The 72,089-nt window shown below is 34.6% G+C and overlaps 2 protein-coding genes across 2 annotated transcripts; one reads left to right on the top strand and one right to left on the bottom strand.

Annotated features, from left to right (window-relative positions):
* Nucleotides 1-168: 168 nt before the first annotated feature.
* LOC106657915 (NADH dehydrogenase [ubiquinone] 1 beta subcomplex subunit 8, mitochondrial) lies at nt 169-6,659 on the bottom strand. Its single transcript, XM_014379622.2, has 4 exons — nt 6,419-6,659; nt 3,705-3,922; nt 626-787; nt 169-557 (listed from the first exon to the last, which is right to left on the bottom strand). Exons 1-4 carry the CDS (start codon nt 6,495-6,497, stop codon nt 498-500), a joined length of 519 nt encoding a protein of 172 aa, XP_014235108.1. The 5' UTR covers nt 6,498-6,659; the 3' UTR covers nt 169-497.
* A 4,933-nt stretch (nt 6,660-11,592) lies between these two features.
* On the top strand, nt 11,593-70,788 carry LOC106657869 (kinesin-like protein Klp10A). The gene is made up of 11 exons (XM_014379562.2): nt 11,593-11,929; nt 18,577-18,671; nt 30,654-30,761; nt 33,845-33,875; nt 37,983-38,358; nt 38,435-39,008; nt 46,756-47,005; nt 51,863-52,017; nt 56,736-56,939; nt 66,023-66,197; nt 70,495-70,788. The coding sequence occupies exons 1-11, from the start codon at nt 11,872-11,874 to the stop codon at nt 70,644-70,646; spliced, it is 2,178 nt and encodes a 725-aa protein (XP_014235048.1). The 5' UTR covers nt 11,593-11,871; the 3' UTR covers nt 70,647-70,788.
* The last annotated feature ends 1,301 nt before the right edge of the window (nt 70,789-72,089 follow it).

Below are 72,089 nucleotides of genomic sequence, written 5' to 3'. Positions count from 1 at the left end.
TTTCTGTAAAGAGCCTTCGAGACTCATGAAAAAAAGAGTCGAAGAACGTGGAAAAACCGTCGAATAAAGACTATTTTGGGCGATTTACCGCTATGTGAACATTTTTTATCATTGAGCTCTTCTTTTGCTCAATATTACAGATATATAATTTTTTAAATGTTCATGTAATTATGCGCAGGACTTTCAGATACAATTTATTTATCTTCTGTACAATACACTTTTTATTTAATTATTGAAACTTACATGTTAATCTTTTTTTCAATTATATAACTAATAGTTTTTTTATAATTTTACGAGATTATAAGCATCAATCAAAAGAATATTGATAATCTGAAGATATCTACAGAATATCTAAACGTGGATATTTAAACGACACAACGAAGGTACTCACGTTGAGTGCAAAATGTTTGAAAACATATTATAACATTATTACTCATGCCAATGTTTTAGAATTACCAGGTCTAATTATTAATAATATTAAAATAATAAGTAACGAGTTATTTTCGAGTCTCGAAAGTATAATGCGTTTTTCCATCCAATGGATATTGTTTGGCAGTCTGTAACATAAAAAAATATTATTTTATGTTTATTTAAAAAAGGTACTTATTAATCAAAATGTACATACCACTGGTTGATAACTGGGCAAATATAAGGTAGATAAATAACAGGATCCAAATAAAAACCCAAAAACAGAAACAAATGCCCAAAGCATGTAACCTTTAGAAAATCGAGAAGGCATTCCAGCATCATAACGATCTTCACCAAGCATATCTATCTCAGCGTGTAGCTAAAAATAATACAAACGCTTAATAATTTAGAAACGTAAAACATTTTTTTTTAATTCATTTGTATGTCATTGTGTTTTGTAAATTATGTAATATCTATCAATTTACTGATAATAATACTCTTGCCAAAATAGTGCTTTAAGATACAAGGGCCATAAGTAGCAATTTTTGGCATGGCGTAGTTTAGGGCCCGAGCGCAGCGAGGGTCCTAATAGCTGGGCCGAAAAGTGTCCTCGTCACACGAGTATCGTACATTATTCTATAGCACTGTGCTAAGTTCACATTTATGCCCCCTTTTTCGAGCCATGAGGCGCACTTTCTGGTAGCGCGAAGTGAGGTTAGAGCACGAGCGTATGCGAGTGTGATGCGACCGTAGCACTAAGGATGCTGATCTACTACTCAGGGGACGACAAGCTATACGTAAATCTTGGATAGCAATTAACGCAAATTACCCCTTGATATAACACAAGTTACTACGCATAAAACTAAAAAATCCCCTAAATGCCCTTCGACAAAATATATCAATGACGTTCATGATTGAATTGAAACAGCTATAACTTCAATTCTAGAGGATATTAGGAGTTTTTGAATATGCCAAATTTAAGGTAATTTTGTGTTCTTCGAGTTCATATAATTATGAATTGTGTTTAAGTTAATCTGGCATATTTAAAGTTCAAAAAACTGAAAAAGAAAACAACAAATGTAATTTGCAACGCGACACAAAAGTTTGCTCGTTTCGTATCGTAGATTGAGTAAAAATTATAAAAACCCCATACGAAGTTATATTGTTGAAAAGTTCTTCAAAAGACGAAAAATGTCATTCCTCGTGCGTCTTGATTGCTGCAAAATTACGCAACGCACAACTGTATAAATGTAAAACAAATATAAAAAAAATATAAAAAAAATTTTTTACGTCGTTTTACGCAAAAGACAAAATTGTAACATACAAAGTATACGAAAAAGGATCACGGTAGTGCTGTATCGTGATTTAAAATTATTATCTTTTCAAAGTTTCTTAAATGCAATCAGAAAATGGAAAAATCCTTCTAAAAAATTGTCAATTTAAAGGGGCGTAGGGTAAATGCGCCAGTTTTCGGACACTTAAGGAAAAATCTATCTTCGTTCATTTATAGAGCTTATGCATGATGTTTGAAAATTTTTTAAAAAATACCATTTGATAGAAAAAAATGTTACCTTTCGAATGGGTATGTTTACTTACCCCGAAAGTAATAACCATATTTATAAAAAATCATTAAATAAAAAAAACGCAAATCGCCTAGTTTTCGGCCACAAAATCCGATTTTCGACCACCTGAAGGCTAGTTTTCGACCACCCTTGTTTTGCTAATTTAATTTAACTAGCAAAAATCAGACGCGCTTCGTGCGCGTTGATTTTTCAATTTTGATTTTAAATAGTGTTATTTTCACCGTAGATGGCACTTTATTCTATTCCGACTCATGTCAAAAGTAACTCGACCAAACAGAAACCATTTATCGTGGCTCTGACATTTTAATTAGCTAAGTCTCATGATGATTCTTTTTTGATTCAAGCCATGGAATCTCTATAAGTATTCAGATCACCATGGGCTACTACTTTACTGATTGTCATTTATCATTGTTCAATAATTACCCATGCTGATCTCGTAAACATTTTTCCATTTTTTTTGACAGAATACCTTTCCCGTCTTGGAACATAGATTAAAGGAAGTTTTATCTCCGTTAAAAATCCTAGTTGGGTCGTCCAAGATGTCGGTACAATTCATTTCTTCTAAATAATAATGTAACCCATGAAACCAAGCCTTGATGGACTTCTCGGTCACTACTGTTCGTCGCTTTGAAATACTTTCAGACACTCGCAAGCTTAGTTGGGGGTGTCTTTTTAAAAATAATTTATACCATTTATCACCTGGTCGATTATTTAAAAATGGTGTTTTTATACGCGCGTCCTTGACAATTTTTTGAACGGTGCAAAAAAGCCGCGACTTTTTAACCGGAAAACCTATCGCACACGAATTGCGCACCCACTCCAAGATTCTATTCTCGCTTTCGAGCGTTAAAAATGGTTTGGGACCTGAAGCTTGCATCTTGCCTAGAGATCGACCGTTGATTACGTCGGACAGTGTTGTTCGAGGCACATTAAATTGTTTAAAAGCTAAGCGAATGGACATGCCCAGATTAATGCTAATAATTGCATTATCTAAATCCTCTTGATTATATTGCCGATAACTTTTTCTATTTGTAACAATTTCCATTGTAACTATATAAACGATACCTTCCTCTACAAGCGTTTGACTTAAACTGCTTAATTTGAATTTGCCACGCTAGTACATTAAAGTAATCGAACGTGCAGATTTTCCAACGATTTTTTAGGTGGTCGAAAACTGGCTTTCATTTGAATTTCGCGTTCGGCCAGAGTTCGGCCAACCCGGTCGAAAACTAGATTTTGATAGAATTCGTCTGCTAGTTGCCGACATATACCGTAAATTATTAATTTACAATTATACGATTAATGTAACGGCTTAAAACATTCGTATAAACCTTCATTATCGATAACAATTAGTTGCGATACCTATTGAATGCATTTTTTTCGTTATTACGAATAATTTGAATTGGTCATTTTTAGTGTTTTCCTTAAGAAAACAGAAAAATTTGCTTGATCGATCAGAGGCCCAAAATTAAAAATAATTATAAAATGTATACGAATGATTTGAGCACGGAAATATATTTTATACTATAATATAAGGTACCTAGAATATAATAAAAATATTAGGAAAAAGAATTTTTCATTATCAGCTTATTTTATTAAGCATTGCGTATATGGTGGCCGAGAACTGAAGGGTGGTCGGAAACAGGCGCATTTACCCTATAAGCCCTTAATTTAATAATTTTTGGTGAAATAAGAAGTTTGTTAACATCTTACTGTTTCATTAAAGTTTCTTCTATGTTCCGGATTGTCGTAAGGATAAAAAGGATCTCGTGTAGCAACACCTAAATATGGTAATTTAGGATAATCTCCATATCCATGATCATCTTTGTATGGTGTATATTCACTTTCGTGTAAATTATAGTTTTTCGCTGATCTTTTTCGTTCCTCTTCAGATTCCGGATATTGATTGGGCATCCAATCTTTATTCCAATCTAGGGATTTGAAAATAATGTTAAGATCTTTTTTCACAAATTAATAAGTAAGCAAATATTTGAAATTTAATTCAGTAGGACGCAATTGTTTTAGCCCAATAACGCTTAAAGAACACGATTTTGACATTTAACGTTACGCTCTTACCATGTCTTAATTGACACGAGAAAAAGTATGAAAACAACTTAACTGAATGGATTTGAGGCTGATATTTCCAATGGTGGTATTTAAAATTGCGTGAACTAACAATTTACAATAAGAAATTGAAAATTTATACAATCAACGTGTTTAAGGTCAAATTTTTTCATAATTTCAAGTTTTAACGTCTCAAAAAAATGTAATTTTTTCAGATTTTTTGAATGCATCATTCAGGGCTTTAGAAAAAAGTATTAAAAATTTCGAGCTTTGTAGACCTTTTTTTTTAACTTAAATTTAATTTAGGAGCGCGTGTCGCGCTCTACCTGGTAAGTATGACAGGAATTAAGTGACGACACGCCGCTACTCATATACAGCGCATAGCTTTCCATTAACTATTTTTTCGCTCTCATTTGAATTTGATAAGAGATATCGAAAATCTGATAAGCCCATCAGATTCCTTGGAAAAAATCTTTTCTTTACTTTAAACTTCTACAAAATTTTTTTTAGATTTTTCACGTGTATGAGTAATCTAGCACATTTTATCCTTGCATGAGGAAAAATTCAATAAAATTTTTCTGACATAATTTTTTAGGTGCCATTACTCTATTCATCTCTATATTACAAAAATATTTACAGTTACATTTTGAACAAATGCCGAAACTAATTTCTTGAATAATTTTTCAACTTTTTCATCATTCGATCAATAAATTTTTTTAATTGTTCAAGCCCAAAAAGATTATATTTTCAAACAAACTTTCTGCGACTTCTATTGAATATTTCTCTAAAAGACTCAATGGGAACCTTTTTGTTGTTTTTCAGGCTACCATAGAGTTTTTCAAAGAAATATTCATAGGAAGTTTCAGAGAACTTGTTTAGAAATTTCAATTATTGGCTAAAAAGTTTTCATTGATTTCATTTCTGAGAAAAAAGAATTATTATTTGAATCTCTAATTTTCTTAATTACCATTTATCAATATAATCAAAAATGTTATATCTATTTCATATATCAGTTTTTGTTTGTGTTTAAATTGACAGCTTTTTCTCAAGATCTTCAAATTTTTCAATATATTTTTCAATATATTTATAATTCTACTTCATAGGTATTTTTGTAAGTATGCCAAATTTTTTATAAATAATTTTTTTATTATAAAATAATTCTTTTCAATTATCTGAAAAAAATGTTGTTTTTATACTCTATTGGCTAGGTGCTACTATACTTTTTGATATTCAATTATTGTTAAATACTGGAAGTAATGCAGAAAATGTAGAAATTTAATAACAATTTATTAAGAAGTTTAATATAAAGTATAGACATAATGTTATTTGTAAGCAGGTAATTTTCTTTGCACTTAATGTAATGTTTTGAAGTGATTATGAAAAAACATTTTGTTCATGACATACACTAAACGAGTGGTGATTCTGTTCAATGGAACGCCGGATTTTCCTATGCTTATACACGTTCCACCACTTTCTTGGATCCAACAGAATTAGCGCTCACCTGGTGTACATAATTTTCCCACATTTTTTGAAAATCAATAAGAATCTTTGTTTATACTGTTTAGATACGGCATTTTATTTTATTTTTTTTCATGCAATTATTTCCAATTAAACATCTAAATTTTTATTAAATATATTTAGCTGTGTATTAAATAAGTTCATTATTTAGATAATTTTCTAACAATAATACAAGCTAAAGTATTTGGAAAAAATAAATATTCCAACTTTGAAAATATTATTTTGATTTTTTAACACTGCCAACGACATTTATGATGAAACTAATAGACCTGATTTTGACTTAATTAGTCTGCCTGATTACAAAAGTAACACAATAAGTTATTGTATTTTACACCATTTAATTGAGTTTTTATTCAAAGTTATCATACCGTTGCAATTTGGTGTGATTATAATTTTATAATTTTCTAGATTTAGTATTTTTAAAATGTAAATATTGGATTATTATGTTGCGAATCCAGTATTTGCATTAATAGACTCTGAAATTAACCATCACTGCAAGGAACCAATTAAAGTAATGGTTTATTGATGTCATACAAAGAGACAAGCTTTAAAAATGATATTGTTATAAAATCTAGAAATGATCATGAACTTAGCAATATTAATAATATACTGCAAATCTTTTCAAATATCATTAGCTGACTTAAATTTTATGAAATACTTAATTCATTGTCAAAATGTGAATTAATATTGAATGGCACCTTGGACGATATTTTAGAACTCAGAAACATTTTAACATTCAAATTTAATAGGTGTAGATTAGTACATGATTTTTATTGAGTTTGTGTAAGATCCACCAAATTCCACAAATGATGACTACATAAAATTTTTTGTAATGATGTACTCACGGCCTTTAAATGACACAGAAGAATGCAACCCTCTCCGAAGCATATGTGTATTAGAGAACAATCGCATGTAGCAAGTCATTTTAATTACAGTAATTTTCTATTTTGTATATCTTCGATAATATCTGAATGATAATGGCGATAAAAATGTTTAAATTTTATATAATTTCTTTTGAACGTAGAATGTATTAATTTCAGAATTGACTTTGCAGCTGTCTGCTTATTAAGGCTTTTACACGTGAATAGAAGAAAAAATTTCAAGAAGTTGCAATTAAGGGAAACTCTTCTGATTGTCACAAAGAAGTCACTTTACCATGAAGTAGCTGATTTGCTTGATGACTTGATAGTCGAAACGAAATTGGCACATTCGCTGTGGAAACTATGGACCGGAATTTTGATGCAGGATACTCTTTATCTAGTATTTCTATTTATAGCATTAAGCTGAAAAAGTGAAAAAAAATTTTTTTCATAAAACAGGCATAAGGCCTTTTTCCATACCCCATTTGAAAGTACTGTGTCCAGTTAGATACTTAAAAACACTTAAATTAACTGGTATAAGTCTATAAACCTAACAAATTTGCATGTGTGTAAGTAGTCGAAGTTGCGATCTTATGCTTAGCAATTGAGGTTGCGTCGATGGCCAATGATCCATCAAACAAAATGAAACCACATATACAACTGAATTGTGTCATGCAAACACTTGGAAACCTACGGCAAACAGCTTCTTACCCCTGAAGATTTATAGACTTATACCAGTTAATTTAAGTGTTTTTAAGTATTTAACTGGACAAAGTACTTTCAAACGGGGTATGGAAAAAGGCTCTTATGCCTATTTTATGAAAAAAAATTTTTTTCACTTTTTCAGCTAGATACCATAAATAGAAATATATAATTATTTAAGCCCCCTTTGAGACCTTAATAGATCGTAGAACAAAATAGGGGATCATCGTAACCGACTCTGCAATCGTCGCGGGCATCGTGCTGTGTTACGCGATGACCTTCTACCCTGAATGTATGAGCCGATTACCGTTTTAATCGTAACCCAGTTGAAAAAAATTGCGTGGATGTCCACGTGGATTATCCACTCTGATTCCCCGTTGATCATACAGGGATTCCTCGAGGATCGGACATTGATTCCACGTGGATCGAACATGGATCATAATACGGAAAAACGTCCACGTACCTACCTAAGCCTCGTGGATTTAAGCGGAAATCGGAATTTTTCGATAAACCCACTCGGTTTTCCGCAGAAATCTTCGGGGATATTTGATTATCCACGAGGTTTTTTGAAGTGAAATCCTCGTGAATTTTGAGTGAAAAAAAATTGTCAAGTATTTTTTTTTTTATTTAAAAATTGTTAGTAATTTTTGAAATTATTTACTTAATAATTTAGATTATTTTTAAGATTTATATAAGATTTATTTATTTGTATACTTTAGAGAAGTGAAAAAGTTCCTCAAGACCTGGGCTTGAACCGGTGATCTGTCGGTTACAAGTCCAGCTCCCTACCATTTGAGCTATTCATTATAATTATATACAAGGGCTCTCGAAGCAGTTATATTAATGAGAAGTGTGTATGCATTTTTTTCGTGTTCTTTTATATCTTATTATTTTATAGTACCACAATAGAAAAACTAGTTTTACAATATAATCACAATTTTAAAATCTTGCTTTCGCTCTTACTCTGGATGGGTACTAGATTAGGATCCGGACTAGGCCGATGACTTACTTCGGGTAGTCGTGATTTTTTTTTGATTGCGAGTACCCGAAGAGTCACCGCAAAGTTCAGTTCTGACCTGGAGCCAAAAATAGACTACCCGGATGATATTTCCTGAAGACAATTTGGCATGATTTTCACCTGATAATTTAACTGATTTTTCACCTGATTTTTTCCAGCAGGGTTATATTCAATTATCCTCGCGGATCAGTTAAAAATCCGTGACGATACACTGACGAGACCTTGCGGATCCTTTGAGCGTTCTCGCGAACAAGTCCGAAATCCACGAAGATTGAACAAAAATCAACGTGGATTATTCAATTATCCTCGTGGATCAGTTCAAAATCCGCGGTGATTCGCCGACGAAACCTCGCCCTGTTTAAAAAAAATCGCTGGATTTCCAATTGGAAAATCTAGCAGGATTGGACTGGAAATAGAACTCGATTCGACTAGAAATCGAGCTGTATTTGACTAGAAATCTAGCTCGATGTTTTACTGGAAATCCAGCTCGATTTTTAAACTGAAATCCAGCTTGATTTTTGACTAGAAATTTAGCTCGATTTTGGACTGAATGTCAATCGATTTCAGATCAAAAATCAAACTAGATTTAAGGCCAAAATTCGAGCTGGATTTTCAAAACATGAGCTAGATTTCAGATCGAAAATCGAGCTGGATTTCCAGTAAAAAATCGAGCTAGATTTCCAGTCAAATACAGCTCGATTTCTAGTCAAATCGAGTTCAATTTCCAGTCATATCCTGCTCGATTTTTCAACTGGAAATCCAGCGATTTTTTTAAACAGGGCGTGGATGTTTTGAAAAAATGCTTGCGAACAAGGCCAAAATCCACGAGGATTGAAGAAAAATCAATGTGGATCAGTGGAAAATCCGCAGCGATTGCATTTTTTTCAGACCATGATCGATCCACGTGGATATCCATGCAATTATTTTCAACTGAGAAATATTACAAAAAATTCGCGCAACTATGAAACAACTTAAATAGGTAAATCGGTTTCAATCAGAATTGATTAACACAATTCACGATTAAAACGGATTCTTTTTTTTAATCCAGTTTAATCGGGATTCTTTAGCAAGGGTATCACTGATAGTGGAAATGAATCTTGCCCGGTGGAAAAGTTGTCAGAACAATGGAAAATGTTGGCTTGAATCATTGTTATCTAGATAAATTGGGCCATTCGAAAGAGAAGATGTCTCTTATTAATTTTTTCTTGAATGCTCATTTTTTGTGTTATAGGCGAATCAAATTCAAAAAAACGCTAATTTTGCCGTTTGGATTTGGGAGCAATCGCCTCATCCATTCTCGAGAACGGATGAGGCGATTGCTCCCGAATCCACCGTTTTCGATGTCTAATAACATGAAAAGCAATAATTTCGATGTTGCCATTATTTTTTTATAATTTTTCAGACATGCCTTTATCAAGCCCTGTAGTTTTTGATTATTGTCGATAAAATCATACTTAAGATTTTACGTAAGATAAAATAAAAGCTCTTATGTACGTTCATATTAAGAACTGACATGAGAACTTATTTTAACTTTTCATTGGGGAATGTACTGGATTGACTCTCATTTCGTCCAATGAAGCAGGAATGGAAACACTAGATGCATTCGAAATTTAATTTTCTATACCGCTATGAATCAAATCCAACATTACAGGCAGTGTCTTATAATTCGAATCGTGGATCAGGCTCATAGTCAAAGAGAACCTTCATTAATTTTTCAGATCATGAAGTGGACACTAAGTGAGCGTTAATTCTGTCCGATTTAAACGAGTGGTGGAACAAAAGCATGCAATAAGGATTATTTTGCCGCTTGTAAATATGAACATGCAAATGTGGCATTTCCCGTCAACTCTCCCAGTGCCGCGCGGCGCGGCAGAATTAAGTCAAATCACTAAATTTGTAAATCGCTGTAAAAGTATTAAAATGCACCTACAGAAAAAAACGAACACATGATTTCGATGGAAAATTGCCTCAGCTTTCCGATGGTAAGGTCAGATTTTCCGAAATTTTATGCTTTACCCGGGAAAATCGCTGGGAAAACTTTAAAGTCGATTATCTCAAAAACTTCATTTTTAAGATTGTTTAAATAGTCTAGATCGAAAGATCAGGAAATTTCCCATCGATATGAAAATTTTCTAGAGAGGCGTTTTTTTATTTTAGCGAGATATAGCGAGAGAAAGAAGAAAAAACGTGGTTCTTTCGTGTCCGGCCGCCCGCGCGCGCCATTGATCACCCAAAAACCACGTTTTTTCTTCTTTCTCTCGCTATATCTCGCTAAAATAAAAAAACGCCTTTCTAGAAAATGTCTATATCGATGGGAAATTTCCTGATCTTTCGATCTAGACTATTTAAAAAAATCTTAAAAATGAAGTTTTTGAGATAATCGACTTTAAAGTTTTCCCAGCGATTTTCCCGGGTAAAGCATAAAATTTCGGAAAATCTGACCTCACCATCGGAAAGCTGAGGCAATTTCCCATCGAAATCATGTGTTTGTTTTTTTCTATAGGTGCATTTTAATACTTTTACAGCGATTTACAAATTTAGTGATTTGACTTAATTCTGCCGCGCCGCGCGGCACTGGGAGAGTTGACGTGAAATGCCACAAATATGAAACATGTAAATATGAAGCTCTTTCAAAATAAGTGAAGGGGGGTTATATATGATTCACGGGCTATTTCTATTTGCCCCCTTGAGCCCCGTACCACCACCAAGCGGAAGAATAACCCTCATTCCATTGGACAGAATTACCACACCTAGTGAAGAAGATATATTGTATTTGTCTCCTTTGAGGAACATGGCACACGTGTTATATTTTAATATCTTAAATTGTTCTGTATGAGATGTAATACAGATACATAATTTTTAGAAAAATATAAATTACTGAAAACTAAACAGGAAAATATAATAAATTCACGCGAAACAGAAGAACTTCTGAAATGTTTTTTATTACAAAAAATATTTTTGAATGTTGAGAAAATCGCTACCAAAAAAAAGTTTATTCTAATGTTATCATTATGTTTAGAGCAGATTTCTGAAAAAAAGCTCGTTTATATTTATTATTCATAGTAACACTATTGTACCTTAAAACCCTTATAAAAATTTCCAATAGGATCCCGCGAAATTCCTATTGGAATCCTATAGGACTCCTGTAGGAATTTCGCGAGATCCTATAGGAAATTTTTATAAGGGAATTAATAATTCAAATTGAACTCGATTTATTCGAAAATTTTTTTAATTGCGTATTAAATTGTTTAGATAAGAATTATTTTCATATCTTTTAAAATGATTTTTTGTTCTTCAAAATTGTGTTGTGAATCATCATATTTTAAAATCGATATTATCTTCCTTATTCATGTCCCGACCTTAACGGTCCAATTCGCAGTTTTTTGTTTCTGTTTTAAATAAGTTGTAAAGACATTTATCTTTTAAGACTGGCGTTTTTGATACGTTGTTGATATATTTGAGCCCACTATAATACTTGAATTTTGTAATCAAATAGAATGCAAATTTATACAAATCAAATTTTTTTTTAAAACTCATGATAATTTTCTTCTCGAGTTTTAATGTTTACTACTATTACCACATGTTTTCAAATGAAATACATTTGGTTTTCTAGTAAACTCTACTATTATTATTGAATCAAAATAATGAATGTTTGGATAAGTAAAAGTGTTGAGAAATTTATCAAATTATAAAATATTCCAAAATTGGTAATGACATAATGGATTCATTTCTGAAAATTGAAGTTGGAACGAGTGTGAATATCAAAAGAACTGATGGTAAGTTTATAGTGGAAAATTATCTATAGTTATTTCAAGTTACATATTTTGTTGTTACTGATTGTAATTAAATCCAAATGATCAATAATTAATTTGTACAGTAATTTCCAGTGGTTTCATCATTTTAAATTAAAAAACTGAAAAGTTAATATATAAATCTCAATCTTGAGAACCGTTTTATATGTATTGATTTTCAATTTCTACCTGAACAATGCTGTCACTTTAAAAGATATTGAGTTTCTTGAATTTTGAAAAATAAATTTTATTTATACTTTATTCTAAAAAGAGTGTCATTGTAGGTTATACAAAATTTCATGGTTTACTTTTATGAGCAACACTCATTGATCATATACTTAAAATTATACCTTATATTTATAAATGCATTATATCATAATTTAAGTTAATGGGCAAATTGTGAGTTCTAAATAGCTATTATTTTAACTATAATAAACAATCATGCTAATTGTAATTACATCTAAAGTGAACAACTTTTAATCAAAGTCCTATGCAGTAGTTGAAAATAATTCTATGTACATGAAATGATTCATTAAATAGTATTGAAAAAAGTTATACACATTATAATAGTTCCATATCTCAGTAAAATAAATTTAATGAAAAACTTTTAGCAAGTACAAATAAAAAAATACATCCTAATTTTTCTGTGCTAAATTTCTTTTTTTTTCTTACTAATATAATATAAACAATTAGTGTCGTTATCAATAAATAAATATTAAATAAAAATGGTTCAGGTATATGGATTACCAGCTGTTCAAGAGATATCAAATTTAATAGAATATTATATCTACAAGCTTGCTCGAACTTGTCTATCGGGTGAAATTTCTAGTGTCACTCCACCTCTAATTTATTATCAAAATGATAGCTTTCTATTGATACAAAAAAATATTTTTTAACTTAAAATAGAATTTTGTTATACAATTTTATCAAAATCGGAGTAAATCACAACAATCCTAAAATACTACAATAAATTTTACACTTAAAACTGAAGTATAAACTTTTCCTTTTTCTTAATAATAGGTCACATTTGCAATGGATACAAACATATTATATGATAGTAAAAGTATTTTATAAGTTCAATACAAGCTCCATTATGACACTTGTGCCAAAAATTTTGAATGTGATCTTGAAAACATCAATTTATTTCTGTAGAATTGAAGTTTTTCATAAGTTTTTGCAACTAGTGTGTTTACATAATGCTTTGGCTATGTATTATGTTATAATTATCATGATTTGCTAAGAAAATCATGTGAAATATTACTTATTTCTTGAAAAATTTAATGAATACATTGAACAGTTTTCTCCAATTTAATTCATTATTTGTTGTACCTTTAATTTATCAAGTGATTAATTAAAAGATATGAGCAAGTCATTTTTTAAATTTTTACTATTTTTTATCTAATTTGTACCAGAATTACAAAAAAAATAAAAGCACTTATACAAAATATCATTTATAAAAGCATATGTCAGAGCTTATGTAATGCTTATCAATAAATATCAATTTTTCAAACTCTTAAGTTAGTATCCACTCTTGGTAGTAGTATCAATTAAAAGATCATTCTGAATAGATATAACTTCTATAAGTAATGCTAATATTACAGAACAGATATAGTGATATTTTGATTATTGAAAAAAATGTAAATAATTATTAAAATTATAATTGTTATTTATATGAAAATTCAGTTCAAACATAACTATTAAAAACTTGTTTTTCACATACTTGAAATAGTAGGATTCATAATGTAACATAATTAACTGCAATTAATTTTCTTTAATCTCAGAAGCAGCAAAAATGTCTGGTCATATAAAACATTGAAAAATCATGTAACTTTTAAAAACTTATATAAAACTTTATATGCTTTTAAAACATATTTGAAAAAATTGGCTTAACTAATTTTTTTAAACTTAAAACTAGCTAAAATTTCCGATAAAAAATTGATAAAATTTTTTTAACTTTAAAAAAATTTTTTAAACCTTTAAAACATGAAACTAAAATAAAGATCGGATTATGAGCACTCAATTTTTCCTAGGAGATGATGTATGGTTTTTCTCAATAATTTTGAACCACAGAGTCAGGAAAAGTATTTGACTGCATCCAAATTAAATCATTCAAGGTGTGCGCGTGTGGCATTGTTCATTTATTGCGATTTTTCTAGCTCGCTGGAAAAAGTACTTGGACTGTTAAAAAATATTGGAACCCATGAAAATTGATAGCTTTTTGCCTTCACTTTCCAGTAGTGACTTTAGTTTTTCCGAAAAGGGAGTAGATAGGCGGAGCTTGGATCGAATTTTCGACTCACGTCGCGACAACGGACTACACACGACTAAACTTGCTCGTCGAACCGTCGACTCACCTCAACCAAGGCCGCTTACGTGACAAAACTCGTCGGGAAAACCCCCAATAGCTCGGCATATAGGCCCATCTGTTAATTTACCTCGGTCAAGCTCGACTTGCATGAGCTTGTCCACACTCGGACAGGTTCTTCGTCGGAACTCCGACTTATCGGCCAAGGAGCCTGCCGGTAGCCCAGCTGTACATACTTGTCGCTATACGAACCCTCACCATGGTACATTACGTTGTCGTCAGATTTCATTGCCGGTGGGCGGCTTGTCTGCAACCGACGCAGGGGCTGAGCTCCTCACACTACTACTAATGCTGTTGGTGCAGCCTCTGGTGTTACAATTCTGAAATGAAAAAATAAATAGATAGATAGCTTCTCTATTAGGCATTGTTTAGATATGAGTTGACCGCGAGGTGGCGCACTTGTGTTATCCGAAATATTATCATTATTATTATTTCTACAGTGTTACGTCTGTAAAGCAGACGACGAACTTTTTTTTTGAAGCAAATGAAAAACGTACCGTGCGCATGACTTCGGAAAAACACAAGTGCCCCACCTCGCGGTCCACTCATATCGGGACAATGCCTAATAGAAGTAGTGATGAGCTGCTCCAGAAAAAGTAGCAGTAGAAGAAAAAAAATGTTGATTGCACATGTGAAAATGTAATTTATAAGAAATGTCACACGTGTATCGAATATGATAGCATGGATTAGTGTTGTTTAGGTATATAGTTATTGGTGTAGTTTAGGGTACATTTTGAACCCTTTTAGAGCGTCAAAGTGTGATTGTGAACTTGCGTGCGAGCGAACCAACGCGGATCCACGTCGAGCGACGACCCTGTACGAGTGGATCCTGTAAACGACTGTGTCGTCGACGAGTAAGCGACCGAAGTCAATTGTAATTATTGCTAGCGTCCCTGCGGCCCTAGTATTAGTCAAATTATTGTTCATTTATTTTCACGCGAATAAAACACCTTATTTTATTATTTCGCGACTAATCGTTTATTTCGTGTTGCCTGCTTCGACCCTTTTTAGAAACGCGATTACTCGACGAGTATCTGTACGCGGGATCATCATCAGAGCTCGTCGAAGTAAGGCATCGACGAGTTGTGTTTTGCAACGCGGGTTTGTTAATATTTTTTTGTATGTCAACAGATGTGGAAAAATATAAACATTTATTGATATTTTCGAGCAGATATAAAATAATAAAACTGAAATAAAAATCCCAATCAAAATTCTAGAAAACTCAGCCCATAAAAAGTACCTTTCCTGAAGATTTTGGCCCGTACTAGAAATCTCTACCACAAAAACTCAGATCTGAACCCTGCGCTCAGTGCCAAAATGTTAAAATAGCAATAATAAGCTATTTTTAGATGCTGAGGCCTATTGTTCAACTTTTTTCTACATTATAAAGGGTTAAAAGATGTCAAATTTACGTTCACAATATAGATTGACATAAAACTGAAATTAATATTACAAAAATGCTTAACACGAGTGAATTGGTGGCCTCAAACTCATCTCTTTACAAAAATCACCACATTAGACGGATGCAATCTACAATTTTCAGAACCAGGTTAGATTTGGCATAGCCAGTGCAAAAAATTTGTGGAATAAAAGAGGTTTTTAACTATTAAGACCGTATTTATGAACCGCTATTGTAGGTCTTAGCTATGACTAGAAAATGATGAATACTTTTTAGTAAAAATATAACGATTTATTGTGATTAAATAATAATAAATGTATTGAAAATTCGTTTCTTACTTAGATAATCGAAATTATACACTTTAACAAATAGTAAATTTGGAATATTTTTATTGATCAGTTTTACAGAAACTAGGCTTTCTTAACACCGATGGTATTTTGCGCGTGATTTTTCAATTTTTTAGATGTAAACGTAATGGAAAACATTTTTCGAATTGTGATGGCTAGTTTGACCATCTATTTATTATTAATAAAATATGCCAGCTGACTGAAAGCTAATGACTCGACTCTATGTCTCTTGGGTGGGGCGTGGTGGAGAAATGAATAACACAGGGATTTGGATTCATACACACAAGACTGTTTATTTAACCTTACATAAATGTTGCTTACTATGTACCGGTGTTCTTATCTTCGGCGGCGACGTTCGGTGCGGCGACTGAAGGCGTCGGTGTGGTGGCTGTTGTAGGGCGGGCCCGTGACGGTCTAGCCTTGGCTGGTGCGGCGTCGGTGAGGGTGATCGGCGTCGGCGAGATCGGCGTCGAGGAGATCGGCGTCGACGAGGGTGTCCTCGGTGTCGATGAGGGTGTTCTCGGTGTCGATGAAGCCGGCACGGCGTCGGCGTGCTGGGCAGCGTCGGTGGTTGCAGCTGGGCGGGCTCGCGTACTTTTCGAATAACTAACTCGCACTGATTTTATCTGGTCGGAGCCGAGCAACAGGCTGGCTTTCAAGTAAACTGCGAACTTTGACTCGAGAAGTAAAGATGTACGTGAATACCGAACCGACGAGCGTCGATGTGTACGCCTCGAACCGAGAATGAACACTGGGCCCGAGACTCTGAGTCTCGGTTTATATACTGTTTGTTGCTGCTGTACCCTCTTTGTCTGAGCGAGGGTCGCCGTGAACTTTATGTGTCCTCTAGAGCTTGCGGGCTGCGCGTTTTTTCCCATCCGTCATTTCTGGGAATCTTAGGCGAATGCTTGAGCCGTCCCCTTAGTTTCTTCGCTCGCAAGTTGTGACCTGATTTTTGCCAACATCCGATTTTTCTGCGAATTGCCCGAGCCGGTTACCCTATCGAATTCCCGGTAACGGAGGCATCATAAATTTCGACTTGTAGCTTGCAAGCGCGAGTTATGCTTCACACAAGCGCGCGCTGCTCCATGCGTGTGCGCACTCACACCAGTGCATACCGCGGCGTACGTGAGTGGGCGCACACTAACGTTTGCTGCTCTATCCGTGTGCGCACTCACACCAGTACGCGCTGCGGCGTACGTGTATAGTCGCACACTAACGTTCACGGTTCTGTCCGTGTGCGCACTCACACCAGTACGCGCTGCGGTGTACGTGTGCAGTCGCACACTAACGTTCACGGCTCTGTCCGTGTGCGCACTCACACCAGTGCGCGCTGCGGTGTACGTGTGCGGCCGTACACTAGCATGCCCGTTCGGGACTTGGTGTTGCATCGGGCTGATTTGCCGCCCCGTGTTTCACCTGCCTACGGCCGCAAAGATGATATGACTAGGTCATTACAGAATGAATGACTTTCTCTCTAAAATTAAAATTTTGAGAAATACATTAGATGATAGATGAACATAAAAATTTGTTTGCAACCACATTTGTCCAATACAATAGAAAGACAGGATTTCCTTGATATTCGCGGGGGGTTACGTTTCTAAAAAGTGCTGTGAATATGAAAAACAGAATATAAAAACCTTTGGATTTCTCAAGATTACTCTGCCGAATAATTTAAACTGAAATTTATTAAAACTTGCAAAAAAAATTTTTTTCAAGGTTATCAATTAAAATTTAAATGTTATCAATGAATATTGTAGGGAATTAACTTGAATAAAATTTTATAAGTTCTTGGTATTCCCAATTAGGATCATCAAAGGATACTTGTATTATTAATAATTGAAAATATACCCTGCTTTTTGAATTTATCGGTTAATTATAACATTTTTTCGTAATTGTAACCAGGAAAAATCAAAAATAAACCATAAAGTTAACTTTTTCCATACTGAGTCTTGTGAAATATTTAGCTCGGCTCGTTTAATGATGATTTTCTCGGTGAAAATTGAATATTTCGAAAAATCTGATACTACCATCGGAAAGTTGAGGAAATTTATTATCGAATGTAGATTAGAAATTGAGTGAATAGTCGTATTTACGTGAAGACATGACTTTTTGGCCTCTAAAACACAAGAGTAACCAGAAAAAAATACCTATCTTCAAATTTCATGTTCACGCTTTTTTTTAAGCTTCCTAAGGCCTTCACAAACATTACTCTATGTCTATAACATGCATCCAACGAAAAAAACATGTTTCTAGTCGAAAAATTTTAAATTGAATCCTGGCATTGCTCATATGCACATATTACGCTGAAAACACGAAGCAAAAATAAGAATAATTTTATTCAATCTCCACAAAATTAGCCTTAACTTTAAGATTTTTTTTTGGCATAATCATGACCCACATGATTCCCTCCCCTAAAAGTACCATATTTATTCAACATCTGCGTATGAAAGATTATTTATAACTTTTAAGAAAAAAATAAATACAACTTTTACTGATATATTTCTTTCTTATTATACAGGCCGAGTTCACTCAGCAATTGTTTCTGGCGTCAACTGGGATCAACGCAGCGTCACAGTGGAATGGTTTGAAAGAGGCGAAACGAAGGGAAAAGAGGTATTGTTAATTTCACTTCCAGTAATTAAAGTTTTTTTCATCATGACTTACATTTAGGATAGAAAACATTTCATAAAAGTAATATCTAACTTTATTTCAATTTTCTACTAAAAAGAGCACAGTACAACCCTTTTTGTGGTAATGATTATAAGTCCAAGGCATAAACCATTGCTTGCCCTGCAGTCGATAATTTTTTAACTGAGGCACCCACTAGCCTACCGACAACCTCACCTTCGAAAGGGTTGAGACGTCACTGAGTGCACCGTGACCTTCGACAGTCTAATGCTGAATTTTTTCTTCTCATGCTAGAAGAGGAAAGAGGTGAGAAGGAGGTAGGAAGGAAGAAAATATTTGTGATGAAAAACATTTTATTTATTGCAATGGAAGATAAAAATGCAAATGAGTGGTCTAATGTTGCAGTGTAGGGCTTTTTGTAGTAGAACACTGGAGGTTGACGTTTGACTGATCTCATTTGTCTCAGCTGATAATCCAATGACTCGAAAACAGCGTCTGAGATAGCTTAACGAAGCGTCTCTGATGATGATGAGAGAGAGAGATTAGATTAGAATATGTATTAGGCCATGGATTCCCGTATGTTACACAAGCTTATACTTGAGGTTATACGCGTTACAAAAGTAATAGATATGAGTAAAAAAATGTACTAGAACATAGTTAGACAAAGAGTTTGCAAAGAGAGAGATTATTTACAGTATAAATGCACAATATTTGTAAAAATTTAGATACATAATGTGATGTATAACACAGCTTAAATTTGAAAGATTATTGATCTTCTTTCTTAATCTAAAGGCGATATAATTTGCATGGTGGTTGATACGTAACTATGATCATTGAAGGAGAATTTTGAGAGAACAGTTGAACTATTATCAGTTGCACCAAACGATGTCATTTGGAAAAACAAATTCTATTCGCAAATGCTTTTTGAGAAATGTTTTGATAGATGCAAGTCGCCTGTTACCAAAGTTAGTAATGGCTCTGTTGGTACAGTCAATTCTGACAATTTAACTTTTCTACCTAAGCAGCACATCTAGGGGCTAATTTTTTAATTTAACGCACCACAAAATTCACATCATTCATTTATTTTACCGGTAAAGACATTTTTATGGCAGCTGTAATCAATTCTTGAATCATAGAGAAACGCAGCGTGTTGGAAGGACGTTGACACTTCTCATTGAACCCGAAGGTGGTGTGGAGGTCATGAGTTTCGTTGGCACGAATTCGAACCTGATGTAGACGATCAGCCTGTAATCTCTTTGCACGGTGCTCGTTAGTTTCCAAGGAGCCGGCTCGAGCAGTTTATATTAGAGAAGCTTGCAGTCTTTCGTGATGGTCTTCAGGTGTTTCGGAAGATCGTAAGATTCTTTAATAGCTAGCTCGAGATGATAAGAGACCAATCGATGCACGCTTGGAAGGCATTTTTAGTAATCGTATAAAAAGTAACTTTGCTAGTATAATTCATAATTAGGAATAACAGAAAATTTAAAAAAAACTAACATTCATCGTACGAAAATGACAAATGTATTTACAAATGAACAGATGTAAAAGAAAATGTAAACAAAGCAAATTAAAAGTTTAAACATATTTCTTCGAAAAATTGTGGAACGTCACCAATGAGCAGGTGAACGAAGCGAAAAAAGTGGGCGAGAAAGAGAAAAATTAAAATCTTCAAAAAAAATATAGGTAAAAAGGTGCACTACACTTTACAGAAACCTTGCTTATAGAGTAAAGAGAGTATATGCAACGTTTCAGGGCGATCCATTGGATAGTTTTTGAGAACATAAAATACAAGCAGACGTCGTTTCTGCTTCATATCTATCTATCTATCCATCTTTTTAATATATTATTATTATTTCGACTTGTTTTTTCTTTTACTGGCTTTACAAGGAGAAGTCTCTATAGAGTTACTCGTAAAATATTACATTTTTACTTAAGTATAAAATATTAAAATATTAGTTCAATGCGAGTGTTGTTCTGGGGGTCCTGCTTATTTTATTTTGATGATGTGTTCAGACAGGGACGAGCAGTTGGAAACGTGTAGAAAGTATTTCATGATCCGTTTAATGTCACTTGTGGCTAGGTTGCTCATGTAGTATCTAACATCCATTTAGCCATCACGACTGCACAATTTTATGTGATGCTCTTCCCTTTCTTGACTGAATGTATTGCAGTCGTACAGCCAGTGTACTATGTTCACTTTATCAATACTGCAGTAGTGACATGTGTGACTGCTTTCGAATTTGTAGATTGTTTCTTCTACAATTATCCTCGCTGAGTATTTATTCCTCAATTTTAGTTGCGCCATGAATTTTTTCATTTTTAGAGGTCAATTTCTGAGCAGCTATGAGCAGGTATTATGCCGAATAGGGTATTTGCATAAAAAAAAGTAAGGATATTTTTGAAATCAACATATATGAATTATCAATAAAAATTTTTTTTTTTAATTTTTCATTGCGTTTTTACTTAAAAATTTATTTTTTAAAAAATACAACTTTTCAAACGGCCGAGAACGCGCCGAAAGCGCCCAAAGCTGTGCGAGTGGACCGTGACGTCATACTTATCAGTAGATGCATATGGCCGATTCTCTGTGAAATCGAATGACCAAAAAATTTTTTTTTCTGCAAATATGAAAAACTTGCTGTTCCCGATGTCAGAAATGTCCCCAAATTTTATTAGAATTTTTGGGACCATCTATCACTCTTTTTCAGGGGCCCGAAGTTGGCCATTTTAGGGTTTTTTTGAAATTCATGAAAAATCACAAATATTAAAATAATTCCTGGATTAAAGTAGAATGATTCAAAGTAAAAGTGCCCAGCAACTTTTTTGTTGGAAATTGTCCAAATTTTCAGAAAAAAAATATGCCAAAGTGATTGGAACAATCTAGGTAAGTGTAAAGCAAAAAAACTGCCAAGTGGACATAAATGATGAAATCTAATCGAGTTCGAACCGGCCTTCCATTTCCTAAACTATGTAAAAAGCTTCCCAAAGATGTCAACTACTGCCTGATAAAGTTTTGTAATGGGCCTTAAAGTTTAACGCAATGTAGACAACAACGTGTGGCGAAAAACATGCAAAAAAGGCTGAAAATGGCTGTTTTTGGTGATTTTAGGCATTTTGGGCCTATTTTTGACCTTTTTTGCATGTTTTTTCGCCACACATTGTTGTCTACATTGCGTTAAACTTTAAGACCCATTACAAAACTTTATAAGGCAGTAGTTGACATCTTTGGGAAGCTTTTTACATAGTTTAGGAAATGAAAGTCCGGTTCGAACTCGATTAGATTTCATCATTTATGTCCACTTAACAGTTTTTTTGCTTTACACTTACCTAGATTGTTCCAATCACTTTGGCATATTTTTTTTCTGAAAATTTGGACAATTTCCAACAAAAAAGTTGCTGGGCACTTTTACTTTTGAATCATTCTACTTTAATCCAGGAATTATTTTAATATTTGTGATTTTTCATGAATTTCAAAAAAACCCTAAAATGGCCAACTTCGGGCCCCTGAAAAAGAGTGATAGATGGTCCCAAAAATTCTAATAAAATTTGGGGACATTTCTGACATCGGGAACAGCAAGTTTTTCATATTTGCAGAAAAAAAAATTTTTTGGCCATTCGATTTCACAGAGAATCGGCCATATATATGGTCAAATCTCAAAATAAAATTCCGTTTCGTTAACAAAAAAAGGTGAAATTTTTTTTTGCGTGCCTAGCGGCCCTGACCCCCGCAAATTGTTCATAGGACCTCCAGAAGTGAAAAAAAAACGCGTGAACATGAAATTTGAAAATAGTTAATTTTTTTTGGGGCACTTTGTGTTTTGGACGCCGAAAAGTCATCTTTTCACGCAAATACGACTTATTACTCGATTTCCAAGTCGTTGAAAAAGTATCAAAACTCATCTAAAAATTTTAACTGACCACTGTATTCGATAGGAAATTTTCTCAGCTTTCCGATGGTACTATTCGATTTTCCGAAATATCCATTTTTCACCGCGAAAATCGCCATCAAACTTGGGGGGGTAAATATGTCGAAAAACTCGGTGCGGAAAAAGTGAAATTTTTGGATAATTGTTGATTTTTCCTTGTGAAAATGAAATTTTTCAGAAAATCTAACTGCGCCATGAGAAAGCTGAGGAAATTTCCCATCGAAAGCACATCTTCATTTATTTTTTGAGCCGAATCACAATCCTATACAAACGTATTTTGACTGCCCTGTTCTCCGTTTTCAGCTTTCAGAGCGGTCTTGAGGTTTTTAGCGTTGCACGGCTCACTACAATCGAAATTCGCTCGTAATTAGACTCAAAAAATAAATGAAGATATGCTTTCGATAGGAAATTTCCTCAGCTTTTTCATGGCGCAGTTAGATTTTCCGAAAAATTTCATTTTCACAAGGAAAAATCAACAATTATCCAAAAATTTCACTTTTTCCGCACCGAGTTTTTCGACATATTTACCCCCCCAAGTTTGATGGCGATTTTCGCGGTGAAAAATGGATATTTCGGAAAATCGAATAGTACCATCGGAAAGCTGAGAAAATTTCCTATCGAATACAGTGGTCAGTTAAAATTTTTAGATGAGTTTTGATACTTTTTCAACGACTTGGAAATCGAGTAATAAGTCGTATTTGCGTGAAAAGATGACTTTTCGGCGTCCAAAACACAAAAGTGCCCCAAAAAAAATTAACTATTTTCAAATTTTATGTTCATGCGTTTTTTTTCACTTCTGGAGGTCCTATGAACAATTTGCGGGGGTCAGGGCCACTGGGCACGCAAAAAAAAATTTCACCTTTTTTTGTTAACGAAACGGAATTTTATTTTGAGATTTGACCATATGGGTATACAAATTACGTACAGCAGCCGACTGAGGTTATAAGTATGACGTCACAGTTATGCGGACCAATCAAAATCGTTTGTGGAGTTGAAAATAATTTTCGAATTTTTTTGATTTTTATTCTCGTATTAAAAATTACCTGACTGTTCAAAATTGTTCAGTTTTTTAGTCCCACATTCCACGATACGTATATTTTACTATAACGTAATTATTTCAATGATTTTTTTTCATGCAAATACCCTATTGGGATCTAGCTGGTGATCATGAGGTATGCTGATTTTCCCATTCTCTCTAGATCTTGGTTCTTTAGGTGCTGCGCATACTTCTTAATTTGCCTTTTTCTGACTTTATTGCTCGAGAGAAGATTCAGGTTTTCTCAAATGCCCAGCTCATCTATTGGTTCATGGAAGTTTGATTTTACCTTAGCCGCCCAGTTTTCTCTATTCTTATCCTTGTTGAGATTTTCTAGGAGTTTTTTCAGGCAAATTTTTGAGTATCTACTGGGTTCCAGTTCTATTATATGGTGAACAAAATTGAGCGTATGTTTAAATATTTTTATGGCCACGTGGTCTCTCTTGGTCTTCAGTCGCACGGCATATGCAGGCGTCCATATGTGGCTTGAGTAGCAGAGGTTTGAGGCGATGAGCGAATCAAACAGGTTATTTAACTGCGTCCTTGAGCTCATTTCGGTGGGGTTTATCAGCGAGGCCACAGGGTTTGCTGCAAGCGCTGCCCTTCTTAGTATGCTTCTTGCTGCCGTGTCCGAGGTGCCGGTCTTTGCGAAGTCAATTCCTAGGTAGGTGTACTGGCTCACGATTTTTACTTCTTCCTCTTTATAATAAAAGTTACATATAACACTTTATAAATACGTTTTTTTTTACATTGACAGTGAGTTTGCTGATTGAATAGTGCAGTGTGGGTCCTTTTCAACATTGCTGGTGTGTCTAGCTTGATGGATATGTCGTCGGTGTATGCCAACAGGAGTATATCGATGTTTTGTTTGATTGTTATCTCTCTTGTGCCTTTTTCTCGCAGATATTTTTCAAGGTCTGCCCTTAAAGTAGCCCTTCAAAGATGTCCATAAGGCTCGTTTTGCTGTGCTGATTTTTGACTGCCATTTTTGCGTTCGTGTATAGTTTGTGGAGAAAGTGCCCAAATTTGTCGCTTATTCCCAGTGAGTGAAGCTTTTTGAAACAGCAGGTCATAGTTGACGGAGGGTAAAGCTCTCTTGAAGTCAACGAAGGTGTATACTTTGATTTTAGGTCTTAGTATCTGGGCTTGGATGATTGTGGAAAAGAAGAAAATGTTGTTTTGACGTCTTCTGTCTCTTCTGAAGCCTGATTGGAATTTCGGGAAGAAGTCGCTATCCTCGCACCAGTTGTATAGCCTTTCATGTATTATTTGTGTGAAGATTTTTACTATCGCGTTAACTAACGCAATAGGTCGATACTTGTTTGGATCGCTGTTGTCACCACTTTTGGGTAGCTTGGTTACCATGATGTGCGTCCAGGCTTCCGGTATATCAGCATTCCTCCAGATTTCGTTGAATAGGCTATTCTTGTAGAGTTTCCAATTTTGAGGTAGGCTCTTAAAGAATTCATAGGAAATTCCATCCTCACCTGGGGTTTTGCGCGCTTTGCATTTTTTTCAAGCTTTCCTCAATTTCACGGTAGGTTATATCATCGTCTAGTCGGGGTAAATGGTTGCCTTCCGGCTGAAATGGTGCTGAGAGGCGTTGTGGAAGAAGACTTCTGTAGTACTCCTCCCATTCGTTTACAGTTACGGCGTTATTGTCGCAAGACTTGTATTGTAATGCCTTGACGGCTTTCCAGAATTTATCAGACTTTTTTGCCTGTGAGTTATCATTAATTTTCTCACCCATGATTAGTTTTCCTTCTCTTTTTACAAGTGTTTCGATTGTTTTTTTGGCTGCCTGATAAATATGCAGGGACTCCGCAGAAAAAGATGCTTCTTTGCAGACGCGAAGATACGATTGTAGTTCACATTTGCAGTTTTGAATGTCTGGGGGGTCCCGGTTGTAGTTTGCCTGTGTCTTTCTTTCCATTTTGAAAATTCTGGCAGATTTCTTTATTGGGTTTAAAAGCTTTTCGTTTATCTCATTCACATCACTCGTGATGTTGCAAACGCTTGAGGAATATTTTAAGTTGTTAAAATATGTGTCCCAGTTGTCACGCATCCATTTGAATCTGTGCGTGCTTACGTGCGTCGGAGCACTGATTATTTCTGTAGAGTGTGAGAGAGTAAGGGCGCAGGGCAAGTGGTCGAACATCGTGTGGGTCAGGAGTACTTCAAGGTCGCTAATGAGATTGATGGAGCCAGAGCAGAACCATACTAGGTCGATTACTGAGTTTCCAAGGGTTGATATATGCGTGAACTTTCCCGTTCTGTCATTGTTCGTTTGGCCTTTGATCAGCAGGAAGCCCAGCTCTTCCATAATTTTGAAAAGCCTTCTACCTCTTGTGTCCATTTTTTTGTCGCAACTCATTCTTTTTTCATTAATAAGCGAGTCTTCGAATATGCATGGGTCCAATCCGTTGTTTCCTAGTGCCACTCTGGAGTTGAAATCCCCTCCGATGATCAATCGATCGGACGGATATCTCGCCTCAACTAGGCCAATGTGTACAAGAAGGCCCTCCAGGAGTTCATCAAAGAGTTTTATGTCGACATATATTGATGCTATTGTGGCGTTGAGGTTTTGCACTCTAAATACTATGTGTTCGTTGGTTGAATATAACTTTACCATCTTGTATTGGTCCCTGTTATAGAAGCATGCAAGTCCATCCATTGTCCTCTTGAATTCGTTCTAACAGCTGGCGAGGATATGCATTGGAAGCTTAGATTGTTGAAATTGTTTGGCAGCGTAGGTGCGTTTTTTTACCAGGACTCGCTCATGTATACTATATCATATTGTTGCACATCTGACTGCAGGTCTTGTATATTTTTAAGGCCTGCTGCATTCCAGAACAGAACACGCGCAGATTTGTGCGTATTTTTATTTAGTTGTTATTAAGCTTTGGAGGCTTTTTGTGCAGGCGCACTCTTGTTAACCTTGCTGGCCTGGAGGTAGGAACGTATGGGAGTTACTTTCGAGGTTATTCCTTTATAGATCGTTCAAGTTTACTTCGTTTTTTAGGCTGGCAATTAAGTTCAGAGACTGCGTGAGACGGTACTTTTTTTCATTCACTATCAAGTGCTCGTTTCTTAATTTTGTCGTAACATTGTAAGGTTGGAGCTCTATTTGTGCTTCAACAAGTTTCCTTCTGTACTTTTTGTTGCACCACGGTCAAAACATTCGACAGGTATATGCCACGCTTTTTGAGATTGTTAGGCTTAGCGAAGAGTTCCTTCTTGAGGTTATTTTCCAATAGCTCTATGCGCAGTGATCGTTAATTTTGATCGAAATGCTGACAATATCACTGTCTTTAATGTTTATCTCGCTAATTGTGAGAAATTCAATTTTCCTTGATTTGGTTGTTAAATTGCTTCGTGTCTTCTGCGTTAAATATGATTATATTGTTCCTTTTCTCTTTTGCTTGGATGTTATTCAATTCTTTTTTAAGAGTGTCCACTTCTTCTTGAAGCGCATTGTTCGGTTCGCGTAGTTCCCGTGTCTCCCTTTTCAGCGATTGAAATTCGCCTTTGAAGGACTTTACGTCGCTGGACAAGGCCTCGATCTTGTCGCCCAAGTTCTTATCCAGACTCAGAATTGGGCTTTTTAGTTCGTCCGTTGATGTGGTTTTGCGTAAGATAAAGTCTAGAGTTCAGTTGTGAGGCTTGAGAATTTCGATTCGTAGGCTTGTGGAAACGAGTGCTATATCTTTTTTGTTTTTGTTTTGCTAGAGTGATCTAAACACATGTCTTTCCTCTTTGAAGGTTCGTACGAGACTTTCTATCTATCTATATTATAAAATATAATCGCCGCGAGATTCGGGAAATACGACAATTGGGAAAACGAACTAGATATATAATAAGAAAAATAAACAACAATTATAAATATTTTTGACTTTATCTTTCTTATTTTATTTAATAGTTCAATTAATGACCAAAAATTCTTTCTAAAGGTGTCAGCATTTTCTTGTGGTACTCATACTAATGATTATTTCTTCTTTGACAATGTTTGCAGTTTTGAAAACACGGCTTCTAAAAATAAAATGCTGTTTCGTTAACAAAAAAAGATGAAATTGTTTTTTGCTTGCATGAGGGCCTGGATCCCTGCAAATTGTTCGTAGGGGTCTTGGGATGATAAAAAATTATGTGAACACAAAATTTGATGATAAGTATTATTTTGTCAACTTTGTGTTTTAGAGAACGAAAAATCGAGAACAGAAATTTCTTCAGCTTTCTGATGTTATTATTAAATTTTCCAAAATATGCAATTTTCACTAAGAAAATCGCTATTGAACATTGAGGGCTATATATCTCGAAAAATTCAGTACGGAAAAAGTGAACTTTGTGGTTTATTTTTGATTTTTCCTTGTGAAAATGAAATTTATCGGAAAATCGGGCGGCACCATAAGGAAGCTGATAAAATATCCTTTCGAAACCATGTCTTCATTTAGAGAGATAGATAGATAGATAGATAAATAACTTTATTCGGCCTTAGGCCCTATCTGGCACAACAGATACAATAATGATGTCAGTATAATTTCATAAATATAGCGCATTAATACTTATCAATGTAAACGATGCCAATTTTGAGCATTAATTACAATATTTCTATCACAAAACTAATAATTTGACTATAATAAAAACAACCTCTCGCTCTACAGGATGCAAACTAGCTGATGAACAATGAAGGCATGGCGGTGATGAAAAGTATAAAATTTGAATTGGAGTAATGTAGGAAAAAAAATTTAATCTTGTGTATGTGATTTAAAATAGGAAATGTAGTGAAAATTTATTGCTTGTGAAAACTAGAAAACTTGATTAATCTTTGGAGAAAGTAAAGAGTTGCCGAGTTACTCCAGTGGTTGAAGTAGGCAAGCGTTATTCCAATTTCGGTCCAAGTCTCTTTAGGCCATCCTCAAAATAAACAGGCTGTAGTTTCGACTGGTTAGTAACGTACAAATAGTACATTTGAATACTTGAAAATTTCCTCTCAATGAACTCAAGTCAAATTTTACTTTTATTTAATATATTACATAATATGTTTGAACTTTTTAACATCAAATTTGCTGTTATGCCATATCCAAGCTTTACTTAAAATACATCTCTCAATGCTTTTATATGAGACAGGTAAAGTACAGCACATAGACTCGTGTGCGAATGGACTGCCGATTTTTTTCACTGTTTTTAAATTAAAAAATCTTGCGTACACTAGACTGACAATGAAATAGAATTTTTTTTAAATCGTTTTTTTTAATTCGAGACTTACACGACGCTCCGTAGACGTTGCGTAGACATAAACGCCGAGTGCCTAGCAGTAGATGCGCGCCTAAAACTCTGCAACCGAAGAGGATAGCCAGCAGTTGCTAGCACGATAGCTGGCATTCCTACGATTATCGCGCCCGTCACCGCTCGCCTATACGTACGCTCGGTTTTCACAGTTTTATTCCTCATACCTATCGTGACTAAAGAAGTTTCACTTCAAAACTGTGAGGTCCCGGACCGTGGGTGTAGCATAGTTTAGCTCAAGTGATGTAGCGTAAGCCTTGCTAAGAATACTATGGAATCGCTTTGGCCAACACGCATGTAGCTTGAGTCGGCTGCCACCCCCAGTGCCAAAAAATGCATGACTACTATAAGCAGTAAGCTTACAGCATGCATCAGACAATCATCTCTGTCACTAGGAGACACAAACTTAACAACAAAAGCTCTTTAGTCCTTGGAATGGTTGGCATTCACTGTTTTCGGGCAACACGGTCTAGTACGTGCCACAAACCCATATAATTGTCTAGGCCCATAGCCGAGAAAACCTTGTCAGAAACCTATTCGTCCATCAGTTTAGTAATCGCGGAAACTCCAGAGATCAGCACCTCGCAAGCGTCGGTTAAGGTGGCAAGTGGATCCAGTCGCTTCACTTTTAAACCACACACAATGTTAGTTCAGACTGTAAAGCAACAATATCCTCGGAGTGCATGCAAGTATTGTTTGAAAAACAAAACGCTCGTGGGCAAGTCACAGTCTCAAGGTTGACTGGTGCGCTCAGCGGCAAACCACTGTATCGCACCTCAAAAGAGTCTATATCATCCGTGTGTCTATATCATCGGGTGTGAGAGGCCAGTACTCGCAGTATTATTTGGTGTAATGAGTTCACTGAGGCTTCGGATCTGGGACGATAGCTGAGCAATTGGCCTCTCGTGCTCAACATGCAAGGCTTGCACTGTAGCCTCTTTCTTTCTGCCTGTCGTCGATATGCCTCAAGTATGGCTCAAGCCAGTTGAATCTTTTTTCAAGTCTTTGGACGAGTAGATTAAGTAGAGGAAGCCAATCTCGTTGTTGCTGGTACATGGACTCGCATAACTTGGTGTAGTAGTTTGAGTTGAGTTTACCGTGTTGGAAGCGACAAGATTCTGAGTAGTAACTAGTGATGTTGCAAAATTGGCCGCTAAAGTAGTTGTCACTGATGTTATAGTTGAAGTTGAGTAGGTGAGCGATGTCGAGGTCACAGTAGTGACAATCCTGCTAAATTCAATGCTCCACGCTTATCACCTTGTTGATATAGATTTATATTACTAAGAGCGCGAAAATTCACACAGTAGCGTGCGTGAAAGTAAACACACACTTAGAGAAGGCGGAATAATAGCTAAGTTGATCTGAGAGGTTATCGTGTTTTATGAATTTTCGCTATGTGCAGCCTCTGAGATGATGAATGCACTTGAAACTGAGGTAGCAGTCGGCCAACAGCACACTTCACGCACACAAACAAAAACTGAATTTTCAGACCAAATTCATCGGTATTTAGCGGCAGCAACAGCGGAGCACGATCAAAACGCGTGTTTACACTTTGAGAGAGATAGAGAGAGAGAGAGAGAGAGAGAGAGAGAGAGAGAAGCCCAATTGTAAATTAAATTTACTTTATCAACATTCATCAAAACAAAACCTTCAAGAAAAAATTTTGTTTAAAACTTATTAAAACTACACAATTTTCAAAACTGATATTTTATAATATTATAGGTTGAAATTGATGCACTGTTTTCCCTCAACCCGGAACTTAATTCCAACCAACTTCCGTCATCGAATCAATCTTCTAGTCAAGTACCATCAACAAACACCAAATCAAAGGTAATGTTACTTTATTTTACTATTTAACTTTTCTGTTATGCGCATTAGTTAGTTCACCTATTCTTCAAACTTGAACATAAATTTACTTTTCTAACTACTTAGCCCATTAATACTCAGATGACACGATTTGGACTTACAACTTTCCGTTTTAACCATGCCTTAATATAACCGACAAAAAATATGGAAACTACTAAATCTTGTGTTTTTAAAGGTGCTCTTTCCAATGAGAGTGTTCAAAATAATGTCTGCACTTTACAAAACTCTGTTTCATCTAGTCAACGTTTTTTTTTTCCAACAAAATTGCTACTCTGGTGAAAAAAGTTACTTTTACGTTTCACTTTTTATCATTTAAACTATTAAGTTTAGAAAAAACGTTTATACAACACAAGGACTGCTGAACGGCAGAACCTTTAAGGATACTGTAGCTGGCAAAGCTAGCAGATATGTTGATGATCTAGTTTCACGACACTTCAACTCACTTGCGAACACGTAAACTTTTTAAATGATAGATACAAATTTCGATCGGACAGAGCTTCGCCCATGTTAACAGTTGTAAGTCTTATGATTCCCTCTTTAGCTCAGGAGCTTCTTTATATACTTTTAATTTTTCATACTTATTCGTCAACATGTTTTCACCCTTGCTTACTGAAAACCAGAGGAAAGTGCATATCGCAATATAATAGTTATTTATGCAACAAGTACCCAAAAGGCGGTTTTGAGCACGAGTGTGCGGAAAAGACACGAGTGTCAACCATGCCGGCACGAGTGGGTTTTTTTTCTCCGCGGCAAAATCTCCGCAAGACAAAATCTCCGGGATATAATCTCCCGGGAAAAAACACGCACATCCCAAACACACTTACACACGTACCAAACACACTATCACGCATCCCAAACACACTATCACGCATCCCAAACACACTATCACGCATCCCAACACACTATCACGCATCCCAACAAACTATCACGCATCCCAAACACACTTATAAACATACCAAAAGCACGAGTAGAAGGAAGAAAAACAAATAATGTTAGATATTATGTGTAATAAAAATATTTAGATATGTAGATTTAGATATCGCGTTTAACAAGAATTTATCTAAACGGAATAAACATCTAATAAGTAGAAAAATATAAAATAAAATTCGCCGGAGATTTTGTCCCCGGAGATTATGTCACGGAGATTTAGTCGCCCGGAAATTTCGTCCCGGAGATTTAGTCGCGGAGATTGTGTCGCCGGAGATTTTGTCGCGCTTCCGTGGCACTCATACTGTGGTGTGCTCGCCTGTTTGTGTAGGCACTCATACAACACCGCACTGCCTATGCGTGTGCTCATTCATACTGCTTTATTCTTATCTGAGCTGTACTATTTTATACGTTACTATTGACTTACATTCGACGCGTGTTATTTGTCAAGGCATTTATTAAATTAATGATCTACAGATCATTACAGTGTTAACATTTTTATTCAATTTAGGTTTGATAATTTTTCAATGATTGTTTTTCAATTTTGGGTTTCTTGACTTTCCTTCTCACACAGGGTACATTCTCCTTCTACACTTCCTTCTTTGCTGCAATCCTGTCTCGTCATTTTATACTCTGACATGTCCTCCTTTTACTTCGATTATAGTATGCGGTACTATATTGAATTCACTAGTAAGCTCGTTATGTTTGATCATGTTTTTTACGTATACTTTTTCTCTTACTTTCTGATCATTTTCCTTTGCTCGCCTTTTCTTTTTACAACAAAAAACATGTCTTTAGTTCCTTTTATTATTGAAAATAATCCATCAAACATGTATATTGACTTGTGATTTCTAAGTCATTGACCGCATGATTTTAAATGCAGTTTTTCACCAATCCGGATCCTTGCTGTCTCAAAAGTTTAGTTATAAAATTCTTTTCCACTTAAGTGTAGTAGATTTTTTATTTAGTAATTTTTTAAATCTACTCATCTTTGTACATTCTTTTGTACTTTTATATAAAAAAAAAGTTTCCAAGCCTCTTCTTGATGTTCTGCTACACTTGAGTGGAAAAGAATGAAATTACAAAACTTTTGAGACCTAAAGGAATACAATTGATTAAATGTTGCATTCAAAATCACGCGTTCAAGGAATCCTGGATGAATTTTAATAATAAAAAGAACTACAGGCATATTTTTTGTTGTAAAAGGACCTGTAAAAACATATTTTAACTTCAGAAACAAAAAATTTTAATATCAATCCTTAATTTTCATGTTTTTGCATTTATAGGCATAAACACAGGTGTGTCCCCTTACAAAAAGGTCTTGCGTTAGGCATCGTCGTGCAAGTAGGTTGCAACTCAAGTGTAGATTAAGGTGATGCCGAAGCCTCATTTTTTACCGACCGAGCACAGAAAATGTATATTTTCGTAACTTTTTTACAGGCTGATTTTCGAAAAACGGCTCTGTGGAGCCCTTCGTATTGTTGCTGTGAAAAACTTTACTAAATTTCATCCCATTTCATTCAAAAGTTTTTTCGGAAAACGGAATCGAAATTTTTTAGCCTAAAAACCTAACTCAAAAACTGCACCAAATTGCAGCCAATTTCATCGGGTAGTTTTTCCGGAAAATAGGATCGAAATTTTTGACTACTGTTTGCGAGATAAAAAATTTGGATCTTGTTTCCCGGGAAAACTACCCGATGAAATTGGCTGAAATTTGGTGCACTTGTTCACAGAAACAATAAGGAGGGCTCCACAGAGCCGTTTTCCGAAAATCGGTCTAGTAAAAAAGTTATTCAAATTTACACTTTTAATCCTCGGTCGGTAAAAATCGGGGCTTCGGAATCACCGTAATAGTCAAATTTCCTTAAGAATGTGCTCTCTCCGTAAATAAGCCTTGGGTATGGAAGGATTGACATTTTTTATGTAAAAAAATAGAGGGTGGTTGCTACACTAATAAAATTTATTTAAAGATTTTATGCAGTAATGAATCGTCATCAAAGACATAACTCGATGTTTTTTGTCTGAAAATAATAAGTGATATGTTATAATTAATATATTTATTATGCCCAATAATGCACGCAGTTAAGGTTAAATTAACATACATCATTTTTATGTTCCAGTTTCTGACGAAATCATCAATTGCTACGAAAGGTAAGTTTATAGGTATCATGTTTATTGCAAATTATATTAGTGGTGGTGACTTGCTCTATGATTTTAGTGACCCCTCTTCAATCTTTGTAATTTTGTCATTATTTAATATTTAAAATGAAAAAAGAACACAACAATATCAATTTTATAATTATGTAACGTATCTGTTTTTTCCACATCAAAGCGGCTCTTCCAATTCAAGTTCTTTACAGCGAGCTCTTGTATAGAGCTATGCTTATAAATGCGCAGTACGCACTGCGCAGGCTGTCATCCACTGATTTATCAAAAAAAGTGGTTTTTTTCACTTGGACGTGGAAAATCTTAATTTTAACAGCATTAGCCCTATTATGCGATGCACAGTCTTCAAGACAAGGATTTTTTTCTATTAACCTTACACACTCTGATACCCGAACAAATTACTTTTTGTTTATAAATACCGTTTTTATAAATTTTTTCAAGATTTCCATAGGCTGTAACTCCTGTTACCCGCACCACGGCACAAGACCCGTGCGTGCGTATTCCCACTCCGCCACTTAGCCGCCGCCGGCTCGCGCGCCGACCGGCCAGCGCTATGAAAGGCAGTGCCGATTCGAGTCGGTACGCAGTTCCGCTCCTGGACTTGCCAGAGTCAAAACTCGCTCGCCCTCAAGAGCTTGGCCTAGGGAACGTAATAAAACCTGAGTTGTACTAAATTACTCGGCCTTCTTATTTCTCGCTCCTCTTCAAGCCTCCTCACCCACCTTTACGCTGAGAAGCTTTGCCAGCGACCGTTAGGTGGCGCAGCCCCGGCACCCACAAGCAACGTATCCTCGCCGGGGCTTACGTATCGGCTACTTCGAGCCTCAGTGACTCGATTTAAGTCATTCGGCGAGTGCGATCCACGACTTCGTTGAAGTTCGACTTTCGTTGAAGTTCTACACGAGTCGTCTTGTCAGTTGCAGAGTGTAAACTCTGAAACTCTTTTCGGTTTCAGGCCCTTTCAGGGCTACCGTTCGAAAAGTTGTCGGACTTCATTAAGCCTATCACTCCAGTCTGGTAGAATGAATCTTTACGACATTTTATGAGAAATTATTAGAACTACATATATGTAGTTTAAGGCTCTGTAGGTTAGGGTCTTGGTTCTTGCCTCTATAACCGAGAACGAGGCTCCTGAAATTCGATATTTTAGCCTTTATATAGGCAATATACATTATAAAGTGGGTTGCAAAACTATTTGGTAACTCTTCGAATTATCGCGAAGTAAGCATTAAAAAAAAATCAAAATTCTCATAATAAACTCATTTTTTGACGAGGAATCCAACGGTGACCTTGAATATGACCTTGAACATAACCTCTAAGCTACAGCGAACAAAAATCTATTTTTTACACGTTGACCCCCATTTTTTATTTCAAATTTGAAAAAAGCGAAAAATTTCACGTTCGAATACATTTTTTTTAAGATCATTTTAAGGGCACCACAGTTAGAGAATGAACTCGTTAGCTGTGCTTAATATTATTAAGGGAGCACACCTGTGTTTATGACTGTAAATGAAAAACATGAAAATAAAGGAACACTATTAAAATTTTTCGTTTCTGATGTAAAAATATGTTTTTATATGTTCTTTTACAACAAAAAATATGTCTGTAGTTTCTCTTATGATTAAAAATCATCCATCAAACATGTATATTGACTTGGTATTTCTAAGATTGACTTAAGTGTAAAATTGACTTGAGTGTAGCAGATTTTTTATTTAGTTATTTTTTTAATCTACTAATCTCCAAATATAGCAATAAGCGTCATTAAAATAGCTATTTTTGTCATTTTTTTTGTACTTTAGAATGAAAAAAATTTTCCAAGCCTTTTATTTAAATTCTGTTACTCTTAAGTGGAAAAGAATTTTATTACAAAACTTTTGAGACAGCAAGGATCCGGATTGGTGAAAAATTGCATTCAAAATCATGCGGTCAATGACTTAGAAATCACAAGTCAATATACATGTTTGATGGATGATTTTCAATAATAAAAGGAACTACAGACATATTTTTTGTTGTAAAAGGACCTATAAAAACATATTTTTATATCAGAAACAAAAAATTGTAATAGTAATTCTTAATTTTCATGTTTTTCATTTATAGGTATAAACACAGGTGTGTCCCCTTAAATGAGAGCTTATTTATTTTCGATTTTAAGTATTAAAATCTGTGAACCGTTAATGAACTAGATTTAATGCATGGATTTTTCATGAAACTTCATATAGCTGTATCTCCGGTTCTATACAACTTAAAATGTTTTCAATGTAACCAAATTAAAGGTGGTTTTTGCACTTTAAAGCTATGCAACTGTGAATATAGATTAAAGTGAGTTTAAAATTTTTCAAATCATCAAACCTAAAAAAACAGCAATATTAAATAATGGCAATAAAGGTTTGATGCAGTTTAAGGGAACATTTCACTAGAGTAGCAGCTAAGATTTTCGTTCGAACGGTTTCATATTCAGTGGTTTACATACTTTCGAACACTTACTACAGAATTTGGTGGTATTTTTGGCAAACCTATATGCTGTTCAAGCACACTGTGCAGTACGACTCGAGAACTTGAAAGAAATTCTAACCGAATTTCTGAACACTTTATTTCGCGAATCATTTTTTCTGTACGACTCATATGAAGAAAAGCAGAATTGGGAACACGGTAGAATTATAGTTTATGCTGCCCTTAGAAATTTGCACAACTTATTCTGAAGCGAGGTACGGTTCGTCGATAGAACGTTCAAATGGAGCAAATTAGAAATTAGAAAAAGTAGAAAGTAGACCTTCAAGTCTTTTTTACCTAATGAAAATGAAAATTATTGGAAAATCCGACTAGACCATGTGAAAGCTGAAAAAATTTCCGATCGAAAACACATGTTCATTTATTTTCCCATCTGTCTGTCCCTTTCTCGCATTAGGCAGACAACCGCTCGCACTATTCGAAATCAATGATTTTACGCACATTTTGTTTAATTACTCATTAGTTAGTTCGTTAAGGGGTAATTTTCAACATACCAATCGAAAGCTTGGAACTTTCTCTTTCAGAAAATATATTTTTCATTAAGATGGTTGATCTTTTAAATTAGTTATAAACAATAAAAGACCGCGTCCTATAAGAGCCCGTGTTAAAATCGCCATTTTTAAACTTGTTTATCTCGAAAGTTTGATCGTCAACCACATGTTTTTTTTTGGAATCTCATTTTGAAGATCTAACAAATCGATTGATATAAGTTTTATCTTGTTGGATGATCTTTTGTATGATGTGAAGAGCCTCCTTAAAACGTTCACAGTGATATAATAACCTAATTGAGTTAAAGGGGTTCTTTATTGGAAAATATGTTTAAAACATGAAAAAGTTAAATGACAAATACATTTTAGACATTTCATTCCGTTTCAGAAAGTGCCGCGAAGAAAAAGCCATCTCTGAATGAGTCTCGACTATCAGGCCATTTTTTGGTACGGTAGTATTATGTTTCTGAATCGGCATTTTTGTCGTGTCATTTTCTGAATTGGAATTTTTTTCCACGTCATATTTTGAAATGGAATTTTTTTCGTGGCACAATCTGAATTGGAATTTTGTTCGTGGCATATTTTAAAATGGAATTTTCTTCGCGACCAGCACCGTGAAATGGCGTTGTTTTTGTAGCCACCATTTACTTTTTTAAAAAAAGTATATAACGCAGATTATTTTTTTGAGGCTCGAAAGTTACTCTTTTGAGTTTAGAGTGTATGAGAATAAACTAATCATATTAGGCTTCATTATTATGTACTAGGAGACCCCCAAGAAAATTCAGAGAAGATCTGTGACCCGGGGATGAGAGGCTTTTCTTATTAGAGGTCAACCGCAATATTGCTGACCACCCAATTGGCCTTTCGGCCGAAGCGTGACGAATGAATTAACCAAGCGAAGTTCCTTGATACTTTGTCCGTGCTAGCGACTGTTACACTTATCATAAAACTATCAGTAAATCAATATTGTTGAGTGAAATATTGTCATTATTTTTTCAATAATACTATAATGATTAGTAAAACCCGGATTTCATGATGATGTTAAATATTAATTACATCAAAGGACTTAAATTTTGTTTGCGAATTTTAATTTCAGCTGTTGCCAATAAGCCATCTTCAAGGCAAATTAATAGACCCACGAATATAATGCCGAATTCTTCTAATGGAAATGAAGATAATCAAAACTGTCAATATTCTGGTCGTCGCGAAATTGAAAATATACCACCAACTCCTACTACGTCAACCACGTCTGTACCAAATTCTTGTGCTTATAAACAAAAAGTTCAAACCCATCATCAACAATTTTTAGATAACGGTAGAAATCGTCGATCAAATGTTGTCAAAGAGGTTGAAAGATTGAAGAAAAACCGAGAAGAAAGACGGCTACGTCAAGCCGAATTAAAAGAAGAAAAAGAAGCCCTTATGAATCTTGATCCAGGAAATCCAAACTGGGAATTTTTAGCTATGATAAGGTTTATTAACGTATTATTAATGGTATTTCATTAGTTAACTATTTAATTATCTAATACAATCATTTTTGTTTTATAGAGAATATCAAAACAGCATTGAATTTCATCCTTTGAATGAAGATGATCCTGTTGAAGATCATCAAATCACTGTATGCGTTCGAAAACGACCATTAAATAAAAAAGAAATTGCACGAAAAGAAATTGATGTTGTAAGTATTCCGAGGAAAGATCAAATTGTGGTTCATGAACCTAAAGCAAAGGTTGACTTGACTAAATACTTGGAAAACCAAATGTTCAGATTCGATTATGCTTTTGATGAATCCTGTTCAAATGAAACGGTTTATAAGTATACTGCAAAATCTTTAGTATCAACCATATTTGAAGGAGGCATGGCCACATGTTTTGCTTACGGTCAAACTGGTAGCGGGAAAACCCATACGATGGGCGGCGACTTTAATGGTAAAGTTCAAGATTGCAAAAAAGGAATATATGCTATGGTTGCAAAAGATGTATTTAAGTGCCTTAAAATGACAAAATACCGTCCTCTGAATTTAATAATTTCAGCGAGTTTTTTTGAGATTTACTCAGGGAAAGTATTTGATTTACTTGCAGACAAAGAAAAACTAAGGGTCTTAGAAGATGGAAAACAACAAGTAAGCATAATAATTTTTCGATTGCCATTTCATATATAACAATACAATCATGGTTTGAATAATTGAATAATATTATATTCAAGACAAAATATTAAATAAGATGTCTATGAATGGACTTAAACAGTGCAACTTCTTTAAAATTAATCGATTAAAAACATCAAATTATGAAAAAGAAAAATCTGTTATTTTATAAAAGAAAAGCCTTGAAAATAAAGTTTTGAAAAATTAAGGTTTAAGGAAGTCAAAAATTGAATTAAAAAACAAACATTCAAAATCGAGAAAAATTTAGAAAAATTTCAGAAAGAAAATTCAACCAAGGGAAAGGACTCTGAAGTTTCACATTCGATGCGTTCATATAGTTTAGTAGTATATGGTGCATTATTTCATAAGTGTGATATTTAGAGTGGGTAAAATGGACAATATTGGAAACACCGTAAAACTTACTTTCATCTATTTTGAGTTTAATTTTTCCGGACCTCCGTAGTTTCTATCACTCGATTCTTTGTTTTTTCATGGAATATTTACTTTATATCGGTCATCATCTAATCCGTTTATTTTCTTGTTGCAAACATGAAAACTTGTCACGGAGGGCACACTTGATTTTACTGTTCGGATTGTTATAGTGAAGCTGCAATTACAATTTGAGTATTCTACGGGTAAAAATCGAGTACCTTAGTTCTGAAAGATGACCCTCATTTAATAAGAGAGGTCAAAATTACTGTCCAGCACGTTTGCTGGGCCTATTTTTGAAATGATATAAAATTCCACATAACTGAAGGACACATTTGTTACTTATGTGCCCTTTGTTTTTAGACTATTTAAAATGACGAGTGACACAAAAAAACTTTATTTAGGATGTCTAGAATAGAGCCCATGTACCACAATATTGCTGGATATTTTTTAAAATGTGTTTAATAAATGGAAACAATCGATTCTCAGTCCAGGACAGGTCACAGAGGGGACATTTTGCATGTTTATTTGGCTGGCAAATCAATGTGGTCGTAATTTATGGACATTTTATACTTTCGGAAGGTAGGATTCTGTAAAATGAAAGGTTCTACCGTCTTAGTTTTCATTTTTTTGAAGTTTTATAATAGCTACGATAATAAGACATGGCATATCACGCTTTTGAAATAATGCACCATACATTGGATAATATATTGTTCGAGCTACACGCACTAACACGTTCAGCACGCGAGATAAATAAATTTACACGACGCCGCATTGATTTTGCAAATAGATAAGCGACTAGCGCGTATACGTATTTATTGCGATAGCAGCCTATATTTTGACGATTCTCTCGCGCGGTCGTGCTTCACACGTATGTACGGGTTACCGATTTCAAATCTTTTGGACAACTCAACTTAGAGATCATCATAGGAAAAATAAAAAGTTGCAGAACGACATGACATGTTGGTGGCAGCTCAACATAGTGTATTTAGTAATTTACGTTACAAGTGCCTTAAGTAACACTTTTTGGCACGGCGTAGTTTAGGGCTTGAGCGCAGTGAAGGTCCTAATAGTTAGCCAAAAAGTGTTCTCATAGCAGGAGTATCTTTGGGCATTTTATAGTACTATACTAACAAGGAGAGCTTTTCAGGTCCGGGTCATGGATTTGCTCCAAAATTTTTTTGCGGTCTCCTGCTATCCAATACTGAAGCTCCCTGTGCTTAGTTTGATCTCATGGGCCTTTTCTATATTGATATAGAAGTACTTAAACGAAAAAATGCAACGATCAAAAGTTTTAAAATTTTTCCAAAAAATCTGCTTGAATTTTTTCAGAATTTTTGGGACCATCTACCATTCTCTTTAAGAAGTCCTAAAATCTATTAAAAAAGCGTCAAATTTGGGCGTCTTTAATTATGTGATAAATGGTCCCAAAAATTCTGAAAAAATTCAAGCAGATTCTTTGAAAAGTTTTAAAACTTTTGATTATTGAATTTTTTCGTTTACTTCTATATCAATATAGAAAATAACAAAGATATTTTTATCATGTGGAAAATCCTCTAAAAAATGGGCCCTAAGGCCAATGAGATCAAACTAAGCACGGAGAGCTTCAATATTGAGTACAAAAAGACCCCGAAAAAAGTTTGGTAAAGATCTGTGACCCGGACCTGAAAAGCTCTTCTTGTAAGTTGAAGTGTACGAAGGGAGGTTATCGCACGAGATGTGGGTTGTCGCAGCGAGTGTGCGCAAACCCAGCTTTTTTTCAAAACGAGTCTTTTCTCATGACAGCGTAGCCAGTACTTTTGCTCACAAAACTGTAAGAAGTGCCAGTTACGCCACCACAAACGCCTGACCCTCTGCCAGTTGAGGGCTGACGCCAGCCTTACGCTGTGCCCAAAATTGCCTTTTGAGCACTTGTTGCATAAATAACTATTTATTACCAGTTACTTTGCAGATTTGGTCATTTAAAAACCGCATGCGCCAGATTTCATGGGCTAACAAAGTTTGCATATTATTATTTGAAAACTGCTCGAGCTGTGGGTCGATTCGATTTCTTTGGGTTAATGGTGTGATGTACCGGCATCACTACTGAGTCTCTCTGCACTTGCACAGTAATAATCAAGACGTATCACGGGGCCTGAGCGCTGGGCACGTCGACAGACTCGTTAGAGCGTAGCCAGCCGGCTAAAAGTACAGCCAAAAACGTAGCTGATCGGGTCCGTAGCAATAAGCCGTTTCTGCATTCAAACATTATAATTTAATACATTTTATCCTTCACGGCGAATGCTACCGCTCGAAAACTGTTCACATGGTTCGCTCCTTCTTCGAAGTTACAGAGCTCAGTGCTGGACGACTGTCCCCGAGCACCTGATTCGCGACAAGCCCCAGGCATGGATCCATGCTCAATCATAGCGGACCAGGATCGCCGCGCACACGACGTGCTTCTTTCAACATCTTTTGGGTCGTTGGCAATAATTTATTTTGGCAATATAAATTTACTAGGGGGTCTCCTTCCCCCTGCTCGCTCCGCTCGCCAACCCCCCAATTAAGGGGACATTCCCATTAAAAATGAAAAAAAAATCCATATTTTTTTTACGTTAAAACGTTCTATAACATCATAAAAATATCCTGTTAAAATTTTAGAATGAAATTCATAAAGAAAAAAAAGTTATACCCGATTACACGAAGCGTCTAGCGTGCTCGTTATGTACAGAACAAAACTTCCGACGCGTTTTTCTCATAACTACTTTTTATCAGCTCTTGACAGCGATTGCGAAAAAACTACTTGTCCGATCTTTACGTTTAACGTCTCGTTTTAATCGTTACAACTTTCTCTAGAAGACAAACCTCTAAAAAGTTGAAAAAATCATCCCCCATTCTTTTTATAGGGGTGAATTCACCCCCATAACCCCCCAAAAGAGCATTTTTTTAAGAAAAACTCGTGCCAAAATCGTAAAAATTGAAAATATCAATTTTTTAGAGGTTTGTCTGCTAGAAAAAGTTGTAACGATTAAAACGAGACGTTAAACGTAAAGATCGGACCAGTAGTTTTTCTCAATCGCTGCCAAGAGCCGAAACACGGATTTCAGCAAATTCCGTCTACAGCCAACAAACAAAATTTTTTTATAGTTTAATATGTAAGAAATAATACCCAAAAGGTCCGGAATGAATAAAAATTATAGTTTTCAAAAAAAAAAAAAAAACTTAAAAAGTGATTTTTTTACAGTTGGCAATAGGAATGTCCCTCAAAATTTTTTTATTCAATTTTTGAATAGGATTTTTTCTCCCCTTTCCATTGCATATTTCGAAATTCTAAAATTTTGATTTTGCACTGAGACACAGCTGTTTCCGTGAGCTTTTTTCGTATACTTTACGTGTTAAAATTTTTCTTCTTTTGCGTTTTCTGGCGAGTAGAGTTTTTAGTCACCTCTCGTAACTTTCAGAGGGTACCGATTGAGATTTCTGCACCAGGGTCGCGTACACTTCTTCAGAACATCAATGATCACGGCCACTACTATGGGTGAGACGATTGAGCTCATAGATCATTCTGAAAACGTACTTTTATGAATTAAATTTCAGCAAAAACGAATAATGAAAAAAATGTGTGTTTAACTTTTCATGCATAGCAATCTGAGTGTTCGGTCGTCTCAGCCGTAGTTGTGGCCGTGAGCATTGATGTTCTGAAGAAGTGTACGTGACCCTGGTGCAGAAAACTCAATCGGTACCCTCTGAAAGTTACGAGAGATAACCAAAAACACTACTCGACAGAAAATGCAAAAGAAGAAAAATTTTAACACGTAAAGTATACGAAAAAAGCTCACGGAAACAGCTGTATCCCAGTGCAAAATCAAAATTTTAGAATTTCGAAATATGCAATGGAAAGGGGAGAAAAAATCCTATTCAAAATTTTAATAAAAAAATGTTAAGTTTAAGGTGTATATAAACCTTTAAGCTTAACCCGTGAATGAAAAAAATTATGATATTTTTAATAATAAAATTGTCCAGTATTTTATTGATGAAAAATTAAAAAAAAAAGTCCATAGAAAAATAAATTTTTGTATTGAAAAATGTTGTAAAGCAGCAGCGGTTACAAAATATACGTTATTGTTATCAATTCAAGTACACATGATGGACCTGAAGCCGCGATAGGTTTCATCAAAATGGCCTCCAAAAATTGATTGCACTACTGTTTAGTCGGTCAATAACAGATGAAAAAAACCGTTCGAACCAAAATCCTAGCTGATCCTGTTCAAAAGTTATACGTATTTTTCACTTATTATCCAAAAATCTCTATTTATTTCTTTACGATCTGTAAGAAGAGGATCGAACTATTTTTATTTATGTAAAACACACATCATATAAGTGTACTTATATAAATATTATGGACGCTTTGTTTACGTGGTATCCCCTATAGGCCTAATCCACACATAGCGCCCTTACATATGTTGCGACGAGAAAGTTACTGCCCTCTTTAATCTACTCGAGAATGACTTATCGTCAATTGCATTTATTTTGAAGCGCTCCCAATACTTCAAAAGCCCACGGTGAACTGATTCGCCCGCTTGCTCCGACCACAATCCTAAGCCGTCATTATTTAAAAAAGCAAGACCGTTTTTCAGATGATCTAAAAAAGCACGTGAATTTTTACAGTCTGAGATACTACAGTACTGACAATAGCTTCACGAAAAGCCGCCAAATTTACATCTAAATTGGTAATATCGGCTCGTTTTGTAGAAAAACAAGAGTCTACAATTTTGTTCATAATTTTAAACGGAGAAATACAAGGTTGCAAACGAAATGGCCCGACATTTTTGTAGATTTCGGGATCATCCAAGTTATCCGCGTGTTTCAGAAGCTTTCTACAGCAATTACCTTCGAAAATTTCACCTTGATAGGTTTTAGGAACCAACGACAACTTGTGGGACCAGAGTAGAGCTTTTTCACGCCCAATCTCTGGAACAAGACCATTCCAAAAAATATGGTTTACGAAACCTTGCAGTAAATATAGCTCAGGCAAAATGCATTTTTGAGTTACGTACATATCATCATCTTTACTTTCGCTGAGCAAAACCAAAATGTTACTTTAGGCTGGGGGATTAACAAAAAATTGTATTTGCACCTATGTAGCGAAAAATGAAAGTCTCAGAGCACGTGATCATCAACCTCGACTTCGCCTCGAATGATAAATTACACGTGCCTTGAGACGTTCCAGTTTTTCACTCCCTAGGTGCAAAATATACTATTTCGTCATCAGGACTCACGTTTACTTTCCCTAAACTATGCAACTCATTTAGAGTAATAAAACAGTAAGGGCTAGGATATGTTGACGATGCTGTTTGCTAATCATTAACAATTAACATAAGTTTATAATCAGAAGCAAACTTGAATGGTATCTCATTAATTTTTGTTAATTCAAATAAAGTTTTCATGTTTTCATGACTTTCTTTGATCGCGGTACAATGCCGAGTGAAAGTAATTGGTAGACATTATTCAAATTACGTTTTTTCAAAGCACTTCCACCAACGCAGTAAAGTGCTCTTTGATTTTCATGTTCGTCAGGTTTATTAAATTCTTCTGTTAAAACAGCGATGGATATTTTGAAGCCTTGCCCTCCATCCGCCATCAACTTAATTTTACAATGTTCAATAGTATTAATATCTCGGTTTTCAAAAATTAATTCGAGAAGTTTTGATGCATTGGCGTATACGACAGGTCTACTTTCTTTTTTACCTTTTTCGGTTTCAAATATATCGCCACCTTCTTCATACACATGTTATAATAAGGTAGATTTTCGATGCATATGACCTGTATAATTTGTTGAAATACAATCTCTCCCGGCCAAAGTTCGAATAAAATTTGTCATTTTATTCATATTGTTTCGAGATACATGGATGTCCTTTAAAGAATATCCATGAATCCGATTTTTAAATTTGAGCGAAAATTATTGGAAATCCTCAAATACATAATAAAAGAGGTGAGAAGAAAAATAATAAACACAACTTTTTTCATTTCTTCTTTTACCAATGATAGTCCCTTATGTGTTTATACACACCTTAAAATAATATTTGTTCAAAATGCGTGAAAAAATAAGTATGAATATAATCTGGTTAATTGGAAAAATTCTGCTGTATTTAGAACCTTTTTCCAACCACATTTCGAAATCACATTTAGATGTCCCACATTAACTTGGATATAGCCTAGTTTATCTAGGAAAGTCAAAATTCTAAAAATCAATGGGACAATCTTCTGCTGAATTATATAGAGTGTACATGAAATTCAGTGTTTATAATTATGAGTTCTGTGGTGATCACGAGATTTATAGTCAGAATTTTAATAAATTGGATTTATTCAGAAAACCAACTGTATTCTTTGAATTAATCGGAACTTCGAATTTATGAATAGAGCATCGAAAAGAGAAAAAAATTGGCTATAAAACAAGAAAATAAATTTATTTTTCGAAAATTGAAGGTGTATACAAGCCCATAATAATTAAAAGCAAGTTATTCCGCAATTTTAAAAATAGAGACCACTCTACTATTGTGTCCACACATTTTTTCGATTCCATTCTTCTGACAAGGTATTTTTCCTCAAATGTTTTTTTTTCAATTTCAAGAACATACCCAAGTTTCGTAGAAACGATAATATTATGCGTACGATTTTGGCAGCTGCGCTATCTGCTTCCACAAAATTCCAAGAAGAGCAAGCTTACTGTGAAATAATGGTAACCGAATAATTACCTTCAGGTTGACCAGTTACAAGTTGACTGAAACAATTGATAAAATATTACTGCTTAACGTTCTAATTCTCAATAAATAAACGTAGATTTGCTACTTTTATCTTTATTATTTATCGATGGATCAAAATGATACTTTTTTACAAAACCGTGCGCACGTATGTCACCGATCTGGACGCCCTTTTGGTATGTTATAATACATGGTAAAAAAGTCCAAAAACCAAAATGTTGGACCCCCTTCCCCTCTCACCCCCCAAATCGGTGACATACGTGCGCACGGTTTTGTAAGAAAGTATTATTCATCCGTATTTATTTATAATTCTTAAGTTCTACCAATCGGAAATTCCCATTTCAGATTTTCGGTGCAATGGAAAAGAAGAATTTGAAAAATTATCGTGTACCCTTTGCTACGCACGTAGAAAATGTTATTGAGAATTAATTGTGTAAATGTTGAAAAATAGTTGATTTTTTCAATTCAATACAAAAATATTAAGAAATGTATTTCGTAGTAATGTTACAAATTTAATAAAAATTCAAGACAATTCTATTTCGAAAATTTTATTATAGGTACAAATTGTTGGACTAACTGAAAAAGTTGTTGAAAACTGTGATGAAGTTTTGAAGTTAATACAGCATGGTAACGCCGTAAGGACGAGTGGTCAAACAAGTGCAAACACAAACTCATCAAGGTCTCATGCTGTTTTTCAAATAATAGCCCGCACTCAAGGAATGCATAAAATCCATGGAAAATTTTCTCTCATTGATTTAGCTGGTAATGAACGTGGTGCTGATACGTCTTCTGCTAACAGACAAACTCGTAAGTACTTTTTATTTCTTGTGAACAAAAACTTTCATAAAATTTCACAGTCAAGAATAAGTTCATAACACCTTTATTTATAATTCTTTGACGATTTCGATATTTGACTTCAGGTATGGACAATCTTGTAATGAGCGTTTATTATTTTTAAAAGCAGACGTTTTCATTTTTGGGCACAAATTTTTGTTAATTTTTTTTGTCTTATGTTATCTAATAACAAATTCATTCTATCTATACAGAATATTTATCGAATGTGCTCTCGAGGTTTCTGCCTTGAGAAACAATAATCAGTTTTGTCGGACAATGTTTTTCTTAACAAAATGGCGGCTTAAATAACAAAATTGACTTTTCAATTTCTTTATTTTTTATATCATAAACTATTGAGTTCGGAGAAAAAGTTAATGGAACAAAAATGTCTTAGAATTGTTCCACTCAAATTTTTTCTGAATTCTATTTTCAGACAATTTTTCCATTTCCCCAATATTTGGAAAATCCGGTTTTCCAAAATAACTTTCCAAAATCCTGAAGAAATTTTAGGATGTTCTTTGGCAATTCCAAAGCGTTTATGTCTATGAATTTTTTCCCTAAACTTAACTCGCATACGCTCGTGCGCTAACCTCACTTTGCGGTACCAGAAAGTGCGACTCATGACTCGGAAAAGGGGGCATAAATATGAACTTAGCACAATGCTATAAAATGTTGTACGATACTCGTGCCATGGGGACACTTTTCGGCCCAGCTATTAGGACCCTCGCTGCGCTCGGGCCTTAATCTACGCCGTGCCAAAAAGTGCTACTTATGGCCCTCGTATCGTAATGTACTATTGCGATGTTGACAAAAATTATTTTTTATCTAGAAAAGTATTAAGTGTAAGAATGAAATTTGACGTCAAAAACGTGATTTTTGTGTAAATTTGCAATTTTTTATAATAACTTTTAATTTACGCAATGATAGAATGTCAAAAACGTGTCCTCCCGGCGTTAATTGGTTAACATTAAATTGGCAGCAGTTTTTATCAATAGTGATGTGTTCACTGATTACTGCTTCTTTCCAACTATTGATTACTGGTTATTTCGATAAAAACCTTTTTTTCCATTGTGATAGCATAAAGTGGTTTTTACTGTACATCTTTCATCTGCAATTTCCGTTCCGTACTAATGTACACTAGTGTCCTTTTGATTCGGTTCCCCCTTGCAGACTACGTAAATTACGTTTGTAGTGTAGGGCTTGCGCGAGTTTTGAAGCGCCTTATGAATAAATGGAGGGTTATAATCGAAGTCCTAATAAGTAGATAAGGTAGAGAGAGAGGTAGAAAAAAAAATATCTCTTTTAATTTGGTTGGCACACTATATAGCAATATGTCTGATAATATGTAGCATTAGTAATAAATTATATCACAGGCACATTTAAATAACTCTTTGCGAGCAGCGAGATGAACAGATGATACTTTTTATCTTGCAACGCAGTAACTGTCTACCCTATCTACTTATTCGGACCTCGATTCTAACCCTCCATTTATTCACAAGGAGCATCAAAACTCGCGCAAGCCCCTATTGCACTACAAACGTAATTTGTAATTACATGTTAGTCTGCAAGGGAAAACCGAATCAAACGGACACTAGTGTACGTGACGGTACCGTTAGCCTTGCAAGTGGTTGATATCCTTATTATACATATCCTTTCTGAAAAATCTTTTTTATCCTGGTCTGTCTTCTTTATTATCTCATACTTAATAAAATTTTTCTTTTTTCTGTAATTTTCTGGTATATTGTCTTGCCGGATATGTTAATCAAAAGTAAGTGAAATTTCATACGGTCGAGTAAATCCGAAGATTAACTGTCCACCATGCAAAAAATACCACCTCGAAATGAACGCGTTCAAAGTTTTCAAATGTCATTGAATGCCGTGTACAAGCTTGTACTCAATCCTGATCTTGACTGATTTGAAATCCGAATTTCTGTACCAAATTTAATGAAGTGGTTCTCCAAAATATGAACAATCTGAAAATGCAATAATAACATAAGAAATATTTCAAAAAGTTTAACCGGTATAAGGAGGCTGTAGCGATGCCAGGGGGTTCTATATTTGATAGCTATATAAATGCGTTACGCAGCGCACATTGTTACATAGTACTAGGGCTGTGCGAGTATCTGATTTTTCGAGTTTTACTCGATTCGAACTCGACTCGCTGAGTTCGAGTCGAGTTCGAGTCGAGTCGGGAAAATTCGAGTACTCGAGTTTTTTCGAATAATCGATTTTTTTCGAGTACTCGCAATGTATTTAAATTTCAAGTAAATAAATAGTGAATCAACATTCTCTAGACCCCTCTCTTTGTAAGTATATGCTTATAAGTGTGATATTCGCAACGGCTAGAATTGGAAGAAGAAAATAATTTAATAGTACCACTCCTCATCACACTTATAAGCACGTACACACAAACAGAGGGGTCTAGAGACTGTTGATTCATCATTTATTTACTTAAAACTTAAATATATTACGAGTATTCGAAAAAACTCGAGTACCTAAAAAATCGAGTACTCGACTCGAACTCAAGGAAAAAACTCAAACTCGACGAGTTGAGTTTTTTTGAGTACTCGCACAGCCCTACAGCGTACAGCGAAGAGCAGATAGCGTACAGTGAATAGCGTCAAGCTCTCTGCATACGCAAAAAGTCCTACCAATTACACTCAGTCGCTAATAAACTAAAATTCGTTGATCGTTGACTTTTATTACAATATCTCTTCAGAATTATCAGTAACATGTATTTTCCAAAACTCTTAAGGAAAGATGATGAATGTAGCTTTCTAATAAACTGTTTTTTATTGCTCTGGTAACACAATTGATAAAGTTATAGAGATTTCTCTTTGAACTTTTTATAACATTTCATAAATGCCCATGCTGAAAGATCTATTTTCAGATTAATTTTTCGTGAATAGTTAGGCAATTGATTAGTTCGGTGACCTGGGATAAATTTTTTAGTGTCACAATCAAGCGGAAATTAAAATAGTGTTTTTAAATGAAAAAATCAATTTCATTGAAATACCTTAAATTTCCGTTTTTTTACTCGATAGGAAGCATAATTAATAACTTAATTATGAAGTATTTGTTGTGATAAATGAAATGATGATTTATAATTTTTACTGTTTCATAGTGAGTAAAATTCAATGATTTTTACATCTGAGTTCGCTCCAACTTGTTTCGTATTGAAAAATTACCTCGAAATTACTGTGAATTACTTTAAATAAAAGAGATAATAGTCTATAATAGTTATGACGGCGCATCCGCGCGGGCGACGCACGCCTCGCTTTTCGCTCGCAGATGCACCGCAATTTGGCTTTTTCGTCTCGGTGTGCTCGTCGGCTTTACCGCAACCGCGGAGCGCCAGACGAGCGCCACAAGTACGCTCTCGTACCCAGTTACCTGGCCGGCTAGCCCAGGTACGCTGCAACTCGCTCAGGGGAACACGAGTCCGATGCCGAGCTAGGTCTGCTCTACCGCGCCGATGTATCGCGCCTATCTCCGCGTCCCTACCTATCCCGCGCCTAAATCCGGACGAGTTTACTCGCTTTCGCGATGCCAGGAGGCCGGTGGTGCCGAAGCACGGGTCGCCTGAGGGCCTTGAGGCCGCGTCGCGCCAAACCCAGACGACGAGGTTAGTCCCCACGTCCTCTCCAAAACTCACACACTCACACAGACTCGCACTTGCTAGTGCAATCGCTCGCAGACCCACGCACCCGACGAGGCTATCCGCTGGCACGTCCACGCGCCACGCGGATACACACGTATCACACTCGGTGCAGTGGTCTGCACTCAACACACACACAGCAAGTATTACTCACCAAAACGCTCGACTTCTCGCACACGCTTTTTAAGGAAATTATCGAAAAATTCTTAGCTAAGGGCTTAGAATGGGCTGAGGTCCGATCACTTACGCAATCGGTCGAATACTCTACTATACCTTTCAGACTCTTCTGCTGCTACTCGATCGACTCACTCCGCGACTCCGCGGGAGGCCGCTCGCGCTTCCCCCTCTCTGTGGCCCACCAGCGAGTCGCTCGCTCGGCCCGCAGACCGCCGGGCTCAATTGCGAGTATTGCTCCGTTTGTGAGCTCAACTCCGCATTGACTCGGCTCGTCATATGACCACAACGTCACATAGTATATTATGATACGTGTGACTTAAGCAGGCCATTATTGCACTGCACGGTTAGCACCCGAGCGAAGCGAGGGTGCTAGTGCTGTGTTAAGAATGGGTTACTTGAGCCATAAGTATCTTACGTTTTTTTATAGCACTGCAAAGCGTGCCTTAAACGTGAATTTAGCACAGTGCTATAATAGTATATTATGATACGTGTGACTTAAGCAGGCCATTATTGCACGGCACGGTTAGCACCCGAGCGAAGCGAGGGTGCTAGTGCCGTGGTAAGAATGGGCTACTTGAGTCATAAGTATCATACGCTTTTTATAGCACTGTGCTAAATTCACGTTTAGGCCCCCTTTGGCGAGATATAAGGTGCTCATAATAGCGTCGCGGTGTGAGGTTAGCGCACGAGCGTAGCGAGTGTGATATGCGCGCCGCGGTACAATAATGAGCAGCTTAAGTCACGGCAAAGCGTGCCTTAAACGTGAACTTTAGCCACGCAGTGCTATAAAATCATTTTAATTGTCTGGGAGGTTCCAACGTATATTCTAACAATTATGGACTACTTTTACTAGATAACTATTGTACTTAACTTTGCTTAAATACAATATTAAACATATTTAAAAATTATTTTTACCTACATATACATTAATTTATAAAATACATCTATAATAAATATTTCAACTACAAAATTAATATTTTTGATAATTATTAAAGGAATGGAAGGAGCTGAAATAAATAAATCTTTATTGGCATTAAAAGAATGTATTCGAGCTCTTGGACGAAAAGGCACTCATCTTCCATTTAGAGCAAGCAAATTAACGCAAGTTTTGAGAGACAGCTTCATCGGAGAAAAATCAAAGACTTGTATGGTAATGCATAATTTTTAAAAGTACCAATGAATCAATGAATCATATACAGAACAGTATCCAATTTTTCGAAAATTATCAGCAATCCTATCTAATAGATTTAAAATATTATCAACTAAGTATAAATTAATGTAGTTGACTGATAGTGAAACGCATTCTTATGGGTATGAAACTTGAGGTCTTTTAGGTGATATTAGACTTTCCATGTCTATTGTCAAATTTTGATGGTAATTCAATGTAGTTTCCAAATATATAAACCAAATTGTCCTACGAGGTCTGGTTCAAAATCTCGTTTTCGAGCCTATCACAGAGCTTCCTCTATGAGGAAGCAAAAAAAAAACAACTTTTCATTTCGAGTCGTTAATTTTAAAAATATTTGGTGAATTTCTATTTTTTTGGTCTTAAATTAAAGTTTGACTGCTCTGCTTTCATTCTACCGTAAAAAATATAAAAATTCTTCATTTAAACAAGAAAAAAAATCGAAAAAAAATTTTTTTTCAAAAAAAAACCATTTTTCATTACGATACAATAAAGCATAACTCTTTAACTACTCGGTGGATCCTAAAATAAGTTTTCGAGCCTATCACAGAGCTTCCTCTATGAGGAAGCAAAACTCACTCAAAATTGAACAATTATCACTAATCTTGTTCATCACATGCAACAATATATATGAATAATATACATGATACAGTCATATACATATTCATAAAGTACAGTGACATACATATACACTGATGTATCTATGTCAATTTACATGTGTACTGCTGTATTTCTTGAATTTGAACTGCTAAAAATGTCACATTTTCATAAAAAACTATTGAAACATCTTCATAGATTTATTATGAAACACTATGTCAAGTTGCAAAGATATAACTTCACTGTACATGTACTTTTTTCACTTTCAAAAAAAATGTAATTTTCAGCCATTGGAAAATCAAGACGCAGTCAGCAGACTGTTATTGACATTTGATCCGGGCTCGCGTACGAAACAGACTGAAATTTCAAGGGGATATAAAACCCAGCCAAAAAATCAAAATTTCAATCCAGTTTTCTAAAACTTTTACTGAATATTTCTCCAAAAGGCTTTATGACGACCTTAAAAACATCAAAATGAAGGTTGCCATAGCGCTTTTCGGAGAAATATTCAGTAGAAGTTCCAGAAAACTGGATTGAAATTTTGATATTTTGGTTGAATTTCTATATATCTTTAATAATGATTAATTAATTATAATAATTATAATAATTATAATTTTTTATTTAAGATAATAAAAAGAAGCTGCGCTGAGCTTACATTCCATTCTCAGTCTACATTGTCGTACATACATACACTCATACACACGAACAATTGTTGGTAATTCAATAATTTCCATATATTGAAAGGCAACGTTCGCTTTTTGAAAGCACTCGCAGTGTGTATTGGTATTTCTCCTCGTTGTCTGATACACGCGTGCGTTCTACGGCACTGTCTCTACTGACGCGCACTGCGAGTTGCGTTGATGCTTACAAAAATTTGTATGGTGATGATTGTTTTATATGAGGGGGTTCGTGAAACACCTTTAGGACTGATAATTTGGTAGAGTATAATCGCTTTTTATTTTATTATTTGGAATTAATTATGCGACTGTTAACTAAGTATTGCTTCTAAATACAATAAGAAAGTTACACCGTCTTCACAGGATATCGGTCTTGCAATATCGGATTAACACGAATGATGTTATACAAAAAAGAATTACACGCGTCGAAATACCGCACTTTTATTGTTCACGACTTTCGTGAACACTCCCATATAGGCGCGAACTTGCTCGGGCTCTCTCACAGCGTTTGTGTACTGCTGCGAGGAACGTCGGCAGAGGGGCGTGGCTATGATGCGTAGAAGAAAGTAGGGGAGGCTCGCGGAGCTCTCACTGCTGATGCACGCCTTGTGAGTTTATACACGCTGCGGATTCGACCACGTACGTCACGTGTACTTGCTGCTGCACGTGTTATCGTGCTTACAAAGCGCGTACAGGTTAGGCTTCGTGGGTCGTGTGTCTATCGCTATTCACGACTTGATACGCGATATGACCGAGTATATTTATGGAGCGTATTGATGAAATAGAAAAAAAAATACTTGCATTTATGCAGAAATGCCGATGAGTCCCTCACTTGGTCACACTCAATTCACTCTAAGCGGGCAGGAAACGATGGTGATGCGCATACGACAGTCGAGTTCTGCATCAGAAAGGAGGATGGTTTCGATACAAGATTCACTACACTTGACCACACAAATCACCTTACGCTCGTCTTGTGACGTGTCACATCGCTTCTATCAAACATACTTGCGTACGAATGAAATTGAGAATTGCAGACTGCGTCACGCAAACGTAAGGCATCGCGCTCGTTCGCATCGGCGATCTCCAGCTGCTTTTACCGAGTGGTCTCGAGGTAATTGCTTGCTTGAAATCGCTTTTGCGATCGTACACACGATGTGGGGGGATCTGATGTGATAATGAATGGCTTCATTATCATAACAGTATAGCATACCAGCCCAATTAATGAGAGTAACCCATTAATTGGATACTGCCCAGTATTTGCATTGATGCGCATAGCATGGGTTTGTATTTGCTTGTCTGTTATGTCAGAGCAAGTCCCACTTTAGTTAACCTTAAAATTACCTTATGCCCGGGGGCTAACTTATGAGCACGTGGCTATTCTAGAAGTTTACTGTTATATTGTTAGAACATTGTTGATTTGAAAATAGTACAAGGCCGAGTGAGACCGGTGCGTGCCTTTTATAGGTGCGCGCTTCGCCCCACTCGTACGCTCGATGTTGCGGCGGCTTGAGATCGCTGTATGCGATCACATGGGTGAGAAGAAGAGGGAAACTGCAGGAACGCCCCGTGGGGGGTTGAGCTCCTTGCTCTTGTAAACTTGACGGGAAAATCAGCGGTAATAATCGGTAATGATCTTACATTGTAAATGAATTTGATTGTTAAAATATCTTTCAAACAAATTTTTGAACATAATTTTGTTTGCCGCTAACACATGTATATTATATCATTTACTACAACTCATGAGTGCAGATATGTGTATGAAGCGCGGCACATACAAGAGTCCTATAATATGTTTTTAACTAACGTAGGGCTAGGGCAGGCATGAGCGGTCATGGTCGTAAACATGGAGTGATGAAACTGATGGTCTTTCATACCATTGAGAACATTTTTTCATCCTCATATTAAAGATATGTGCTCATGCTATGCATACCACTCCTATTAATTTAACTACTGTTCTAAGCCATTACAAGGAGGTTTTTCGTAGCATTCCCAGAAAACCACTGAATGAATTTATTCAAATTTTTATACACTTCTTCAGTACATGTGTGAGCATGGTCGCAACGACCATCTAAGTGGTACATTCATTTTTTTTTGATTCTATATAGATTATACTATTTGCAAAGAATTAATTTTATATAATTTTCTATGGTTCTTTGTACTAAAATAGTATAAGAGCACTTAACAATACTCCAATCATTTAGATTATGGTTGTGACTTAATAGAAATTAGAAACTACGTTTTTATAAATGACCACTGACTATCTTTGACACAAGAACAGCCAAATGCCGTGTGTATATCCCTATGTAAATGTGCAGACAGGTTTAGTATTGTACAGAGCTGCTACCTTCGGTTGAGAATTTTTTGCTTTAATGCTAAGATTATCATTAATGTGTTATGTACCTCATTCAGTTGCTCAAATTCCTCTAAAGTCGAATTTCAGATATGGTTTTACTGTATTAGTATGAGAAATAAGGTTTTATTCATCTTATTTTTCGCTTTAGTGGCCATTTTTGTGTTCTAATAAAGATTCAGTAATAAAATTTCTATGAGAGTTGTATTTTGCTATCAGAAAGAACATACTTCATTCTGAGTCAAATTAAGATATATCAACATAGTTAATTTGGTACTTTTAGACATTTTTTTGTTATTTAATGAGTTTAAGGCAAACGTACAGACTTCTAACATAAAAATTAAAACTTCTCGCAGCTTAACAAAACAATCTAAGTTTACTTTTTTTTAGAGTGCGGAGTGGCTTTGAGCGGGATATATCAATTTCTCAAGTTCATACAATATCAGGACATAGATTGATTTTTGGCCTGCCACTAACTATGCTTTACTATGCTTAACTATGCTTTAATTAGGCTTTGTAACTAACCGGAAAGCATTTGTGAAAAATTGAATCAATTATATTTTTAAATTCAATGACAAAAAATATCTAAAAATTTTAAAAAGTAAATCTAAAATATTAAGTTAGCTATCCATAGACATCTATTAACAGTGAAACTTCTTTAAAATTGATTAACTAAAAACATCAAATTATGAAAGAAGGAAAAATCTTGAAAAATTTAAAAGAAAAGCATGAAAAATAAAGTAGTACAGGTACGTTAACAGGACTGCTCGTTGTAAAGGTAAAGCCGGCTGAGGGATTGACTGGCCCCAAGGTCGTAGAGGCAAATCCAAGACTTTCCGTTTTTTGAGCCACATAAAATGAACAGAAAACTCAAAATTGGATCGAGTTTGATCCAGATATTTCCATCATCATAAACAATAAGTTTTTCATAATTGTAGAAAAAAAATTTAATTTTGCCGTTCGACTTGACTGAGAATTGGCTACATAAAAATCTGATCATGAATATCTTTAGTTGTTGTAATAAACAATAATTTATAAAGTGTTTTATATTTTTACAGATAGCAATGATAAGTCCTGGCATGACTTCTTGTGAACATTCATTGAATACCCTACGTTATGCTGATAGAGTAAAAGAATTAGCTGCATCTGAACCAACTGAAATAAAAACAATTTCAGAAAATCAAAAAGTAGCTGAATTCCAAGACCAACCTGATGATAATGTAATGTCTGATAGCGATTTAGCTCAACTTATATCATTGAACGTAAGTTTTTGAATCAAAAATTTCCACACATAAAATTTTGAATGACGCCGAGAAAAATACTTGTCGTAAAAATGGTTGTCGTGAAATTGTATTCGGGAATGTGGGAGGTAACTGGGCTAAACATCTCGAAAAATTCAGTACGAAAAAGTGAACTTTTTGGTTTATTTTTAATTTTTTCCTGTGAAAATAAAGTGTATCAGAAAATCTTACTGCACCACAAAAAAACTGAGAAAATTTTCTATTGAAACCATTACTTCATTTAATTTTTCAGTCGAATACCAATGTTATAAAAGCGAATTTTTTACTCTGTTCACTGTTTTCTGTTCCCGAGCTGTTATCAGCGCGGCCGCGCGGTTTTCAGCGTTACGCAGTTCGCTACAATCAAAACTCGCTCGTGATTTGACTAATAAAATAAATGAATATGGGTCAAAATAATACTTTTTTACAAAACTGTGCGCACGTATGTCACCGATTTTGACGCGCGTTTAGTATGTTATAGTACCTGGTGGAAAGGTCCCAAAAACGAAAGTTTAGATCCCTTCCCCCCTCCTACCCCCCACTTCCGGTATAAACGTCTATTTTCTATTTATATTTATTCTGAAGCCCTGAAGTAATTAAAAAATCTGAAAAATTCATAAAAATACTTTTTAATAATCCAAACAACTTTGAATTTTTTCAGATTTTTTGAGTGCTTCAGGCCTTCAGATAAAATCATTAAAAATTCTGAAAATCGAGATACGGCGATATGAGCCGATGTAGAACTAAAAAATTTTTTCAGTTTTTTTGCATTGAAAAACATGACTTAAATTTTTTTCAGATTTTTTCCGATTATCTAACACACCTTTTAAAGCAAAAAACCACTTTTTTAAACGCAAATAATTTTTTTTTGGGCGATACGGAGCCTCGAAAAATCTAGAAAAACTTTTTTCTCGTTTTTTTTTATCAAAATACATAACCTTAAATTTTTCCAAATTTTTAAATTGAAGGTGATAGCTTCTAGAGCTGAAAAATGCTTTTTTCTTAATTAAAAATGGTTTCTAGAACCCGATTGTTTCGGTAAAAAAATTTGAAAATATATTTTTTGAATCCCTTGTCAAATTTTAATAAATTCTGACTGTTTCAAGTTTTCGATTGAGCCTCCTAGCTCAATCTAGAGCATGACGAAGATTAATGCAAAATTCCGAAGACGTTTTTGAAGACATCAAAAAATGATAAAACTATTTTGATGCCCTAGATTGAGCTAGGATTGTCCTTATAGAGTTTTCGCAAACCCATTAGGTAAATCTTCCAGAACTTCGATATTTGTTGGATTACTTGGCAGATCCACGAGCCGTTTTCGTCTCATTGCCTTCTTCAAATTTTCTCTTTCCAGTAATTTTGCGAGAACTGTTTCAGAGACATCAGCTAATTCTATTCGCAATATTTTGGGTGCTCGAGGTTTTTCTGGGCGCTCTTCAGCAAGTCGTTTCAAACTACGTACAGATGCGAATATTTACATATTGAAATATTTACATATAATTTAGTACAAGAGTTCCCTTTACATTGACACGATTTTTCCAGCAGGGCACGTCTCTGGAACGACCACGTGGTTCGAGTGAGGTGATTGCTCTGGACCTCTGGTAACGATTATTTCTCCGTAAGCACCCATTACAGTAACGGCTCTTGCCATACATAGCTGTGACCAAACAAGACAACAACCCCAGTATGTCTTGTTTCTATGACTTCGAGATTTTAAGTACACATAGCTGCCAATATGTAATTTCTTGTCCACTAATTCCGCGTCCATTTCAAATTGGAAATTTACACTATATAAAATAAAATATTTGAACAATATACAATGAAGTATTTACACTATTTACAATATTTACATATGTACGAAACATTAATTTAGGTCGATGGACAGATGTTTACAGTATAATTAACAATCTAACACTGATCATTTTCTGTTCCAATCACCACTTACTGTACAGTTCGATAAAAATGTTTGCCCCCTCTTTGAGCCCGGTATGTTTGATAACGATTTTCTCAGTGAAAATGTAAAGTATCGAAATATTTGATACCAACATCGGAAAGCTGAGGAAATTTTCTATCTAGTGCAGAAGTCAGTTACTTTTTTAAAGTGAGTCTTAATACTAATAATTTCGAAGATTTAGAAATCGAGTAACTTGCTGTATTTACGTAAAAACTTGATTTTTCATTTTCTAAAACACAAAATTGACACACTAAAAATATTCATCTTCAAATTTCATGTTCACGCGTTTTTTCTCATGTCTAGGACCCCTAGCAACAATTTTCGGGGGTCCAAGCCCCTGGGCAAGCAAAAAAAAAATTTCACGTTTTTTTGTTAACGAAACTGCATTTTATTTTAGATTTACTCATATAAATGTGCTGAATGCGGACTACTAGGCGTACGTAGACCACCCGAATGCCCAGCACGTGAATTCTCTTACGTTATCTACTAACAGGAAAGAAACTTAATTTATAAAAAAAATTCTACGAAGAGTTCAAAATCAACTCCATTACCATTATTTATTGACAATTTTCACATTTATTTTTTTCATTTAAATATGTGACACTTTATTATTAATGAATAAATTTGGAAGTATGAATTTGTACAATAATTGGTTACTTCTAAAGTATAAATATAATTTTGGAACCTATAGTCTGTATTCATATAGTATACCTACCGATTATATTAAAAATTAATAGAAAATAATCGAGAACATTCAGAAAACTGGATTAGCGGATTCATAGCACAAGCGAGCTTGAAAAATATTGTTAGGTATGGGAGGCATTTCACACCAAGTGTCCTAGTGCTTCGCCACGTGGCCAAATTAAGTGAAATCACTCAATTTCTAACTCACGTGAAAAGTATCGAAACGCTCTTGGAAGAAAAAAGTAACCCATCATTTCGATAGTTAATTACCTCAGCTTTCAGATAAAGAGGTCAGATTTTCAAAAATTTTACATTTTCCTCGGAAACTCCGCCAAAAAAACTTAAAAGTCGAATATTTCAAAAACGGCATTTTTTTAATTTTTCTAAATAGTCCCAATAGAAAGCTGAAGAAATTTTCTATCGATATGCAAATTTTCGGAGTGTACAATTGATTTTACTTATTGAAACACAGCGACGAAAGTGTAAAAATGTAAGATTCTGTGCCGTGCGGGCCACTACGCGCTCAAACAGTTGCCGCTCGAGCCGAAATGTCGCGTTTTACACGTTCGTCACTGTGTTTCAATAAGTCATAACCAATTGCACACTCTGAAAATTTGCATATTGGTAGAAAATTTCCTCAGCTTTCTATTGGGACTATTTATAAAAGTCTTTAAAATGACACTTTTGAGATGTTCTACTTTGAAGGTTCTTTCAGCGGTTTTCCGAGGAAAATGGAAAATTTTTGAAAACCTCACCATCAGAAAACTGAGGTAGGGTCAACTATCCAGTCAATAAATGGTTTCAAAAAATGCGACATAAATCACATTATAAAAACTACAATAATTTTTTATATTGGTGAAGTAGATGATTTTCAGATTTTACCCAGTGATTGAATGATTTTATGCACTAGCGTGTAATATAAATAGATTTACTAATAAAAAAATTGTTTTAATTAAAATCAAACTGTTGTTGTTAAAAGTGCTGTTACACAAGAAAAAATGAATGGTTGTTACAAAAAATAATATCACAATATTCATTATTTAATTAATTTAATGCACTAGGCATTCATTTACTGGTGGTCGTTCATTCACTAGTCAGTTGACCCTATTTCCCATTCAAAATGAAGGGTAACTTTTTTCTTCTAAATGAATTTCGATACTTTTTACGTGAGTTAGAAATTGAGTAATTTCGCTTAATTGGGCCGCACGGCGAAGCATTAGAACACTTGGCGAGTAATGCCTCATATAAGTACATCTTGGTTTTGTATTATATAATTACCACACAGTAATTTAAAATTGTGGTAATACTTTTTTCAAAAAATTCAATGAGTGCAAGTATGACAGTTTTATCCCAATTCAAATCTAACTCACAAATCTTTTATTTTTCTAATTTTGGAATAGTTGAATATCAATGTACTATTGAACAATTATTTAATGAGCTATGATAGTAATGAAATCAAACGTATTCTGACAACTATTCATACGCAAAATGAAATTTTCTTTTTCAAACTTTAATTATACTAAAAGTCTGGAAAATAATTCAGTACGTGATTTTTAACACTTATTTTGTATAAAAAAACCTTAATTATGATTCTACTTGCCCTCCCGTCTCAATTGAAATAAAGACGTTCGCCTTCGTCGTAAGTTTAATAAAAACTGTCAATTCATACTGAACATTTAATTATATCATTTATTTTTGCTATAAATGATTATTTAACATCTAAAAAAAATTTTTATGCAATAGTATGACGAAAAGTGTCTTTTTTCGCACATTTTTTAGTGCACAAAAAGCGTTTTTGGACACTTGTGTGCTGTAAAATGCCTCATTTTGAAAACGCGTGTGCGGTAAAACGCCTCATTTAAATGAAAGTATTTTTTGCCTACTATTGCATAAATAACTATTTTAACACTGCGTGCGCGAAACACGGGTTTTCTAACCTTAAAGCGTCAGAAAACCCTAGTTTCTCGCAAGCAGAGTTAAAAAATATCGTTTGCAACTAGTCCGCGAGGAAGTTGACTCATCCAGGAGTCTTTGCACCCTCGCTACGCTCGGGTGAAAACAACTCCTGGATGAGTCAACTGCTTCGCGCACTTGTTACAAAATATACTATTATTTTAATATTTTTGGATAGCATGTGGAATTTTTTTCCTTTTGATAAGAAAAGCTTATTGAAGGACATGCGTTTATAAATTGATAAAGAGTTAGTGCATGATGTAATTAATGTAATAAATACACTGCATAAAAAAATGAATCGTCTTCAAACATTACGTTATAAGCATAAATAATTGAAAAAAAGACTGAAAAATTTGGATCTGTTATAAAAAAAATTGAGCTATATTCGAAGTACGGAAAGATTTCTCTAGATTATGTTGTTAAGGTTCGCATCGATTTTGATTGAGACGGCCGGGCAAGTAGAATCATAATTAAGGTTTTTTGATTCAAAATACGTGTTAAAAATCACGTACTGAATTATTTTCCAGACTTTTAGTATAATTAAAGTTTGATAAAGAAAATTTCATTTTGCGTATGAATAGTTGTCAGAATACGTTTGATTCCATTACTATCATAGCTCATTAAATAATTGGTCAATAGTACATTGATATTCAACTATTCCAAAATTAGAAAAATAAAAGATTTGTGATTTAGATTTGAATTGGGATAAAACTGTCATACTTGCACCTATTTAATCTTTTGAAAAAAGTATTACCACAATTTTAAATTACTGTGTGGTAAACTTTTTAATTTGATATAGTATTTGAAAAATAAAAATTTCAGTTATGCCGAATAATTGTCAGAATATAGTCGATTTTATTCATATCATAGCCACGTAATTGAACAATGGTGGATTGAGTTTAATAATGAGCATTTGGATAATTTGAAAAGTATCAAATTGGATTTGGATCGATGCGATGAATAGTTTTCATTTTTCAACCAAAAGTACAATTTCTTACCGTACAAGAAAAAATAAATTTTCTGTTTTAAAGTTGAAAACCAGAATTTGCAAGCTATTATCATGAAATTTGAGTATGTACTTAAACTAACTATTTTATGATAGCTTGTGAAATTTTAGATCAATAGCATGAATAGTTTAAATTTTTCAACTAAAGGTACATTTTCTTGACGACAAGGTATAAATGAGATTTGACTGTTTCAAAGCTAAAAACCAGAGTTTGCAAGCTATTATCATGAAATTTGAGTATGTACTTCAACTAACTTTTTTATAATAGCTTGTAAAATTTTAGCCAATAGCATGAATAGTTTAAATTTTTCAACAAAAAGTACAATTTCTTGACGTCAAGGTAAAAAATAAGATTTTACTGGTTTGAAGATCTTTTTTATGACTTTTAAATATATATTAAAATCTTTGACTTCCTCGGAGTGAGTCGTCGTTGGTTGGAATTCGCACTTGGGGCATAGGGCACGTCATCTGGGGCATAATGTAGCCATAACATCTCAACTTTCGTGGAGAAAGTCGTCAGTTGGTCGATTTTCGTATCCAGTAGGCCACCTGGGTGGACGAAATAGCGAAAGCAGTTCGTCTTCTTCGGGGAAAGTCGTCGCCGAGTCGATATTTATACCTGGTGCTCCGAGTAGGCCACCCGGGGGAACAATGTAGCCATAATATCTCGACTTCCTCGGAGAGAGTCGTCGCCGGGTCGGTATTCATACCAAGAGCATCGAGTGGGCTACCGGGGTTTCGTATAATGCTCTACGAGAAAAGAAACCTCATCATGTCATGTATATTGAAGATATAGATGTGTATGTATACAATTCTAATACGAAAATGTATTATTATTATTGTTCTCGATTCATACATCATATACATCGATGGCGTAACAACGTATGAGCGTATGACTTGAACACAGCAAATGGTCTGAAACTGATTTTGGTCTGACCACTTTTTGGTAAGAACGTTTTTTGCGAAGTGGATTTTTCTTTCAATCGCTCGTATTTCGTTGAAAATAAACTTTTTTCGGTATGTAATATACATCGTTGGATTGCATTTTTATCCAGGATTCCATAGCACTTTACAGAATTAAGATACCTGTTATCAAATTCAAATGAGAGTGAAAAAGAGTTTTCGCGGGTAGCGAAAAAGGCCAGTGCACTGTATATGAGGAGCGTGTACGCCGCAGCTCTCTCTGCCATACTTGCCAGAGCGAGCGCGAGCGCGCTCCTCGATGTGATAACTTTTTTATGATGTTTTAAAAAAAGGGCTGTAAACACGGTGCTAATCTCAATTAATTTAAAAATGTTCGGTTCATGAAAGTGGATAAACACACACTTCCATGCTCTAGTCAACGATTGACCGAAATCACTTCGTCGGCCTCATTAGGACTGATATGCTGACTTGTACAGACAATATACAAAGGTGGTCAGTTATAAATATATCAATAACTAATAACAAATAGTAAACAACATAAAATAATATAATATAATAATAATAATAAATATTATAATAATAATAAAATAATAATAGTACACAACATAAAATAAGTTCTTTACAATTTACTTAAGGGGTAACACCACTCTAGGATTTTCAAAAAAACGATTTTTTTTTGCATAAAAAGCTCCCTTGTGATGTGTAGAATGATGCCAAATTAGTTTTATAGGGTAGACGATGTTATAAGATGCTTAGTTTTCAATTTGAGTGGAAGGGTCTTTACGAACATATTTTCGCAAAATCAGCGAATTTCAATAAATTTAGTACTTTTTCTATTCAAACACTGCTGCTAAAATTTCATGTAAGTACATTATTGTGCGAGTGAAAAATGGCTTTTAATATATAAAAAAACCTGTAAAGGTTGCTATAGAGTGCCAACTGTATGGTGCAGGGATGGCTGATTAAAGGTAATACTAATACTAGGTTTTGTAGTAATAATAGGTTTTGTATGAATTTCGTATCAAAAAAACTTTAAACGCGTTTTTCTCGAAACAACATTTTTCGTCACTGGCGAAACGATATCTCGAAAAATATTGAACCGATTGAGTTGAAATTTGAACTGAAGCTTTAAAATAAGATTACTAACGGAAGTACGTAGGATTTTTTCGATAAGTTAATTGTTTTAATTTTTATAAACAATATTCGGAGGGAATTTTCTCGAATTTTTGAAACTTTTTTTTTAGAAACACGCAATTTTTACAATTTTCACTTTTGAGCTAAAATCCTAGAAAAAGCATTTAACTTTAAGACCTTTTTTGAAATTTTTTTCTAGATGCCATTTTGTAGAATTGTGATATCTTCGCCATTTTGGGCCTAAAACTAATAAAAAAATTTTTTTCTTATAGTTCATTGTATGTATTATTAGTCCTCAAAGTCTCAAATTAAAGTATTTATCGTAGCCCCCACAAAAAATTCGTAAATTTTAGCTATTTTCCAAAATCCTAGAGTGGTGTTACCCCTTAACCTATTAACGCCGAAAAGGTTTAATTTTTTGCTGGATTTCGAAGTGATTTGTTCCGTAGTTTGAGGAGTGATCTTGACTACTCAAGTATCTCAGGGGATTTTTATGGAAGCTTTGAACCACTCCTTCAAACATATTCAAAAAAAATTTTCATAGCTTACAGAGAAAGCTTGTGGAATGAAAAAATCTTCAAATTATTTAATAAACATGTCGGAATTTTTTTAGAAGTTTCTGAGACGATTTCTCAATTTTCAGGAAAAATTTCAGGCGTGTTCCTTGATAAATTTTTAAACTTTTCCTAAACTTAATATTTTTTCAGAAAAAAAAATGCCAATAATTTTTGTTATGTTAATAAAACATTTTTTTAACTGTTGGAGGTACAAGACTGTAATTGCTTTCCAAAAAACTATTATTTTCAGTTAAATAAATTTTTTTAATCGAGAGATTGGCCAATTTGTTCACTTTATTACCTTATAGATTGATAATGAAAGGGGTTAGTGTGTTTATTTGTTAAATTTGTTTATCGCATTCACGATTTGCCGTATTTTGAGTATACAAGAATAATGCTCTAGCGTTCGCTAGTCAATCGGTTTAGGAAATTATCAAGACATGACTTTTTGAGTGTCATTCGACAAGAAATGACGAAGAAAGGACGATCGACAAATTTCTTGTCGAACAACACACAAAAAGTGATGTCTTGTTAATTGCCTAAACCGATTGACTAGCGAACGCTAGAGCATTATTCTTGTGTTTATTGTCTCATCTTTCTCAAGTTCATCGGACCTCGCAATAATGTAAATCTTACCTCATCTCCAAAAAAGTTGGTCATGATGGACAGAAATTTCGAATTTTTATAACACAAATATAGAGTATCTTAAATTTTCTGGATAATTTAATTCCATTATACGAAAAAATCGTTGGAATTTACTATAACTTTTAAAACTCCTAAAATCGAGTCAATAATTCTAATTCATTTATATATGTTTGCTCAAGAGTATTAATTATATTTTTTTGAATTATAGGAGGGTGAATTATCTCAAGATTTATATACATTTCATGAAGCCGTCTCAGCTTTGCAATTATTGGAAGATGAGGTTTTGGACTCACATAAACTTGTCATGGATGATTCAACTAAATTTTTAAATGCAGCTCACAGCTTATTTAGCATGACTCACGAAGTTGATTATGATCAAGAAGGTAAATTTAAGCTACATTTCTATTTTTAAAACTTTGTATTAGTTTAGAAAAAATCTGAAAAAAATTGAAAAAATGATATTTTTGAAATCGAATAAATTCCGTCAAGTATTGAACAAACTAACAATTTTTTGTTTCGAACTAATCGCCTACTCAAATGTTTACAATAGAATAATTCAAAAGTGTGGTAATACTTTTTTCAAAAGTTTAAATAAATAGGGACAAGTATAATTGTCTGTTCGCTCGTGTATGTCGGTTTTCAATTTGACTGTAAAACTTCGTCAGTCGCGCACTCTCAGCGGTAAGATCGCTTATGTGTCGTTGGCCATATCTAGGCTCGTGCCAAGTGACAGTTAAAAAAGTATACTCGCTCAGAGCATGCGATAAATTCTCGATCCTATAGCATCGACTTTCGAGTTAAGATTGCATTACATTTTTTGTATATATACTTAAGTTTTAATTATTAAAGTGTTTTTATTGTTATTCTTAAAAACCGAGTCTAAATTCATACCACGATTCGACGGCAAAAATTCTAGAGAAGAGTAATGGGCAAAGCCAATTTTTCACGTACCCTGCTTCCCGTTCCTTCACAAAATTACATTGTCTGATCCTTTTGATTTGAGTCTAAATGTAAAATCTTTTTGTTTTTCAAACTATTGCAACGCTTAATCTCAATCCGACATTGATTAATTACTTAGCTATGATAGTAATGAAACCAAACAAATTAAGACAAGTACTGTAATATTTCTATTTCTTAAACGATAACGATAATGCAAAGTTTGTGATAAAATAATTCAATAAAATAATTAATTAATATAATTGTTAAAATTCATAGTAACAATTATTCATCCAATTTACAATTGTATACAGTGATAAGTGAAATGATGATATCATACCATCATTCAAAGTTAACAGTGGCATGTAAAAAACCTGACTCTTGACTCTACTAGCCCGGCCGTCTTGATAAAATTGAAGACGTTCGCAATTGTCATGTTTGAAAAAACATGCAAAAAATGTACTCAATTTTCAACAATATTTCAAGTCATTACCCTGTATTTTTTTTCGTTTTAATATCCAATTTTTTCTTAGAATCATTTTTCCATCAATTTATATGAAGTTAATGTCATTAATGGGAAAGAAGAAATTGAAATATAAGATTATGTTATTATTCATCGTTGAATAAGAAAATTTAATTAATTGTTCGGAAAATTTATGTAAAATATAAAGTTTGCTTTCGGTACATGAAATTGAAATGTTTGCATTGGATTTAATCGAGACGGCCGGGCAAGTAGAGTCATGAGTAAGGTTTTTTACATACCACTGTTAACTTTGAATGATCGTATGGGATTATCATTTCACTTATTACTGTATGTAATAATTATAAATTGAATGAATAATTGTGACTATTAATTTTAATGATTATATTAATTAATTATTTTATTGATTTATTCTATCACAAACTTTGCATTGTCATTATCGTTTAAGAAATAGAAATATTACAGTACTTGTCTTAATTTGTTTGATTTCAATAATATCATAGCTAAGTAATTAATCAATGCTGGATTGAGATTAAGATTTTCAACAATTTAAAAAACAAAAAGATTTTACAGTTAGACTTTAATCAAAAGGACCAAACTGTCATACTTGCCCCTATTTAAACTTTTGAAAAAATTATTACCACGGTTTTGAATTCTTCTATCATTAACATTTCAGTAGGCTGAAGGTAGTTTGAAACAAAAAATTGTTAGTTTGTTCAATACTTGACGAAAGACGAAATTATTAAGGATTAATAAATTCAATTTTTATTTAGCAAAGCATGTTCTATGTTTTCTTAATAATTGAGAGAATAATTTCTCCAACCTTCATCGTTCGTTCCTTCAACATAAAGTAAGGAAATAGCGCGTACACACATCGGATGAATTTTCCGCCTATTTATATGGATGACGTGGGGAGGGCGATACTCTGCGAGCAAAAACACACGCCGCGAGAACAAAGAAATATCTGCGTAAATACATCTTTGACCACGAATGATCCGACCTTGCGCTGCACCACCTGACACACGTGGGTCAGACGATTCTTTACAAGATTTAAGCGCGCCCCAGCTCAAGTCAATTCGTGGATACTTATGAGCTGGTCGTATACACTCTCGAGTTCCGGTGGATCGGCGGCCCGGGACTGCGCGGAGAATCTCACGTGTTTGCGCATTGTAAGTGACACGAGGACGAACGATTGTTTTTCCCACGTCACATGTGCAAACATCGTCGTATTGAGCCTGGCGCGAAATTATGATCGTTGCACTTGATGCTATTAAATTAGAAAGTAACTTTTCCCTAAAAATTTGACAATATCAATATTTGAATAATGATGTTTTTAGGGTCAACTGACTAGTGAATGAACGACCACCAGTAAATGAATGACTAGAACATTAAATTAATTAAATAATGAATATTGTGATAATACTTTTTGTAACAACCATTCATATTTTCTCGGGGAACAGCACTTTTAACAACAACAGTTTGATTTAAATTAAAACCATTTTTTATTAGTAAATCTATTTATATTAAACGCTAGGGCATAAAATCATTCAATCACTGGGTAAAATAGGCATAATCAATATTTTACCCAGTAATTGAATAGACATCCTAAGATATCTTCGTTGCAAAGGTTATGGATTTATCGAGTCTAATCGTCAAAAATCGATTACTCCTGGAAGATTTTTACAATCATTAATGAGTTAAACTACTCAAAGTAAACGACTTAATATAAATTCTTCAATGTGACTCGGTTATTTCATTGAGTTACAATATTCAATTTTAAAATTGACAATATCACATGTTCATTTATTGGTTCAGCCGCATTCATTCATTGGTTCAGGCCATTCATTTACTGGTAAAATACCCTTTAAAATAACATTATTTAACAAATGGATTGCACTTTAACAATTATTATTAAATTAATGTTTAAACTTGTTAAATAAGAGCATTAAAATCTGAAAATCATCTGCCTCATAAATAAAAAAAATTGTTGTGGTTTTTATAATGTGATTTATGTCGCATTTTTTGAAACCATTCATTCGCTGAATGGTTGACCCTATTTAATAAAATATTTATTTAAGACCTTTTAATCTCTTTAAAATGTGACAACTGCGTAAAAGTCCAAAAATAATCTGGCTTGTCTCCTTCGAATAGGCCAATATTGAAACATGTTGGTTCGAAGATCAAAGTATAACTTTCGATCGAATTATTTTATCGAGTAAGAAAAACAAAAATTCTTACTTTCCGAAAGATGAAAGAAATGGAAGACATTTAGGTTAGGTTTCCATTCAAGGTAAAGTGGGGGAAAACGCCAGCTCGGGGATGATGCCACTTCGCTATACTATCGATAATACATAAACGTGGTTTTTACAGTCCTCAATAACGATACTTGCTTGGCTCCCAGAGATAAAAAGTTCCTAAAGAATTTTAGCTATTTGTCCAAGTAACAAAGCTTAATGTGAACCACTTTCTACCTCTGGATATCCGAGCCCCGCAGTTTTTCTCATGCGGTATTTTTCCTGCATCGGCTACCTAAAAATCAAGTTATCATACTCTGAAGATATTTCAGCCTCCTATCCAGTGTGACTTTAGTACAGCGAAGCAACTGTGTTTAATTCTGTACATATAACTTTATCTAAGTGTATTTTTGTATGCGCTTTTTTGGCACAATATATGTAACATGTAATTTCTTTTGTAAATAAAAACCATTTTTAAAACTAAAACTAATTACAGTCCTAAATGCTTAAGATTCAATTCCATACATTCATTATACTTTTTTATTCCAATTTTTCTCTTAGCTATGGCATATTCCCCCGCTTTACTTAAGTTTATATTTTTCAAATATTACCCTAACTATGATTTAGCATATATATTATTAGCAGTAATGAAGAAGCATTCTTTGCAAATCATTAAAAATTTCGTAGGGTACTACAAACAATTTTTAACACAGTTAGACGTGTTGTTTGTTAATATCCAATTATAGTTAACATTCTTGAATAAATTCGACTAAATTTGTGCTTCTATTATATCTGTTTTAAATCAATGCCAGACAATAAGGATCTAGATTTTAGATTCCATACACATACTACATAAAGCTTGAAATTTTAATGTGCATAGTACTCTAGATGAGATTTCTAAAATATGAAACGCAGTTTAAAATTCCTATTTTCATGAATTATGCATTCATCAAGATTTAGTTAACTAATTTGAGTTTATCTTCATTTCAGATAATTGAAATAATAGCAAAAATGTATTTATCATTTCAGATTATGCAAAAAAGTGGGAGGCAGTGATGTTAAAACAAAGAGATCTGTTGAACGAAGCACTGAAACAGGTTCACCAATTTCGAACCCAACTTATGCAAGAAGAAGAGATAAGTCAAAAAATGACGCACACTCAGAATTTAAAATTTGTCTAAATTGTATGTATTACAGTTGAAAAAAATTTTATTCACCAATCCAAATTCATTCACGATTTTTACGAACAAAGGTGTAAATAATTTTTTAAATTATTGTAAATGTATAAATAATAATGTAATATATAAATTACTCAATAGATAATTCAGCATAATAGTGTCTTTCCCAATTTTTTTCTCATTTCATATTAGTGCTTTATTTTGCAACTATTATCGGTATGACAACAATTAATGATAAATTAATAAATCAACCTTTGAGATAATGATCAAATAATCAGATAATGAATTGCGGCCGTGGAACGCGTATCCTTCGAATTCTAATATTGAATTCTTTAAACACTATTGATACTTCTCACAGGACAGGCCTATGGAGAGACCATATTTTTATCTGTGATTGCCGGATGATTACTCACCCCATATATAAACAATCGCGATTATACCTTCCTTATCTTGTTTTTTCATTATCATTGCCAAAGTAGCAACTGAAAATAGAGCTGATGACATCTTAACCCATGAATCCGCAAAAATGCAAAATTTTTTTCATGAATTTTCTATTGTAAAAAAATCACAGATAAAGTTAAAATCTTTTCTTGAAAATCCATATCCAGGGGTTTTAGGGTATGCTCTTTCAGAATTCGGTGTTATTTTTGCAATAAATGAAAGCCATTTCACGTCAAATCTCAAAATTTCTAACTCGCTGTATGAGCATCTAAATGCACCTAGAAGAAAAAGCAACTGATCATTTTGATGGAAAATTACTTTAGCTTTTCGATAGTGAAGTCAGATTTTCGAAAAATTTTCATTTTCCTCTTTCTTCTCTCCGAACATCTTGTACAATTCTTTATTTTGGATTATACAATTGTAACGGGTCCCGTGACCGCTTCCCTATTCGTAGGTAATCCTAGGTGATGCGCGACCTCGCGCTGGTCGCCGGCTAGCTCAGTACTCGGTGCGACAATTCGCACCGACCGCGGTGGCGTCGTGGTCCAACCTAGGAAGAAATAACGGGGAAGGGTTTGCCGAAATAATAAGAGGTCTTGCAAATTACGATTAAATAAGAACAATAATTAGGTTTATTTGTTGCTTGTGTCATTAACAAGGCACGCAGCACCGCTGGCCGCTTGTTGTCGCCTTGGTCAAGGATGGCCCCTCCTCCTATTCGTGCTACTGCACTCACGCCCGCGATACGCAAAATTGAACGGCAATCTTTTGTCGCGTACAAATGAACCACGTGGAGATCCGGCACGCGACACTGCTTCACGTGTCCCGACAATCAAACCCGTCCGAAGGCGTACACGCGAGTGCAAGTCGTACGTACCGCACGCACCCGCGACATTCGGCGCTACTCGTTCACGCTAGTCCGGGTCGTGTATCAGGGTATACGCACTCGCGACGTACTGCACGATAAAACTTACGCCCGACGCGACTTCTCGCGATTACGGGACC

Source organism: Trichogramma pretiosum, unplaced genomic scaffold, assembly GCF_000599845.2.
Source record: "Trichogramma pretiosum strain Unisexual culture from Peru unplaced genomic scaffold, Tpre_2.0 scaffold67, whole genome shotgun sequence".
Classification (NCBI taxonomy): Eukaryota; Metazoa; Arthropoda; class Insecta; order Hymenoptera; family Trichogrammatidae; genus Trichogramma; species Trichogramma pretiosum.
The sequence above is the reverse complement of the archived record's forward strand: the minus strand, read 5'-3'. Positions and strand labels throughout refer to the sequence as shown.

Bases quoted from the DNA above. Each gene is read 5' to 3' on its own strand.
- LOC106657915 (XM_014379622.2), bottom strand. From the start codon at position 6,497: ATGACTTGCTACATGCGATTGTTCTCTAATACACATATGCTTCGGAGA. The intron at 788-3,704 runs GTAAGATGTTAA...TATTATTTTTAG, and splicing joins GAAGAAACTTTAATGAAACA to CTACACGCTGAGATAGATAT. The intron at 558-625 runs GTATGTACATTT...TTTATGTTACAG, and splicing joins TGCCCAGTTATCAACCAGTG to ACTGCCAAACAATATCCATT.
- LOC106657869 (XM_014379562.2), top strand. From the start codon at position 11,872: ATGGATTCATTTCTGAAAATTGAAGTTGGAACGAGTGTGAATATCAAA. The intron at 11,930-18,576 runs GTAAGTTTATAG...CTTATTATACAG, and splicing joins GAATATCAAAAGAACTGATG to GCCGAGTTCACTCAGCAATT. The intron at 39,009-46,755 runs GTAAGCATAATA...ATTTTATTATAG, and splicing joins TAGAAGATGGAAAACAACAA to GTACAAATTGTTGGACTAAC.